Source organism: Haemaphysalis longicornis, unplaced genomic scaffold, assembly GCF_048455015.1.
Source record: "Haemaphysalis longicornis isolate Haplotype H1 unplaced genomic scaffold, Haemaphysalis longicornis Haplotype H1 scaffold_7, whole genome shotgun sequence".
Classification (NCBI taxonomy): domain Eukaryota; kingdom Metazoa; phylum Arthropoda; class Arachnida; order Ixodida; family Ixodidae; genus Haemaphysalis; species Haemaphysalis longicornis.
Window position 1 is genome coordinate 44,806,966 of NW_027526422.1, and position 53,039 is coordinate 44,860,004.

Here is a 53,039-nt window from a genome sequence, read left to right on the forward strand (position 1 = left end):
GGGGATAACTCGAAAAAAAAAAAAGAATGGAGTAACTGCAAAAGCACAGAGTCGGTCTGAGTTGGTGACTCCCCCCCCCCCTGCGGCATACCGAGGCGGGAAGGTGCATTTCGTGGCAAGAGGTGGACAAACACCCTCCCCCGTAGGAGATATGTTCAAGAAGAGCGCGGAATTCTATTAGAGTAGTGGGGAATATTATAAACAGGGTGGGCAGGGATTAAAAAATTCCTCGCATTTCCCCGAGGGGAAGAATGTGAAAGTGCGAATGCACGAGTTGAATTTGCGCGGTTCGGTAATGTTCGCGAAAGAGAGATCACACACACACACACACACACACACACACACACACACACACACACACACACACACACACACACACAACTACAAAGAAAGAAAGATGCATTTATTCACAGACACCTATTTGTGTTGTTGTTGTACTTGATTGCTAGAGCGGATCTCAGCTTTGAAATTTCGTGTCAGTACTCCTTTAAGCGGGTGCATTAGCCCTTCTCACGCCCGATTCCTGGCCAATCCCACACGTGGGTATGTGCCATGTCAGCGGCCAGGCAGTGCGCGCCCACCTCCCCCCGTTGCCAAGGAAGACGAGGAGATTCCTGGCCAATCCCCCACGTGGGTATGCTATGCGGACATCGCCGGTGGACGCAGGTTCAGGGTCGCTTAAGAAGTGCATCGCACTTAAAACGGGAATATCAACCAGTGCTGGTCACTCAGGAGGGCACCAATTCTGGACCCATTGGTGTGTTTTAGTGCTCTTTTAGCAAAAAGAGAAGACCAAGTAAAAAGGTGTACACAGGAAATTAGGACTGGTTAAAGATGGGATGGGAAAAAACTATTGTAAAAGGGTAAACTATATATGTACAGTAAGGTTTAAGGAAGAGAGGAAGAGGTTAGAGTGGCCGCACCCGCTTGAAAATATCTGAGGTTAGTTATATAATCGCGTAACGGGGTGCACGAGATCATATATTACTGATAACGAGCGATAAACACGACATAAGAGCAATAGTGTAAAAGTACGTTAAAGTAGGAAGTACAAATTATAAAGGGAGTACAAGTTGGAGGAGTGGGAAGTAGCGGAAGTCCAACAAATTTCCGTAAAAACGAGTTGCAACCACAATCAAGATAGCTCAGGTAGGGATATCAGTAAAAGAAACAAAATGAAAGCACAATCAAGATAGTTCAGGTTGGAGAATCAGGAACAGCAAGAACTAACATGAAGTAAAGGGGAGGAAAAACACGGGGAAGGGGGGTTGGGGGAAGTAATCAGCTTCTGAGTTTTACAGAAGGTCTACCAGGGCACAAGGGACAGCAGGACAGGGGAAGATGGCAGATCGCGATCACGGAAGAGAACGAAGACGGAAAAAGGATCAACTGATCAAGAGGAGTCAACATTAAGCACGAGATTTCAACATCGAGGAAACACTTAAACTGCATATATGTTTGCATATCAAGTTCACATGTATGAAGAACGACATGTTGATTCATAACTGAGCTTTCACAGATTCTTTGAAAAAAATACCGCTGATTGCCTCCCCTCCCTTGGCTTGGTTTAGCGTGATAGATCTCTCTTCTTTCTTTCTTCTTTTCCTGTCTCGTAAAAACTCTTTTTGACTTCGGTCCAGTTTGTTTATTTTTAATTGGCGTCACCCGTGATCGGTCCAAAAGCGTGGTAAGGTGATTGAATTTTGTTCCTAGACTGGGAAATAGCGTGGACGCGACGGTGCGCGGACACTTTAACTCGAAGCGCAGGATTAGCAGTGTCGTTGACCGCAGGGCGAGGAAAAAAACTCTTCTTTTGCAGTCTTCTAAGCTGCACACTTCAGGAAAAAATTGCCCAGTGATCATGCAATGCCCCTAGTGCAAAACCGGTCAGTTTTCATGATTGCGTTGTGTGCCCACAATGAGCGGTGAATCGTTTTTTGAGCTGAACAAACACAACCTCAAACTCCAGCCACGGCATTTGCAGTGCTTTCCAGCGCGAAACTCTCGTAGCGTTCCGTGACGCCCGCACCTGCCCCCTAAAAAAGTGGCCACTGCCTTACCCTCCTCATGTGCTCAGCAGTCTGGGAGGCGTTCGGATGCCAGTCACTGCTTGGTCCAATTGGAGCAGGGGTTGCTTGCGCCCGGCAAAAGCATAAAACAGCCAGAGCTCACTACCTTTTTTGCACCGAAATAAAGTTTTGCTTCAGTGAATACATTTACTTTTTTGTTCTTCGAACTTCTGGCGCAATTGAATCTCGAATGCTTTAGCTTTTCTAGAGTGGTCGCTTATATCGAAATACCGCTTATAACTAAATTTTTTCGCGTTTCTTAAATGTGGGACTTTGTTTACTCCTCGTTCACTTAAATCGTGATATCAAGATGTAATAATTCCGCACTCTCAGCACCAGTGCGAGCAAGCGACAAACCAGTGTGGCCAGACAGCGCAAAAAACCTCGATTGCGATTCAGTACTAAGCAAAAACCATGTTAAAGCTTACGTTATTGATAATTTTATATCATTTTAATGCCAAAGACTGCCGCTAAATTTGATTGTTGCATTACTGTGCAAAAACAGAACTCGACAGCAGCAGCGCCATGCTGCACGGCGAGCGATTGTTGAAGCTTTCAAATGGCGTCGAAACTGTATGTGGAACACGGCGGATTCTGAATGGCATTCGAAGCACCTCATTTGAGTCAAATGACATTTAGTTTAAATGACTTATTTAGTGTAGTCGGGGTATTAATTAGCCTTTCAAAGAACTACTCAACCATGCTATACCGGTAGCTACCACGGTCACGTACATCTACGCACACCTGTCGCACTACCACTCTGCCACCTCTGTGTGCTGTGTGAATGTCTTTGCTAATTAGTATATGCATTATCGCCTCTAACACTAGACAAAGAATAACAAAGCATCCCCAAAAGGCAGCGCTCCCCTCTCGAGAATCTCAAATCCATTCCGTGAAACGCTTGTTTTCGTTTCCAAATTCTGTGGTTAACTTCACGGCGGAAAAAAGACACTCGCGTATACCTTGGTTCGGTCGACGCAGGCGTCGTAAACATCAGCGGCAAGCTTAAGGTCTCCGTGGCCCATTTCTTTCGCAGTGGTGATGAGTCGGCCAGCCAGTTCGTCCTGGAGAAGGCTGTCCACGGAAACGTGAACGTTGGCCGCTTTCGGCAATAGCGGGTGCTGCGCCCGCCAGCCGTCGCAAACATGTTCGTAGAGGTTGGAACAAGCCGTCGTCTGCGATGACTGCAGTAGCGACCTGCAGTGACCACGGAGGTTCCGTCGTGTCGTATGCTGGACATGCAAAATACGAACATCTGCCAGCAGTAAGGTAAGTGCGGAAACGGAATTGCGCAATGATATCCGACCGTGCATCCCTTGGCGGTAAGTTGAAGCTTTAAGCAGCGGCATGCTGCTGCGAGGATGCCTGCAGGGTATTACAACCCACAGCCAAGGACGGCAGCATCACCATCAATAACAACAGGCCACTAGGTCCACTGTAGGACAAAGGCCTGTCCCATAGACCTCCAACCGCTCCTGTCCTGCGCCGCTCCAGTCCATTGTTTGCCTCCGAAAGTCCTTATTTTCTCCCTTTATCGAATAAATATCGGAACGGAAACCGTGTACAGCGACACTGGACGCGCTCCTGAGGCTTTCGCGGATTCTGCTGCGTCATCTTCTCATGAATCCCGCCTATACCACTGCTCTTGAAGTTCTTGAGGTGAGTTGTGCATGACTACAAAAACACAATAGCTAAACTAGCCAAAGAGCTAAATGATCACTGTCATCGACGCCAGCATGCCGACGGCCCCAAAGGATTATCCCAGAAACTATCTATAATGAATGTGACATTGGTATTCACTATATTGTAAGCGTCGCGTGAAAGCAGTGCACGGGTGGCCGCAGTGGTCCACAAAAGTATTTTAATTTTACTCGGTCTCAATCGATCAATTTCACTCAACCGTGTCATTAATTCGGATGACGCCGAAATTCGCGGTGCTGCTGAGTGGTCGTCCTCCACATTTTTTTTTCGAGCAGCTCCTTCCTGTTTGTTTTTCAATGCGCCAGCATCGTCGAAGCAGTGCTTGACTCAGTTAACGTAAAAAGCAGTCCCGTGCAGCCAAAACCTGCAGGCGCGAAATTCCCAGCGTCTGCAAACGTGGGTGCGCCAGCCTGACGCTTCATGTGTCTGCGAAACGAAATTGCGTTCCATTGTGGGTACAAGCCAGGTGCTTTTAAAGACAAGTCTTTCTTGGGCTACTTACACACAGAAATTTTGTTCTGTCTGTATGTCTGCCTGTCCGTCTGCGACTCGATTCTGCCATCCAGCACAAGCGAAACAGAAACTGCTCAATAGTCATATACCTATACCCAGAGCCAAATCTAAACGTCTAAGTCCGGTGTCAATGTTCATACTTGCCAACATTGTCAAACAATAACAAGACATTACGCAAATGATAAGCCAGAAAATCAATACATGAGTGATATTTGCAGTGTTCCTTTATTAGAAAATTCACGAATGCTTGGTTTTTGGGAAATCAAATGAAATACTACTATATCAACTGCAGAAAACTGCCGCCTGCTGTTGCCCACGCTACCTGGAGACATTTAAAAAAATCAAACGGCAACAGCAACGAAAGGTTCCACTAGATAGGTTTCACGTTCTGCTTGGAACGTTTGTGGAGTAGGGCAACGTAGTACGGTGCCTCGATTCACGCGCGTCTCCGCCGTACGGCAGCCCTGGCATCGAGGCACCCGACTTGGAGCAGTGGGAACGCGGTAAATTTAAATTGACTTGAGCAAAACTCTAGCGTGTTATCTTGGGAGGAACGAGATAGGAGAGGACCAGCATGAGCGGTGAGCGTGAAAGAGAAGGGAGGCATTTACTCGCCAAGGGCGCCCGTCGACTATCGTCTTTCGTCGACATTTGCAACGAAAGGAGCAGATACGCGGCCAATTATCTTCTGTGCCCACGCATATAGCTCCATTTACTGCTTGGAACACTCCATCTGTTCTTTTTATGCAACTGCTTCAGTAGCTAGGGATTTGGAACGAACGCCCTCTCTTGTTCGAGCCCCAGATATACGCAAATATTTCTTTCCTTCCAACACCCGTGATTTTATAATTGTAAAATTTTCTCTTAGCTCCATTCTGTGCATTTTTTTGTAAATAAAAGCGGTTTGGTATACTTTCGGTCGGTTTACGAGTGGGGCGTGGCATATCACCACGTTTAATTAACATTAACATCTTGCATCGCACCGGAACTGCCGGGCGGGTCACCCAACTTGAAACGGAATACGCCGTCTGTGAACGGGGTATGCGCCGGAATCCGAACTGCTGGCTCAACACAGGGTACGCAGCGACGGCCCTACGTTAGTTCCAACGGCACGCTTTGAAGTTTAATGTCGTCAACCGCTACATGCCTATTGACGAACAATGGTTGACTCGTTGCCTGAAACATATAGGCCTAACAACGCCACAACGCCGATTGCCCCGAGTCAGTTACGGCGAGAACAGAATGAAAAATTAGGAAATCGGCTCCATAACTCAGCGAGCAGAGATCGTCACGCATAATCACACCATAAAAAAAGGATTAGGCGTCCCAAGGCCTTAATTCTCTGAATTTGACCCGTACGCGGCACAGTGCCTTCATGACGCCAGTATAAAGCTTCTCAAGCAAGCTGTGTAGCTTGTCGAAAGGGCTAACACCCTTAGGGCAAAATATAGCAAAATATGGACTAAATATGGACTAAGTCAGTTGGTCCTTTACATAGCTCCACGGGAGGAAACATTGAAGCTAATTATAAGAAAAGCGCCAATGGGGTTAATCGAGCGGCGGGTAATGGCAAGGAGCGGCGAAGCGCGATGGACCAAGGCTTCTCGGTGAGGTTATGTTGATACGCTGTGTTGCATACGATTCCGGCGAGGTAATAACGGCCAATGAAAGATTTCAAGCACGTCAACAGTAACACAAATATTAGTGACAATAGCAAACGTTGATCCCCAAGCGTAATGAATATGTATATGTTTAACAGACGAGAAAAAAAAACGCAATAGTTGCTGATGACAACAACTGCAAAATAAAAATGCTTGCTCCTGCTAAACGTCTTGAAGTTATCTTTTACATTCGGTACATAATTGCCTTCCGCAACAAAGCTATGACAATGCTCCAACTGCTGTAAAACCCGGCTGCCTTTCCCAGACCCGGTCGCCCAGCAACGTTATCTTGAATTCAGGCTAAGCAGCACCGAATTTGGTTTCGCCTATGCAGGAAGTCTGTTTCCCTATATATTCGGACACTCGCACAGACGACCGCTTTCGCATACGATACCTAGAGAACTTAAAATATGTAGCGAACACTAAGAATACACTTAGTTTGCGCTAATTAGTGTGGAAACAAATGAGTCGTCCGATCACGAAGCCACCTGTCTCAACTAGGCGACGAGTTGATGGCTCTTTACGAGAAAAATTATGGTTGTTATGTTCTACTTAGAATCAAGCTGAGCAATAGTCCCTATACCGTTAGCAAAGCGCAAATCGAAAATCGCGGTTACGTTCGCTTGCATGGATAGAAATTCGGACACCAGTTGCAATGAATCTGTCGCGTTGTGCGCAGTGCCGCACGCTGTACACGTCAATACACACTTTCTACAGAAAGCCATTGTTTTGTTTCTCTTTTGTTCAGTGTACGAAGCCGGTAATAAACAAAAACTGCGGCGTAGCCTGTAGTGGTAGCATATTGGAACCTTTGGCTACTGTTGCGGAAGTCAGTGGTTCGATCCCTGCTGGTGCTAGTTTCTTTTTTTTTTTATGCGACTCCCTTCCAGCAGATCGACCTCGTGGAGTATTGGAACGGACCAACCAGATGGCGGACTTACCGTACGTCCGCTCACAATTAGTCCCCAAAGGAAGTAATGATTGTGGCAAAGGCCGTTAGTTCCCCAGAAGAGGAAGTTTGTCCTTTTTGCCTAAGAGTGTACGGATGCGGAAAGGTGTTAAGTCACATCTAAAGCGGGCGATTGCAGGTATTCTACCGTTCCCAACCCAGTCGAGGAAGGTTCTGCAGCAACATGGGAATTTCGGTCAAGTGCCGAGCACAACTTGAGGGAAGTAGAAGAACGGGAAATAGGTACTGGTTCTTTCTTCTAGTTACGCATGCTTGGCGCTTAACCGAAATTGCCACAATGAATACCAACAAGCCCGCTCATATACCTTAGTTAAGTCCCGCATGCAGAATCCTGCTACACGAAGCGACGAAATGTAACGTGAGGACCCCCACGATGCGCGCAAAACACTTCTTACCTAAAAATAATGCCAACTTGAGGGCAGCGAACAAAGAAAGCCACTTCATAAGAACACCGATATCTTGCTGACTCCTCTTTTCCTTATACTTTACTGCTGTTTGCGCTCTGTACGGTTACAAAGAAATTCTCTCAAGGCACTGTGTTCCTTCCCATTTCATGTCGCGTTCATGTCGCGGAATACCCCCATGCAGTTGTTAAAAGCGGTAGATGCCCCAACTTGCTTTCCTTGCGTGCAACACTTTCCCCGTATAGGATAGACTCATTTCCTGAACGCAAAGTTGCTAAGTCTGTTGCCATGAGCTTCGGCGATTACACCAAAATTTGCGCCGTGCTGGTCCTTCTCAGCTCGAGTGCATTCCGAAAGCCAGTGACACTGGGTCACCAACAGAAGGGGGAGTGCTTTAGGCGCTCAAGTCCACCCCCTTCCACTAACCAGGCATCAGGTGCATATATATACCAGCGATACGAACAACCACGATTCGCTACAACGTTCCTTGTCCCTAGCACGGTTACCATCCTTGTTTGCCCGTCAACTTTATAATATAGTTCTTCGTTCCACTGCTTTTCCTTATATACATTATAGATTGCTTTACCTTCCACCATTACCACTATTATTCATTTGTTCGCGGATGACTGCGTAATCTTCCGAGAGATAACTTGTGATGGCGATATAACCTCTCTCCAACATGATCTTAACTCCATTTCTCTTTGGTGTAAAACATGGCTCATGGAATTAAATAGTAAGAAATGTAAATTTTTACGTGTTTCGAGAGCAAACCATCAATTTCCATCCAACCTATTACCTTGATAACACGCCTCTTCAATCCGTGACAAACTATAAATACCTTGGGGTGCATATAACAACCGATCTGACCTGGACTGTTCACTGTAATTACGTAATTAAAAATGCTAACCGAATGTTAGGTTATCTCCACCGACACTTTTCAACGGCCCCTTCTTCCTTAAAGGGACACTGAAGTGAATTTGTCAAGCTCCCGTTTTTGCTTGCACTGCGTAGCCTGGCTCAAATTAGCACACTTTTCATCGTTTATCCGGTTGACAAATCGGTAATTATTTTATACACCATTTTCCTTGCTAGAGGTGGGCGCCGCCATTTGCTTTTTCTGACCGGACCGCTAGCGCCGTCTATGAAGCGACCGCCGAAACCTCCGCGCTGGGCTGTTAAGTGCTCCGTTCTTTCCGTGCGTCTGCTCGGTACCCGTGCATTACCGAGTGAACCGTAGTGGTTTGGCGTTAAGTTAGCGGTTGCAGCGCTTGTGTGTGTGTGTGTTCTGTTTTGTTTTCATCATCTGCGTACGGATTTTAGGTCCTAATGTGCTGCCAGAGTGTAAAATGCCGACTCCGGCTGTTGCAAGCAGTAGTAGCAGTGTGGTGGTGGTGCCGCTGGTGCTCCGCAGTTCCGCGATGCAAACGTTCCGGTATGGCACCGACTGACATTGAAATCGATATCGGGGAGTAAATACGTGTTTTCAATGCCACCGTGCGTTATGTTCACCGATTAGTCATGTTTACGGAAGCGCGGACGTCGAATGCAAAGCGCGCACAGCATATGTGGGTCACGGTGATCCGTGCTCGCGATGGACTTTCGACGAGGCGATTGCTACGCTGTTGACATTGCAATGCAATATAATCTTTCTTAACTAGACTTATGAAGGTTACTGACAAAACGAAATTACCTGGGCGGAAAAATAACACGACCGCACAACCAGTCAACTTACTATTCGAAGGTTGAGCAGAAGGGTCAAAGTTCGGGCGAGTTAATATTGGTTGATCTTGATTGACCTAACTCTGCGCAGCGCATGTGGGTTTTCGCTCGGAGCCCACCTTTGTAAAACCGCTGCGTGCACCACAAATGCTTTACACGAGCAGTAGTAACTGTTTTGTAATTGTAATACTTTAGATGCCGTGCCAACGCAAAAGGAGTAGAAGCTTTTCCTTCGACCGCGTTGTGAACAGGTTGAGCTATTTTCACGCGTTCACGCGTACCTCCAGCTGCGTTTCCAAATTGGGCTGCCTGCTTATCCTGCTATCGACCAGCAGTGTGCGATGGAGAACGTTATCTTTTCGTATCGTTTGGCAGTGTAATGCGTTGGCCTGAAAAAAAGTAAACAAAACGCCGTGATTTTAAAGGTTAGATTAAATGAAAAGGGGATTGTTTAATGCCAATCGGCTGTAATGACAAACAATATATGGTATTTTAAATTGACTACAATGAACCAAAAGTTATTGTAATGTTTTATTGTATCGGCGCTCGTGAAAGATCCCCAGGTAGTCAAAATTAACCCGGAGCCCTCCACTGCGGCGCGCCTCATCACCCATGAAGCGTTGGGGCGTTAAACACCATAATGAATCAATTAATCAATCAACCAATCAATCAATGCTGTATTGTAAAAGATAAAGTTGCTTCTAACATTTCAGGGGGTTCCGTTCCCTGTCGCAGCATTGCGTGTAATAAATGGATTTTGCTCCGTCTGCTTGCCGTCCAAGTGCACCCAACAAACCCTGGAGTTGGTCGTTGGTACAAAGTCGTTGCGATTTATCAACGGCATCCACCGATATCTCAACTCGGTGTGCGTTGGGAATCGATGCAACAAAAACACGCCGCGACCGCAGTGCATTTTCTCCAGGCAGTGTCTGGTACATGCGTGCTGTCAGCGACTGTTTCTCGCTTTCTCTGGTTGTTCAATAACCCACCACCGCGCAGTGGTGGCCAAGCGACGTTTGCGCCTTGAACGGCATCGCAGCATTGGCTAAAACAGTTGAAAGTTCCGCAAAAACTAAGCACACGGTGCGAAATACACCTGAACTACGCAGCGGAGCACACCGCGCCGGGCGATTTTAACAGCCCAGCGCGCACAGGCAACGCTGGTCGGCCGCCGAGAGAACTGGTTTGAGAGTATTTTCCCCCTTTCCCGGCTGCTTATGGAAAACCATTTTCCATAAGCAGCCGGGAAAGGGGGAAAATACTCTCAAACCAGTTCTCTCGGCGGCCGACCAGCGTTGCCTGTGCGCGCTGGGCTGTTAAAATCGCCCGGCGCGGTGGGCTCCGCAGCGTAGTTCAGCAGTATTTTGCACCTTGTGCTTAGTTTTTGCGGAACTTTCAACTGTTTTAGCCAATGCTGCGATGCCGTTCAAGGCGCAAACGTCGCTTGGCCAGCACTGCGCGGTGGTGGGTTATTGAACAACCAGAGAAAGCGAGAAACAGTCGCTGACAGCACGCATGTGCACGACACCGCCTGGAGAAAATGCACTGCGGTCGCGGCGTGTTTTTGCTGCATCACTTCCCAACGCACACCGAGTTGAGATATCGGTGGATGCCGTTGATAAACCGCAACGACTTTGTACCAACGACCAACTCCAGGGTTTGTTGGGTGCACTTGGACGGCAAGCAGACGGAGCAAAATCCATTCATTACACGCAATGCTGCGACAGGGAAGCGAACCCCCTGAAATGTTAGAAGCAACTTTATCTTTTACAATACAGCATTGATTGATTGGTTGATTGATTAATTGATTCATTATGGTGTTTAACGCCCCAACGCTTCATGGGTCATATGAGGCGCGCCGCAGTGGAGGGCTCCGGGTTAATTTTGACTACCTGGGGATCTTTGACGAGCGCCGATACAATACAACATTACAATAACTTCTGGTTCTTGTAGTCAATTTAAAATACCATATATTGTTTGTCATTAAAGCCGATTGGCATTAAACAATCCCCTTTTCATTTAATGTAACCTTTAAAATCACGGCGTTTTGTTTACTTTTTTTTCAGGCCAACGCATTACACTGCCAAACGATATGAAAAGATAACTTTCTCCATCGCACACTGCTGGTCGATAGCAGGATAAGCAGGCAGCCCAATGTGGAAACGCAGCTGGAGATACGCGTGAACGATGCATTTGGAAAATAGCTCAACCTGTTCACAACGCGGTTAAAGGAAAAGCTTCTACTCCTTTTGCGTTGACACGACATCTAAAGTATTACAATTACAAAACAGTTACTGCTGCAAGCAGCGGTTTCACAAAGGTGGGCTCCGAGCGACAGGCCACATGCGCTGCGCAGAGTTAGGTCAATAATAATCCCGATCATGATCAACCAATATTAACTCGCCCGAACGTCGACCCTTTGGCTCAACCTTCGAATAGTAATTTGACTGGTTGTGCGGTCGTGTTATTTTTCCGCCCAGGTAATTTCGTTTCGTCAGTAACCGTCATAAGTCTAGTTAAGAAAAATTATATTACATTACAATGTCAACAGCGTCGCAATCGCCTCGTCGTAAGTCCATCGCGAGCCCGGATCACCGTGACCCACATATGCTGTGCGCGCTTTGCATTCGACGTCCGCGCTTCCGTAAACATGACTAATCGGCGAACATAACAAGCACGGTGACATTGAAAACATGTATTTACTCCCCGACATCGATTTCTATGTCAGTCGGTGCCATACCGATTCGTTTGCATCGCGGAACTGCGGAGCACCACCGGCACCACCACCACACTGCTACTGCTGCTCGCAACAGCCGGGATCGGCATTTTCCGCTCTGGCAGTAAATTAAGACCTAAAATCCGTCTGCAGATGATGAAAACAAAACAGAACACACACACATACAAGCACTGCAACCGCTAACTTAACGCCAAACCACTACGGTTCACTTGGTAATGCACGGGTACCGAGCAGACGCACGGAAAGAACGGAGCACTTAACAGCCCAGCGCGGAGGTTTCGGCGGTCGCTTCATAGACGGCGCTAGCGGTCCGGTCAGAAAAAGCAAATGGCGGCGCCCACCTCTAGCAAGGAAAATGGTGTATAAAGCGCGAAAGAAGAAAAACTACCATGCGCGGTTTGCGGCGGCCGCACCAACTAAGGCTGTGACGTTGAGAGGAGGGGCGCCGTGATTGGACGATGCCCAAGGTTAGCAATCACACAAGTTTCGGTTTCGGTTTCGGTTCTGTAAAACATAACCAATGGCTTTGTTGGATGGGCATTCTCAATATCTCAGTAATCATCGTACCGCGCTTCTGCCATGTTGTCGGCTGTAAAATGCACAAGATAAGCCTCCCAGGACGGCTTGTAGTCGTAGCATTCACTAGCCGAGATCTACGCAGTGCATGAACGCCCTCCGCGTACCCGCAGACGCCCAAATGTCATGCGCTTTTCCCCCATATTTGGAGCTTGCCTCCCTCATGCCTGTATCGTAAAAAGCGTGTTCGCACCAGGCCAAGGGTCTGTTCATTCTGGCCTGTGCCCGCTGCCTGCAAGCAGTCGGTGCTTATGGCAACAGCACGCCAACGAGAACTCGCTAGCGCGCCAGTGCCAGCCTGCGCGCGTTTTGTAAACTAGTTCGTGTAGCCATGAACGTTGCGGCCCCAAAAAAGGTGAACTCAATATAGAAAACATCGGCGGAAAACAAAAAAGTTCGGCGGAAAACAAAAAAGTTAACTTACAAAAAAGAAAAGCACGTACCCGCGGGGATTCGAACTCATGACTCGCAAAACATTTGCAGTGAGTTCCTAGCGCCCCAGACTGCTAGGCCACGGAGCAGGACGCGCATGCCTTGCTAATATAGGGTATATATTGCACAACCGGTTTACATTTTTATTTAGTTTTGGCATTTCAAGCCGCTTAGGTGACTATTTGTTGTACTGCGATCGTGCAGTAAGCGTCGCCCGAGTTTCCACAGTAGCTCACGTCTAGCAATTGCATTTCGTAGACGGAAAAGCGTTCGCAGATGCGTAGTCGTGCTGCTGACCGCTGTGCTTGTTCGCCCAGCGCAAAAAAGTGCTTCCCGCGCCCTAGTTTTACGCTGTACGGTAAAAATATCAGTTGATTTTATTTGCTTAGTACCTATATTGACTTCGCTGACTCTTCTCCCGCCTTCAAGAGGCCTTATATTTTCCTACTGGCGTACCAGTCAGCGAAGCGTCGCATGTGCGCTTGTGCAGCACTTGTGTGAAGCGACCTTGACTTGGAGCTAGATACAGTGTACAAACAAACCAAGTAAAGAAAGGCACATTCTTTCATTCACAAACGTGTCCTGGCTTCGTTTCAACTAAGCGAACGAATTGCGACCAAGCAATTTTTTTTTAACCTTCTTGATTGCGACGACCCGCCGGCGGCCGGCGGACGAAACGCTGGGCCGACTGACTCTGTCGGCCGGGGAGCCGTGCAGTAGCGCAGCCGTGGCGCAGCCAATTGCCAGCTCATCCCCTCCTGACGTCACACGAAAACGCCACAGAAAATGGGCGAGCGTAAAGAGAGGAGGACGGCGTTTTCGAATTAGTTTTTCTACTAAATAAAATCGCGTAAACGCGCCTAGAGTGGTCGAAACATGGCCTGGGGACTCCGGACTACAATTTGCGCTAGTAATCCCGCAATGTTTACATATCACTTCAGTGTCCCTTTAAAACTTCTTCTTTACACTACACTAGTACGATCTAAACTTGAAAATTCCGCTGAAATATGGGATCCTAGTCACGCTAACCTAATACACTCTCTTGAAATGGTACAGAACAACTCAACTCGTTTTATACTTTGTAATTACAACCGGACAGCAAGCATAACAGCCATGAAATCCAGCCTTAACTTGCCTTCACTTTCATCCCGTCGTAAAATGTTCCGTCCCCACTTGTTTCACAAGCTGTTTCATCAGCCATCGCTACGGGATGCTCTTATCTTGGCTCCTAGTTATATTTCACCTCGCCTGGATCATTCCCAAAAAGTCGGGGTGCCCCTTCGCAAGACTCGCGCTTTCTCTCCGTCTCTCATGCCGCGCACCTCTGAGGACTGGAAGCGCCTTCCCGCATCAGCGGCAACCATTGAAAATCACCTTCATTTCAAAAGTGCGTTAGCTAATTATGTGTAATTTAGGTCATCAAAGTATTGTATTACCTGAAGTTGTGTTGTTCCTGTACAGTATTTATTTTCTTGTCGTTTTTCCTTTCTTGGTCTAATTTTCACAATTCCCGCGCCTTTGTTTGCTATAAAGCCTGTTAGCTAAAACCGTATAATTAGGAACTTCTGCTCAATGTAAGATTCACAGCTGCATTTTGTAAAACTTTTGCGTTTTCTTTTGCAACCACTCCCTTCTGTAATGCCTTTTGGGCCTGAGGGTATTGCAAATAAATAAATAAATAAATAAATAAATAAATAAATAAATAAATAAATAAATAAATAAATAAATAAATAAATAAATAAACTCGATACGTTGCTTCCTTGCTGTCCTTCCAAGGCAATTAAACCACAAATTACAAACTGTGTTTACATTTTTTGCGCTGTAGTTCATAAAGCCAACGGGACTGGATTCATCGCTCGCCATATTCTTTCGTCGAAATTTCCGCCACCTCCGCCCCATCGAAAGACAAACATTTCGAGTGCGCCAATGGCCCAGGGGCGTTTTTATGGCAAGTGAACTCCTCTCGCGCAATGATCAGGTGTCAAGGGCAGCAACCTGAGATAGTCAGCCTCCCTGGTGCAGTAGTCCGTCTTGCAGAGGTACGCTCCGGAGACAGGTGGGTGCGTCGGCGGTCGGACTGGCTTCGAAGACGTCCCCGTAGTGCTGTGAGGCGACCCAAAAGTGGCCATTAGCAAAGAGACGCATCGCTGCCGTGACCAATTGTACTCAGGTAACACCTATATGCACGCGCTGCCCTCCTTTCGATGGCTTTAGTCAGGCTTACATTGTCACCGGCACGCCCCACATTCTTAACCAAAAAGCTCAAAAGGGTAGTGAGGGTTGTAGTTACCAACTCCTTACGAAGTTTACTGCCCCCCAGAACGGTACGAAGGTCGTGCCACTTCGTGTGGAACCGTAACTAGTCTAGACAGTCCACTTAGTAACTGCTGTTTGTTACTAAGACTCACTGACAGTAATACAATTCTATGAGTTATTGAACGTAATAACTACAGAGTTTTCCCCACTCCAAATCACGATTAAAAAGTTTTTGCAAATCCGCATGGCGACTTGTATATGCCCACTTTAAAATGCATAGTTCTAAAATTATCGCTAAAATATTTGATTTTTGCGACAAGCCCACCAACTCTTTCAAATGAATTTCCGCTGCTGGCTATAAATGCAAAAGCAGATGTATCATGGATGTGTTTCTAAGATTCAGAATTTCTGTTATCGCTTTGTTAAATTCGCGCACGTTTGAAATGCATATTGGCACCGCAACGGCTGTAAGCCCTTTCCTCCGTGTATGCACAGGGGACCGTTATTTACATCTTGCGTTTGCATTACACGCGATGCCGTACATTTGCAGTGCAGTGTGCGCGCTTACTTCATCTTAGTAGTCAACGGCGCAGCGTATCCAGTCATTGCTATTTGAACCAAAACACACTGGGCGACTATATTATTTTCAGCAGACCTTTTTTTGTCCAGCAAAGAGCTTGTTAAACGGGTTTAGTGTAAGCGAGTTGAGCGTGGATGCGGCACTGAGCAGATGCGCGAACACGAATTTGACCATGCTACGGTAGAACGGTTACTAGCTCATTATTGCCTATATTTGCAGAGTGTTTATGGCGCATCTCAAACTCGGTGGTGACATTTTTTCCCCCTTCTCAATAGGATTATTTCACGGATCAATTTGAGCAACGTATATTGGAGAAGCTTGGCGTTAAAAAACTAAACCCAAATGCCACTCCCAGCATTTTTTCTCACAGGAAGCCACGTCAGCAGCACAAGCCACCTGCACGACGTCATTACGGACGTTTGTTCAAATAAAATATCTATTTGGTGGCACCAATCCATTTTTTTTATTTACCTTATTGTTTTATCTTGATAATCATCGTGACATTGGTTCTCCTTCGAATTTCTTTCGGGTGTATTCCTGTGTTAGTGCAATGTACAAATATGCCAGAATATATCCCAGCACAAAACAATTATGTCCAGGTGCCTCCATTAATAACTGCTGTAAACGACCGCGCCCGGTAAAAAAACGTAGTGCATGATTAATTAACTGTAGTAATTAGTCACATAATTTGTACCTAGAGGGACTCGACCTCTGGTTCGTATGAGAAATAAGAGGCCACCAATCTGTAATTTCAGTTTATCCGATCGATTGAGCGCATTATTCCCAGGATTATGTACAAGCCTGCGTTTTTCGCCCACTTCGCACATGAACGTACAGCCGCAAGTGCAATTTAGTGTATCCGGCAGCGAAGTCGGGGAAGCAGGGACTTTTCACGTCGCTGTACGTGCACACACGCACAACATATTTTTAATCTATTCACAGCTGCCATAACGACATGAAGGTGAAAGAAACATTTCTACAAAAACGGCAAAACACTTTAAACTGCGCGGAATGAAGGTAGGATGGAGGTCGTTAGTAAAAGCGGGCGCAGAGTGAACGCCGCTAAAGATTCACAACCATCGCAAGAAGTCGAATGCAAGGACGCCAGCGCAGCGCTCGAACGACGGCATTTGCGAATGAAGCGCTCTGTATACTACCGTGAACCGTGCGCAAGCCCTCTGTGCAGTGATTGCACGACCACAGTCACGCGAATGCAAGAACGGAACTACCGTAACAGATCAGTTTGAAATGTCCACACTCGATCCTTTCGCGTTCACGAGCCATCCTGAGATGTTACAGCATGCTGCATATGTAAACAAAAATAGCGCTGCGCGTATGCGCCAGCGGCATCCACCCCGCAAATATCCCCTTGTAGACAAAAATTATAAAACAAAACACCCTCACTCAGTGTGTGTTGGTAAAACGGGGCTCTAGAAATCCTATAAATGATACCAAAGAGCGATTTCGGCGAGAAAACAAGAGCAAACTGCACGAAAAACTGCGGCGAGCGGCCCGAATCGTTGCGAGGGCGTCTGCTCTGACGCAGCCAACAAAAATGGCGGCACCGCCGCGGACTTAAAGGGACCGCGGCACCGCGGGTGAGGGGAAAGAAAAAAGAGGAGGGCAACGGAGAAGAAGGGAGCAGATTTTAGGGACCTTATGAGCAGCTGCTGGAGCTATATAGAGGAACCCTAGGAGCAGCTAAGGTCCCTAAAATACAAGAGCCTTAGGAGCAGCGCGCCTGTAGCGCCACCGTGCAGCCAGCGCGGGAACGCCGTGTAAACCGCGGCGTTTTGTGTCACTTGACCCGTCCTCCCGGCCAGATCGCGCCACGCTCTCACTTCGAAGTCAGAGCGGTCTGGAGCGCTCCGAGTCGGAGGTTGACGCTCCGAAAGAACCAACCAAAGGTAGTTCGAGCGCTCGAATTCTACCAACCGAAGGAGCGGCCGCTTTTCAGAGCGCTCGTAAACGCCCAACCGAATACGCCGTTAGTTGTACTCGCTCTATTCGTGAGAAGCGGTCGTGTACAGACAACTACAAACTAATGCGCTAATGACTCCGGTGATAGCCAAACACATTTGTCCAGAAGTGTTCCCAAGCGACGTGTGTGTGTTGTGTAAGAAGGACAGAGCCACAGCATCTCACATTCTGTGGGACTGTAGACTACACCCCAGTGAAGCCAATACAGCCAAAACGCTCCCGCCGCTCCTCGCAAGTGCGACCAGAGACAAGGACTACGAAATACAACATACGGCCGTCCAGCAGGTGTTGGGGGCCCTCGAACGCCAGCGTCCCGAAACTGCTGCCTCCACTGGAGGCAATGCATGAGTAGGGAGCCGACGACGAGTGGCGGCCCAACACGACGACTAGGCTGCGTCCCAGCTGCCGGACTCAATAAAGATGTTTGCTCTCTCTCTCTATTCGTGCATTGATTTGGTATTCTTGTTCAATTAATTTGTGGGTAATACGTGCGTGTTGAATGTCTCTATGTAGACACACATTGATCAGCCGATACACATTGGCGGGCTTAGCTTTTTACTAGTTATACATGGCCATAACTGGTCATAACTGGTTAGTCATAACTGGTTAGTGTTCTGTTAGTAAGTGTCACGACCTTTTTTTGTAGCGTAAGCTACACTGGCCGAGGTTGAGCAGTTTCGCGTGGTCCTGGAAGGGCCGTGCTGCGCAAGCGTGAGGTGCTTGCGCTAAACAAGGTACCAAACAAGGTGTCGAAATCCGTTTATTTGCTGATGATTGTCTTTCATTCCGTTCAATTAACTCCTTAAATGATCAGATAATGCTTGCCCAATCTGTCGAAGCCATAACTGCGTGGTGTGACCGCTGGGGAATGAATATAAACCATGATAAAACTATGTTCATGTGCATCACTAACAGGAAACAGCCATTTATTTACCCGCACAATATAAAAGGAACCCCCATTTTACTAACAAAGTTACAAATATCTTGGCGTAACAATCACTAGCAAACTAACTTGGTCTTCCCACATTGAAAAGATTTGTTCATCCGCACGTAGGAAATTAGGCATGCTAAGGCATAAACTCAAAAGTTATCCCCTCAGTACTAAACTGCTCGCGTACAATACAATAATCAGGTCTGGTTTGGAATATGCATGTGAGGTGTGGGATCCGCATAATAAAAAAGATATTAACATCTAGAGAAAATCCAAAGATTAGCCATTCGTTTCATTTTCAACCGCTTTCGCCAGTCGGATTCCCCAACTGAACTAATGAATGATAACAAAATTCAAACCTTAGAATATCGCCGGAAAACAACAAGACTAAAACTTCTTTTCTATCTATCCAGCAAAAAACGTGTAGACCTATCAAAAATTCTTGCTCCGTTATCTTCGCGTCCAACAAGACGCTATCATTCCGAAAACTTCACTCCTATCTTTGCTCGAACTAACAATTTCAAATACTCTTTCTTCCCTCGCACAATAACAGAATGGAACGAACTACCACATCACATTTTTGAATCTGGAAACATGTTACGGTGTATTGAAAGTTTTTGTGAAGTGTGACTTAGATCTTGTACCATAGTACGTTGCATATGTGTCTGTTAGTTTGTGCCTCCTCTGTATTGTTTGCTTTTTTTTTGTCATGTTTCTTGTATTGTACCACCCCCACTCCTGCCTGGGCCTTTCTTGGCCTGCAGTATTTTCTAAATAAATAAATAAATTCTCCTAAATAAATAAATAAATTTTATTTATTTAAATAATAAATAAATAAAAGCTGAGTGACTTGCCAAACGCTAGTACTTATAAAGTGAATGAACAGATGGCTCATTTAAAGGGAGTAACTTACTTAAATAAGTTAATTTATTACAATTAGTTAAGAATCAGATTAGAACAAACGTTTCACCCGTTTCAGCAGGTTGGTCAAACAGCCGTAGAACTTGCTCTGACGTCTATTCAATAGAACGAAGCACGGAGTGGACAAGCGATCGCTTACCCGGTGTTCGTGGCCGTCGAGGTGTACGTGGACAACGTGGTAGTTTCAGGCGGAGCTCCCTTTACACAGAGGACGTAGAAGGCGAGCGTGAGGAGTATGATGAGGCAGATGGTGGAAAGGAGGACACAGCACACGACGGCGCCCTGGTTTCCCTGCCGAACCACCACTTCCCGGGCGCCCTTTTTTCCCCGTCGCTTCTTGCGGCCCCCTTTCTTAGTCTTGGAGCTCTTGGCGCTCTCAGCCGTTTCCCCCGTTTTGCCTTCCTTTTTTTTCTCCTTCTTGGAGCCACCTTTCTTCCCCTTCTTGCTCTTTTTCGGGTGGTCGCCGAGTGAGTTGCGGTCGAGCGTCAGCTTCGGGATTTCGACGCCCGGTCCCATTTCCGCTTCCAGTGCCGCCTGTGGACCAGGGGCGCCCTCCACAGCCGGCGCGGGGGCCTGGGCAAAGGGCGCCAGCTCGCCTTCCGCCTCCTTGCCCTTTCTCTTTCTCTTGGAACCCGACTTTTTTTTCGAGCCACGCTTCTTCGATTTTTTTCTTTCGCCCCCCTTCCTGGAGCCTTTTTTCTCTTCCTTGCCAATTTTCTCATCGAGCAGCGCTTCCCCCGTCGACTCCGTGGGCGCACCTGCAGTCGACGTGAGAGCTGTTGCTTGTTCGGACTGAGATCCGGGAAGCTCTCCAGGTGGTGCCAGCAGTGAGTGCCGTTCATCAGCGAGTACGTCAGGAAAGCCCAACACTTTGGACGACTCCCATGCGATTCCTCCAGTCCCGGGACGCGTGGCAGGAGCGCCAGGTGGTCCCACCAGTGAATGACGTTGCTGCGCCGGTGCGCCAGGTGGTCCCACTGGCGAGTGCCATTGCTCAGCTGGTGCGCCAGGTGGTCCCACCAGCGAGTGCCGCTGCTCGGCCGGTCCCACGAGTGAGTGACGTCGCTCAGTCGGTGCGCCTGGTGGTCCCACCAGCGAGTGTCGTTGCTCAGCCGGTGCGCTTGCGCGCCCATCGCCGGAGAAGGCTACAGGCAGCTCCCCAATGAATGAAGACGTTTCCGGTCCACCAGTTTCGGATGTGAAGCTTCCCGAAAAAAGCAGTGGCTTGCCCTGTTTTTTCTGGCGCTCCTCCTTCCTCTTCTTCTTCTTCTTTTTCTTCTTTTTCCTTTTTTTCATGGAGTCAGGCGGCATCGCTGGTTTGCTATCTTTGAGCTCGATGTTCAAAGGGTGGATGCGAACAAAGCTGGCCGTGCGCCCCGGGTCTGGTGCCAGCGTGTGGGACAATGGTGGACCATGAGGTGAAGCGAACGCTTGGGTGGACCATACCAATGGGCGAACTGGCACCCGGTCTGCTGCAAACAACGCGTCCCGAATATAGCCGGGCAAAGTAGACGTGGACCACTTGAATGTGCCAGAGGGGCTAGCCGCTTCGGCATGCTCCTTGTGGCGCCTTTTCTTTTTCTGGCCTTTGTTAAGCTTCCTTGACTGCCTGGAAGTTGCCGTCTCTATGTCAACTTCCTTAGGTAAGTCTGGCTCGGTCGGTTTCCCTGGCTGTGCGTAAGCCTGCTTTACGCGGGGACCGAACGGCGTTTCAGAGGTGTCGATGGTTGACGGGACGGTAAGTGCAGCGCTATCGATGGACGACTTCCTCCTCTTGGCTTTCTCATGCACTAATTTTAGAAAGTCCAAGTCCGTCGACCTCCTCCTGATGATACCGTGCTTCGGTGGACCCGGAGGCAGTGCGTGCATTTTTTCCCCAGCCGCTGGTCTTTGTTTGTCACTTGCTGTCTCTACTTCTGTCGCAAGCGACCCTTCTGACTTCTCCAGGACATCTGGCACTTCACCCAGCGCCTTACTCTTGACAGATTCTGTGCTTGAAATCCTTCTAACTTCTGAAGTCATTCCCTCGGCGGACTCGCCTTCTTTTTCCTTCGATGGTTTCCTTCGCCTTTTTTCTGTCTTCTCTTCCTTAGGCCTTCTCCCCTTGGATCGGCTAGGCTTTTTTCCTTCACCAAGGACACTCACTGTCTCTCCTTGTGTCGCGAGCGACTCTTCTATCTTCTCCAGGACATCTGGTACGCCACGCTGCGCCTTACCTATGACAGAACCGGTGCTGGATCTCCTTCTGAGTTTAGATGCCATTCTCTCTTCGCTTTCCTTCGACTTCCTTCGCTTTTTTTCTTTCTTCTCTTCTTCCTCAAATTCCTTCTTCTTAGACCGGCTGGGTATCTTTTCTTCAGCAAGGCCACTTGCTGTTTCCACTTGGCTCGCGAGCGACTCTTCGATCTTCTCCAGATCATCTGGAGCGCCACGCAGCGTGTTACGCATAAGAGTCCCGGTGCTGGAACGCCGTCTCTCTTCGGACTCGGTTTCTTTTTCCTTCGATGACTTCCTCCGCCTTTTACCCCTCTTCTCTTCCTTGCGTTTCTTAACCTTGGACCGGCTGGGCTTTTCTTCTTCAGCAAGGCCACTTGCTGTTTCCACTTGGCTCGCGAGCGACTCTTCGATCTTCTCCAGAATATCTGGCGCGCCACGCAGCGTGTGACGCATAAGAGACCCGGTGCTGGAACGCCGTCTCTCGTCGGACTCGGTTTCTTTTTCCTTCGATGACTTCCTCCGCCTTTTACCCCTCTTCTCTTCCTTGCGTTTCTTAACCTTGGACCGGCTGGGCTTTTCTTCTTCAGCAAGGCCACTTGCTGTTTCCACTTGGCTCGCGAGCGACTCTTCGATCTTCTCCAGAATATCTGGCGCGCCACGCAGCGTGTGACGCATAAGAGACCCGGTGCTGGAACGCCGTCTCTCGTCGGACTCGGTTTCTTTTTCCTTCGATGACTTCCTCCGCCTTTTTTCCCTCTTCTCTTCCTTAGGTTTCTTAACCTTGGACCGGCTGGGCTTTTCTTCAGCAAGGCCACTTGCTGTCTCTACTTCTGTCTCAAGTGGCCCTTCAAACTTCTGGAAATCTGACACTCCACCCAGCGCCTGACCCTTGACAAATCCTGTGCTTGATGTCCTGACTTTAGAAGCCATTCCCTCGGCGGACTCGTCTTCTTTTTCCTTCGATGGTTTCCTTCGCCTTTTTTCTTTCGTCTCTTCCTTATGTGTCCTCACCTTTTTCGATCGGGTGGGCACGTCCCCAGCCAGGCCACTAACTGCATCCACTTGCGTTTCCGACGACCCCTCTATTTTCTCCGAGATATCTGGTACGCCACGCAGCCCGTTACGCATAACAGACGCGGTGCTAGAACGCCGTCTCTCTTTAGAAGCCATTCTCTCTCCGGACTCGGTTTCTTTTTCCTTCGATGACTTCCTCCGCCTTTTTTCCCTTTTCTCTTCCTTAGGTTTCTTAACCTTGTACCGGCTGGGCTTTTCTTCTTCAGCAAGGCCACTTGCTGCCTCTACTTCTGCCTCAAGCGACCCTTCGAACTTCTCCAGGACATCGAAGACTCCACCAAGCGTCTTACCCTTAACAGATCCTGTACTTGATGTCCTTCTGACTTTATAAGCCATTCCCTCGGTGGACTCGTCTTCTTTTTCCTTCGATGGTTTCCTTCGCCTTTTTTCTGTCTTCTCTTCCTCTGGCCTTCTCCCCTTGGATCGGCTAGACTTCTTTTTTCCTTCAGCAAGGACACTCACTGTCTCTCCTTCTGTCACGAGCGACTCTTCTATCTTCTCCAGGACATCAGGTACACCATGCAGCGCCTTACCTTTGAGAGACCCGGTGCTGGAACTCCTCCTGAGTTTAGATGCCATTATCTCTTCGCTTTCCTTCGACTTCCTTCGCGTTTTTTCTTTCTTCCCTTCCTCCTCAAATTTCTTCTTCTTAGACCGGCTGGGCTTCTTTTCTTCAGCAAAGCCACTTGCTGTTTCCACTTGGCTCGCGAGCGACTCTTCGATTTTCTCCAGAACATCTGGCGCGCCACGCAGCGCGTTACGCATAAAAGACCCGGTGCTGGAACGCCGTCTCTCTTTAGAAGCCACTCTCTCTTCGGAGTCGGGTTCTTTTTCTTTCGATGACTTCCTTCGCCTTTTTTCTTTTTTCTCTTCTTTAGGTTCCTTCACCTTGGATCGTCTCCGCTTCTTTTTTTCAGCAAGGCCACTTACTGTCTCTCCTTGTGTCCCGAGCGACTCTTCTATCTTTTCCAGGACGTCTGAGACGCCACCCAGCGCTTTACCTCTGATAGACACGGTGCTGGAACTCCTTCTGGCTTTAGAGGCCATTCCCGCTCCGGACTCGTCTTCTTTCGTGGACGACTTCCTTCGCTTTTTCTCTTTTTTCTCTTCCTTGGGTTTCTTAAGCTTCTTGGGTTGGGTGGGCTCTTCAACAAGGCCACTAATTGTATCCATTTGCGTCGCCAAAGACTCATCAATCTCCTCCAGTACGTATGGCACGCCCCCCAGCGCCTTATGCTTGACAGAACCGGTGCTTGAAGTCCTTCTGGCTTGAGAAGCCGATGTAGCTTCGGTCTCCCTCGGTGGTGACTCCGCTTCCAGCTCCGAAAGGGCACTTTCGCGTTCCCGCTCCACAGGAGCCTCATCCGACCCGACGGAGCGCCTGCGCTGCCTGCGGACGTTGGAACGTGGCGGCGCCAGCAGCCGCCCCACGATCCTCTCCACATTCAATGATATGGACCGCAACAACTTACGTCGGCTACTTGCAGCAACGATAGGCTTGCCGAACTCGATGTCGATGTTGACGGAGCATTTCCCCGAGGCACCAGGAGAGAGTGCTACGGCCGAAGACACTTCCACAGAGGAAGCAGGGTCTTCTTGTGGCGATGGCCTGCCGTGCTTGGCAGTGGTCGGCGCTCTTTTACCGTGGTGCCGCCGCTGCACGGAAGGCCGATGCACTTCGACGGAGACAGATGTCAAGCTCGATGCGCCCTCGGCGTGCCTGCTGCCCGAAGCGGATCCAGTGTAGTGTTCAGGAGCCGCTGCAGATGGGCGACGTCTGGTTGCCGGAACGGCGCTCACGTTGCCCGAGGTACTCGTCGAGTTCTGCGGCGACTCCGCTCCACCATCGGCTGCCTTGGCTACTAAGCACGTGGTATCGCCCATCTCGTACCCAGATGCCGGCCTGGAAGGCAACAGATCCCTTGTCTTGGTCGGCACGGCGCCTCGTATCCTGGTAGCGGCAGCCTGATGCGCCCGAACGCCGCTCCGGGACTGGCCCGGGTACGAGTCGGCTTCTGGTTCCATTGTCGTCGGGTTGGCCTCCGTTCTGCCCCGATGCGTGGCGGGTGTGTGCAGTAACTCACACAGTTCTGACCTGGGCGAGTCGCAGCGGTGGGGTGGCCATCGCAGCAATGGGCCGGCAGTGGAGCCTCGCTCATGAGCTCGTCCTGCACGACGAGGCGCAGAGACGGGGTGCCTACGGTTACCGATGTAGGGGTTTTCGGAAATGTGGCTCATCACGGCGACCGGATAGCGATGGGCACAGAAGCGCGACGCCGATAGTAGCCAGACTGCGCGAGGCTGGGCGTCACGAGACGGCAGGAATGGCGTTTCTACGTCGTCTTCATCAGCTGACGGGAGCGCGTATGTGCCGGCAGAGCACACGAAATATCAGGTTTGTAAACAAATAGGAAAATGGAAGCAACAAGCCACCCAACAATTACGCTATCTTAGTTATTCAAGCTGCCCCTTACGACACTTAATGCAATGGTTTGGGCTGTATAATGGTAGTAATGATTTGGGTTACGGGATTGCAATACCAGTTGTGTTACTAATTTCACCTCGGAAATAAAGCCCGAAATGCGCTTTCAGATATTTGTTTTTGTAGTCTCTAAAGAAACTCCTGGAAGATGCTTAAAACTGCTCACGTGTGGGATTGTGAAAGCATTACTTTAATTCAGGCTGTGTTATAGTCATCGATGATGATGATGATGATGATGTTGCTCTTTGACAGGCTTCGACTCAGTCACGCGAAGCAAACACATAGCAGCACAAGAAAACATTGCACACAGTGCCGCAATCCGGCTCTTTCGGCTGATGCCGTAATAAAAAGTATCAGTGGCTTAGCTCGGCTATGCCAGGATATACGTAGCGTGAGCTAAGGTTTAGCTGGTTATCCTTAGGTCCAATCCAGTTCAGTCCAGTCCAGTCCCTGTTCCTCGCGCATGCGCAGCACGGCTCTCCAGGAGATACGCGAAACGGCTATCAAGCGGCTCCAGCGCAGCGTCAGACTTGGCTACTGCGCAACGGAGGCGCACAGCTGGGCACGCGCCGGCACCAGTGCGTCTGCCGCGGCTATGACGTCACTCCTCTGGATTTGCCAGACCGGCGAATGTGCAGACCCAATTCTCCACACACCCGTACTCCAATCGGATTGGATTTCCAATCCAATTTCCAATTCAATCCAATCCAATCCAATGCTCCTCGCGCTTGCGCAGCACGGCCCTTCAAGGTCCAAGCGAAACTGCTCAACCTCGGCCAGTGTAGCTTACGCTACAAAATTACTTCATAGTAGTGAGTGGTTGTACACGCTCCAACCAATCAGGCACTTCCTCTTGTATTTTGAGCCCTCCAACATAAAACGACACACCCTCGCGAAATAACTGCCGTGCTGGTCACTCATCCACATCTATGCGCCCGCCAAATACTATGGAGGTCCACGAGCATTATGAGGTCGTATGGAAGGCCGTTCATTCTCGGTTGGGAGAAACGCAGTGCCATAAGGGTCCAACAGAAAATCTTTATGGAGGGTTCGCCGTAGAACGTCCCAAAAATGCACTCCAATCCAACCGTGTATGAATATACGTTCTATCGTTTCTGCAGCTGCTTATCGTACACCACATCACTTCGAATCCCTTACGTTGTAGCAATGTTCGATCTGGAGTGTTCCGGTACAAACCTCTAAAGGGACACTGAAGTGAATTTGTCAATTAAGCTTCTGTTTTTGCTTGCACTGCGGAGACTGGCTCAAATAAACGCACTTTTCATCGTTTATCCGCTTCATGAGCCGGTATCTATTTTATAACGGCCGAAAGAAAAAAAAACTACCATGTGCGGTCTGCGGCGGCCGCACTAACTAAACTAGTGACGTGAATAAAAGGTGCTACGTGATTGGACGATGTCCACGATTAGAATTCAAACCCGTTTCGGTTTCGGCTCTGTGAAACAACGTGCTTGGCATCCGACGTTATCGTTGGCTGGAAATTCCGGATCTCTCAGTAAGCGACATACCGCGCCTGTGCCATGTTGTCGGCTGCAAAATGCGTCAGATAAGCCTACCAGCACGGCTTGGAATCGTAACAATTACCCGCCGAGGCGTACGCGGGGGATGAACTCACTCCGCGCCACCGGAGCCGCTCGAATGCAATGCGCTTTCCCCCGCCTTTGGAGCGTGCCGGGCTCGATCGTGCTTGTATCGTAACAGGCGTGTTCGCATCGGGCCAAGGGTCGGCTGATTAGGGACAGGGGCCCCCACAAGCAGTCGGTGCTTATGGCAACATCACGCCAACGAGAACTCGCCAGCGCGTCAGTGTCAGTCTGCACGCGTTCTGCGAACTCGCTCGTGGAGAAATTTGAACGCAACAATGGTGAATTCAGTATAAGAAACAGTGCCTAAAAACAAATAAATCAAATTCAAAAAAAAAAAAAAACTATGCGCTATCGGGGACTCGAACTTGCGAACTCCAAACCATGCAACTAGTGCTCCAGACCACTCGGGCATGAGATATTTCTTTCTTCATTACCGTTTGTCTCAAACGAAAAAAGCAGGTTATAATCACTTCATAAGGATAAAAACATTCGCCACCTTTCAATGACACAATTTTAAAATCTCAACAGCCGAACAAGGTCATTTGAAGCATTGGTAACCATTCCTGTGGTTCGCTTACGCCCCCCCCCCCCCCCCCCCCCATTTTTTTCTGTAATGCCTGAAAAACTTAGGCACACTCCAAATCACACATAAAGACTAAAAGACAATGCAAAAGCTAGGAAGCATCAATGGATAATCACAAAGTCCAACTGCGTTTTGCGTCCTTCAAAAGTCAGGCAAGCAGATAAAGCAATCCAAAAGATTCAACCAGACCATTGGATCACTCTGCGCCGCATGAACACTGCTCACCAACGCAGCCAGCTTACGAAAAACGGACTTAGTTGGCCTGGGGAATTCCGTATGCCTATCGGTAATGCGGCACTGCCACAAGCTGTACAAACCCAGCACTACAAAAACATCATACGGTACAAGATTAACATCATGAAAAGGCAGGAACCGAATGGTGTAAGGAGTTGTAGGGAAGGGAGCTGTGGATTCGGTGATGCTGTGGCTCTCCTAGATTTATTCAGGTGCGTAAGGACCGGCCGGAACCTATAGAGCCGCGTAGACAGGCGACCGCCCCTGGAGCGCAGTCGTTTTCAATCTCTGTGTCGCGTGGAACCGCTGGCCTGGCCAGGCACCGCTGATGATGATTGTTGGAGGATGCGGATGACGATGATAGTGGCGCTAAATGCAGATGGCGTTGCCGCCACTACAGAGTAATTTCAATGTCCTTCTTGAGAGTCCGCTGCAAAACATCCCAGAAGAACACGGCGTCATGGCACAACACAAAACAAGTATCAATTGTCTCTGGTTGATTGCATAGGCGAGAATTGTCCGACCAAGCAATCGACATTCACTTTTCTCGCAGCTATGTCTTAACTGGGAGTGTGGAAGAATGAAGCTTGAAGAAAAACGTTTTAAGTGCGAATGCACTTCTTAAGCGAGCCTGAAGCGTCCGCCGCCGTCCGCATAGCAACAGCTGCGGGTGCGCGCGCTCCTCGTCTTCCTTGGCAACGGGGGGAGATGGGCGCGCGCTGCCTGGCCGCTGACAAGGCACATACCCACGTGGGGGATTGGCCAGGAATCTCCTCGTCTTCCTTGGCAACGGAGGGAGATGGGCGCACGCTGCCTGGCCGCTGACATGACACATACCCACGTGGGGGATTGGCCAGGAATCGGGCGTGAGAAGGGCTAATGCACCCGCTTAAAGGAGTACTGACACGAAATTTCAAAGCTGAGATCCGTTCTAGCAATCAAGTACAACGACAACACAAATAGGTGTCTGTGAATAAATGCATCTTTCTTTCTTTGCAGTTGTGTGTGTGTGTGTGTGATATCTCTTTCGCGAACATTACCGAACCGCGCAAATTCAACTCGTGCATTCGCACTTTCACATTCTTCCCCTCGGGGAAATGCGGGGAATTTTTGCATTAGGATGAACGCACATACTCGTTACACGGTTTAAAACATTGCTTCTGATGGCCTAAGTAAGGGTGGCGATAGATAGACTTTCAATAGAGTGCTCGTCACAGTTTTCCTTGACTCACTGAACAGATATTCCAAGGAAAACCGCGCGGTAACAAAGTTAAAGGATTCCACAACCTGCTTGAGAAATCCCCATGGAGGCTTCGTGTTAACTTCGCCCGTACATATAAGCAAAAAATTTCACCATCTTCCCGTAGGGGAACCCTGAGTAGTACAGTCAAACCCATTTATAGCGAATTGCAATATGCACCGCGGTTAGTTCGATATATCCAATAGTTCAATATAGCCGAACCCGCCTATAACGAACTGATCGTTACAAGTTCGCCATCCGCGGGAGCCCCCTCCCCCACCGGAACTCCACCACCGCCGCATGCAGAAACGAACACAGTAAAGTAGCCGTTACTATACCCAAAATAATCCATTTGTTGCAAGTAATAAAGCTACTTTCCGCCTTAACTGCCTACTTTGCAAAGAAAAAAGCGGTGATTTTTGTTTTAACTTTCGTTTTGGCGGCTTCAACTAGCATAGCATTCTCTACACGAAACATTATTTGCACCAGTTCGAGTCCGCGCCCTCCAAAATCTAAGAAGTATTGGCGGAGCACATTGACTGCCGAAAGCGCTTCAATATAAGCGTCGGACGGCTTTCACTCGCGACATCATCGGGAATGTGGGGGAGCTCTTCCCACAGTTCATCGATGCTGCTGTCTTGGTCCGGACTCGCTGACTGCGCGGGTTCCGTCGTGAATCCCGCGCCGGAAACAGTTACGGAAAGTGTCGGGCGTCATGTCGCTCAGTGCGAGGCGCAATGTCTAAAGGGGCACTGACACAAAAATTTTGCATCTTGTTTTTTTTGTTGCGATAAGTAGCTATAGTGACTTACTTATAACCTGTAGGAACCTCATTTGCTTCAGCGTGCGACGGTTGTTTAATCAGAGGCATTTTCAATGCGGCCAGTCGCAGTTTCGGTTTCAGCGAGTGCCGCGAAACGATGGATTTTGTGGATTTTGTGTGAACAAAGCTGACCACGTGACCGTCGGAGGGATATCCCATATCACGGAGCAGAGCCGCCGTAGCACTGTCGAATCCGCATCGACGGCAGTTTCTGCGAATGCCCCCACGTACTGATCTCGTGAGGCGCTTAATCAAAAGGCGACCGTGGATGTGACGCAAGCGCTGCGAGTGCAAATGCTACCGCGGCTAAAGAACGACGCGCTACGCTCGAGACGGTGGGTGGCAAGACGCGCGCTGGGAGTAGCCGGCCGGTCTGCCTACAGGTCCGCCTACAGGTGTGTTCGGCTTAGCACTGCGGCGGATATTCGAGTGCCGCTCTCGTAAGCGGTGCAGATGACAATTTTTAATGCAACCCGCCATCGCATCATTAACTCCTTTCTCATGTAAGCCACCATGGTCGGGACTTGGGGAGAATTTCGTGCAGCGGTAGCAAGCTATCACTCGAGCTACCTGCGCCGGCCTGGGCCACTTCGCGGCCGTGGGCGCCGCCTGCACAGCGACCGTGCGGCTAGCTCAGTGGGCTTTTCGTGCCTCCGGCGCGTTTTCGCATCCAATGGTAATAAACAGTAATAGAAACAGAGTGCCTGGAATCGCTGTAGAACTTTGGTCGCGGCCAGCTGCCCGATGAGCTGACGAAATCACGGCGCCTCCGCCGCCAACGATCGGGTCGTTCGTTCTCGAGAGCAGAAGCTCCGCCCTCCGGCCCTCCGATTGGAGCGGCGAGCCGGGCGAGCCGGCGAAAAACGCCGGCAGTGCGGAAGCGGCAAACACAAACTCGTGACGTGTTTGGATGTTGTTTATTTACACAATTACATCGGGATGTCGATTGCGCGTGATCCTCTGCTGGCTGCTCGGTTGCGTTTCGCACACTTTAAAATTGATTTTAAATATGCTCTAGTCTGTATTCGCCGCTGATATTTTGCAGATGATGTATATGTGTTCCCACCAATCTATCTCCGAAGTTATCTCGCCTTCAAAATTTTGTGTCAGTGCCCCTTGTCTAAGTTGCAACTCTTGCTCCGTGGTCGCGGCCAATCCACATCTCAATTGCCGCTCCGAGACCATGCATTTCAGCGGCCATTCCAGGCGCGCAGAGTTCGATATATCGGACGTGAACTTCGTAATAAGGAATATGTTTCCTATGTATTTTCGTGACTGAAATATTTTTGTTCGATATATAGCATAATTCGCTCTATCCGGGTTCGTTATAGCCGGGTTTGACTGTATGCGAAGCAGCCATGGGGTTGACTCAAGTTCCCATAAGTTTTCAGTTCGATCACGGCATTGCGGGAGGAAAATGAGGGGAGCGGAGCGCGCGCGCGCGTCGTTTATACCGCGGAGCAACAGTGGCGCCCCCAGCGGGGTATGCAGCGGCTACCGTCGCGTCTCTAACCTAAAGCTGCTTCGCATTATCGTGCGCGGAGCCGCAGGTGTTGCCATTCGTTGCGCAATCCCGGAGAGGAGCTTCGGAGAGGAGAGGAGGAATTCCGGAGCGGAGAGGAGTGTCGGAGAGGAAAGGAGGGATGCCTCGCATACTACTCAGGGTTACCCTACGGGAAGATGACGACGGGGGTTGAACGCGAAGCTATCTCGTTATGGATTCTTTGGTCTGCCAATCCCTAGGGGCATGCTGCCACAATCATCATCAGCGGTGCCTGGTCAGGCATGCGCAGTGGGGTGTGGTACTCGGGGTTCGCCTACGGGAAGATGACGACGGTGGCTGAACGCGAAGCTATCTCCTGATGGATTATTTGGTTGGCCAACCCCTAGGGGCATGCTGCCACAATTATCATCAGTGGTGCCTGGTCAGGCATGCACAGTGGGGTGCGGTAATCTCGGTTCCCCTACGGGAAGATGACGACGGGGGTTGAACGCGAAGCTATCTCGTTATGGATTCTTTGGTTGGCCAATCCCTAGGGGCATCCTGCCACAATCATCATCAGCGGTGCCTGGCCAGTGGGGGTGTGGTAGTGGGGGTGTGGTACTCAGGGTTCCCCTACGGGAAGATGACGACGGGGGTTGAACGCGAAGCTATCTCGTTATGGATTCTTTGGTTGGCCAATCCCTAGGGGCATGCTGCCACAATTTTCATCAGCGGTGCCTGGCCAGGCATGCGCAGTGGGAGTGCGGACGGCGGACAACGACAAGGGAGGGAGGGACACAGCCCCATGAATGAGATGCTTCGCATCTAAAAAGGCAAATGAAAACTTATCCGCTGCTGAAGCACAGTTAGAAAAAGTGGGTGATCAACCAATTTGTAGAAGAAAAAACGAGACACAAGTTGGTGCACAAACAAATGCATGAGCCCAACACCTCCAGCCTTGAAAACCGCATAATGTATGATAACGGCGTTCACGTGGTTTGGATTAGCGGTGAACGGAACAGCGTCTGGGGATGAGGAGGGCTGGGAGGGTGCTGTAGGGGCTGCTGCCCACTCTGACACGTGTGAGCGAGAGCGCGAGAGCGCCTGACGTGGAGCGCGTGCTCCGGGGCTGTCTGGAATAAAGAGTTCCAGTATTGCTGCTGAACGGGTCGGTCGTCTCTTTCGTGGGCTCCGAACATGGTGTCAGAAGTGTTCAGCCATGCCTAGCGACCCAGATGTTCCCGTCGTCCGTGTCGGCGCCTCCGGACTACAAGCGCCGGCCCCATTTGTGTTCACAAATCCGGGAGAATGGCCTACGTGGATCGCCACATTCGAAGATTGTCTTCACGTCTCGCCTCGACTCTGCAAGCGACGAACGAAAGGTTCGAACGTTACTCTACGTCATGGGACCGCAGACGCGGACCTTGCTTACTTCGCTGGGTCTATCGGCACCGGAGTCGCAACCCTTCGCCACAGTCAAGCAGACATTGACCCGTCATTTCGTTCATCCCGTCAACGAGATCTACGAGAGTAGACGCTTCCACCGCCGAACGCAGCAGCCTGGTAAGTCAGTAGATGCTTTCTACGCGGAGCTTCAGAACCTGGTCAAGCGGTGCAACTACAGCAACTCCGAGGTGGAAAGCCGCTTGGTTCGAGACAGATTTGTTGTTGCACTGTAAGACGAACAACTTTCAGACCACCTTTGCCGCAGCACGAAGCTGACAGCAGAAGAGCAGCTATATCAGGCTCGCTTGCACGAGGACGCCCAAAAGGAACGTGCGGCGCGGTCACTTAGCACGTCAGAAAACATGAATGTCGACGCAGCTAATGGCGAATTCCATTGGGAGAACAGGAGCAGCGCGGTCGTGCAGTGAGGTGGGGGGGCAGAGCACTCAGGAGCAGGGCCACTCCACTCACCATTGGAATACGGCACGCACCCGGAGAGCAGGCGGGAGGGGGGGGGGGGGGGGGAAACGACGAGCGAGGAGAAATGTTTGGTATCCCAGCATTCTCTGCGGAAAAGCACGTGTGCGCAAAGCCGGACAAAGCACGTGCGGCGGTAGGAAGCACTCGCATGCTCGAAGGGCTGGCTTCCCATTCCGCAAAGTTGTAAATGCACGATGGATTCGCAAGCTCAGCGCATCCTCCTTTCTCTGATTCAGCGACAGCCGCCGTCTGCTACAGAAGGTAAAGTGAATTTGATTTCTGGAATTGCACTGGAATCTGAAATGTTTCTGGAAGTGCACATTGAGGCGGGCCTGGCAGAAACACCCGGATCTTAATTTTGGTTGGGTAAACTGGCATTTTGTTTTTGCGGGACTCAATTTCTGGGACTGTTCATCCTAATAAAGTCTTACTGTTAAGAAGTTATCGTGAACGCCAATTCACATTCCGCCTATTACGGATTCTCCAACAGTGGCCAAAAAGTCCACTATATTGTATTTAGTTTTGTAAATATTTAGCTTTTACACCTTGAGAGTTGTTGCGGCGATTTTCCAGCACCACGGACACGCCCAACGTGGTTGCTGCTACAACAATACGGTGGCAACTGAAGATTTAAATTTCCCTCTTTTAATACGGCCGTAGTACCAATAATACTCCCAAATACAGGTGTAGCATGAGTAATGCTTGCATTGGATTTTGATAGGTGGCTAAATCAGGGGTAATTATTTTTTGAAGGGAATTGTTTAGAGCACAGAAAGTGACGTCTGCAATAAAATGTGCTAGAGTTATGATTTATAAGAAAGTTGTGCAACAGCCTAGTTCAGCATTTGTCAGCTCAACTTTTGCTCATAACACTACCCAGCAAACCACTAACATCTCTGCGACGTCCCAAAAAGATCCGAACGTCTATGTCCCAGCAGTATCTCTATTAGACATCCGTACAACGTGTGATATTTTTCTGAAAATTTTTGGATGTTGAGATAACGTTGCTGGTACCTTAATGTGGGACGTTATTTCAACTATGCTGAAGACGTACTCTAGATGTTGCTGCTGCTTCATTTGTGGACGGTAGACATATTTTTCTGACGTTGTTCGGATGTTGCTGGTATGTCTGCTTGTTACTTCGTACATGTCTATCACAGTTACATATTTTTAGCTATATCTGCTATACCTTATTTTCAAACCCTCCGCAGCCGTAACCTTTTCATGTTACCGAGGGTTTTGTATGTGTTTTGTATGGGTTTTGTACCGAGGGGTTTTGTGCAAGTTTTGTTATCTACAAATATTGCTTTTACAGAAATATAAATGCGGAGGACATAATAAATAAATTATCTTCAACATATGCCTGAACAAAATTTGATGCCTAAAGGAGTTTTCATTTACTGAAACCACCATTTTACTTGGTCCTTGTGCTCGCTCTCTCCGGTGTTTCTTTGCGCGCGGTTGAGATTTTGTGCTTGTCAGCACTAGATCTCGCGTATGCGCAACTTTTTTCGTAACAAAAGACTTAAAATAGCGTAAACTAGCTCAAGGCGTGATTTTAAGTATAGTTTGTGATACCGCTCCGGAAAAAAACATTGCCGGCGTCGCCCAAGCATTGCTGTGAAGCTGGCACCGTGAGGAGCGCGAAGAGTCTGAGCTAGGCGTCAGCCTCTGTATGCAGCAGTCTTTCGAACAAACGTAAAAGCCGGAGGCTGACAACCGACAACAGCGAAAATGGAGGACCAAAACAAATTCCAATCCTTCAGGGCTGTCGGCTTTGGCAGAAGGCATTACGATTCCAGCTAATCGCATATGTAAGGTAAAACAGATTTGGCAACCTTGCCTAACGCTCGAAACTATTGTATAAAGTCACTTTACTTTGTCACGGCATGAGAGTGTGCCGACATGCACTATGGGGCACAAATAATGTAGGTTGGTTTCCAAACAACCTTCTGTGTGTATAGGCGCGTGCTGGTTTTATACCAGGGAGTATGCAGGCTTATTGAGTATGCAGTATGCAGGCTTATTGAGCAAGACGAGTAACCGGTATTGCAAACATACAGTAATGCATTTTTGTTCAAATTTGGAGGGATATTTTGGTACATTTGCCACAGCCATATTATCCCAATATTCAGATAGGCGTTATAGTAGAACTGCACTCAAGAGGAGGAGGACCAGCCGGAGGAGAAAACTTTAACAGTAAAATCGAGCTGGTTAGTGGGCAGGCTCCTCAGTCCCAGACGAGAGAGAAAGATTCATTCTTCAATTCACCGAACGTCACCCCGAGTTGCCCAGGATTTGTTCTTTGCGCCTGAAGTGGTTGGAAAACAATAAAAAGCTGCCTGAACATATTCATTGGTTTCGAATTGTGTTATACTGAAAATCGGCATGTACACTATTTATTGCGCTCGTTAGCGAGTATATCAAGTTTTTAACACCGTAATCATGGCATAACTGTTCGGGTTGAGATTGAGTTCGTTACGATAACGATGGTTCGATAGAAATTAGGTGCGCAAAAGCTTTCTTCGAGTACTGTGAACAACATTATCTGCGGCGTAGCACAAATCTCATTGCATTGCATATCCACATGAACTTTGTGAGCCTTAAAAACACCTCCAAACCTCCTGGGACGGTGCAGAAAAATGAATGCGTTGGGCACAGAAAAAAAAAAAAAAACTTTCATCGAACACAAGTCAACAAAAACGAAAGAAATGGAAAACACCCGTTTTATTTCCTGCCGTGCGCCCCGCTGCTTCATACGTAGCATTACACTGTTGAGTCTTCATAAGAGCATCTCAGAAATATTTCGGGGAAGCTTACGCATTTTCAATACTTACCAAGGAGCTCTGAGCACTGAAACTCGCAGATACGCTAGGTAGCACGCGTTACGCACGATCGTCAGAGCGGTGCTCTCTGAAAGACGTTATCGCTCTCCTCGTGTGTTGTAAACTTGTGCGGAATAAAGCTTGAAATTATTCAGAGCTGTCGGAATCTGAATAAAAACATGCTTTTTAAGGCCCCAGAGCATCAAAGCGGGCGATTTCTAGCAAAGGCACTGCTGCCAGTCACAACCGGACGATCGCGGCGCGCATGTAGCAGACGACAGAGGAGCGGGTCCCTCAGACGTCACATCCAGGGGGCGCCACTCAAATATCTCACCGTCATTTCGCGCAGTGCCCAAAGTTGAGTATAAATTCCTCCCGCTAAGATAAAAACTACATAAAATACACTAAATGTGTACTAACGCTACAGTTCGAACTATTGAAAAGTTTATTGTTGTATAAAGCCAGATCATATGAGCCAATGGAAGCATTAACTAGTCAGCAGTAGGTATTACTAAGGCAGCGGCTAGAGTATTGGTGGAAAAAAAGCAGGGAAGTCGATAAAATAACATCCCAGCCAGGGGTAGCGGCAGGGCAGAATTAAAAAGAAATCCGAGTTGAGGGACTAAATTTAAATTCGAACTACTAAGATAGGCTAGATGGCGCACGCCGTCACCCCGATTCAAAGGGGAGGCCTTTAATGATGATCATCATCATCACTACGACCGTACTCTCGAAGCGCAAAAAACACGTTTTCGGTGCGTGCTCGCTGGCATGGTTGGCGTGTTGCGTAGGCTTAGGCGCACTCAGGCGTGCGAGAGGTGGTGTTAAACGTGTGGAAAGGTTAAATAATTCGGATCACAATGGCGACAAACGTAATTGGGAGTGTTTCGCGAGCGTTTTCGAATTCAGCTAGGTCTAGTGCTATGTTACGAGCACTCAAGCCTTCCGGACACGGCTGCAAGTCCATGTGCAGCTCCGTCCTCTCACGCACGCCGGCCTGCAGACACACGGCGAAATCTTCCAGCTTCCTTCGAACGGCAGCCTGCTCCTACAGCCAAGCTAGCACCAAGGGTAACTTCAGTGGGGCCTGTGACTACTGTGTAAACAGCGTGTTTAAAAAAAGGGGATATGTTGTAGAGCATATATGAAACTTGGTATCTGGGGGGTTCACATGTTCCGGTGCAGATAGTGCGCTTTGCCTTCGACTGGTGCCCACCAACTAGTTGAAAACATCTTTCTGTCTAGGAGTTTGTGTAACGTAAGGATTATAAGTGCGCGTCTTTGATTCAGAAAGTAGACCTGCTTTTTCAGTTGCTTGAAAAGCTCGGGAAAAATGCTGTACAGCACTGCGGTGTGCGCGTGAATAAAATATTTTTGTTTTCAGGGGACCAGGAACTTGCCGATTTTCTTGTGGAAGAAATCGAAGCCGAGAAGAAAGCTAGAAAATCGGCTCAACTTCCCAAGATTGAAGGGTTCGACACCAAGCTGGAGGGGTCCGAAGTCACACTTACCAGGACGTTCAACCAGGAAACGTGAGTTGACGCGCTCGTTTCTAAAAGATCTGCTGAAACTACTCAGTCTGCAAATCGTGCTTATTCTACGAGGCATGTCTTTGATACTACCCGACCGAAGGAGCCGTTTTAAAAGTTACACTCGCAGCCTCGTGGTTGTCTTGATTTCGGGGTGCCAAAATCTTGTCGTGCCCTCCCTCTCTCTAGCTGTGTCGATACGTGTAGGGGAGAAATTGGCAGCCAGCTGCATCCCCCTGTGCTGTGTGTATTCATCATACAGGCGCTTGATAACAGGTAATGAAGTCCTGTGCAGCGCCAGTGGTGTTTTCTACCTTAGTGGAATGAGGAAGGCTATGGTCTTGTTCTGCGTGAGTGGCAGTGGCATTTCATTCTCCTCTCCGCTCAAGTTCTTGCACTCAGTGAAGCCCCCGGATATTTTATCCTCCGTTGCATTGATGTGCAGTCTGCTCTTCTATCCACAACCTGACCGCTCCTCGTTCAAAAGAGCTTCTTCTAGTTAGTCATTTTATCCTGGTCCTCGTGTCGGAGGGGTTTCCTTTCCCACCAACAGGACACGAGTAAGACCACAATCCTATTGTTCACTCGGTATGCAAATGAGCTTATAGACCGTATTCGTTGGAAAGTTGAGCGGTCAATTTCTTCGCCTGGCAACACTGGAAACGGCCACAGATATGGCCGATGCGCCACGAACACGGCGCAGCCTGGGCCACTGCGGCCGCACGCCGAAGAAAAACAGACACCGGCGTGCGTCATCTGCTCCGTTCCAATCCGATTCTAAACTGTGGCGCCAACAGAGATGTTATTAATCGCACTCACAGTGAACTCTACGCAATACTTTGTGTTCGGCAAAGAGTTCATAATGTGAAACACAGTCATGCGTTTCACAGTCGTGCTTGGCTGGACAAGTGCCGCCATCCCGCGGAGCCCGACGTAACGAGTGACGGCGCTCCGTGGCCTCTGCGATCGGCTGCCGGCGGTGCGGAGGCCACGGGCGCACTCACACGGTTGCATGGAGGAGAAGAGGGGTGCCTGATCTGGGGGCCGTGCGCACAACGTCGCCTAGCAAGAGACGCTTGGACACAGATATGGCGGCGCACTCGCATGGTTGCCTGCATGCATTCCAAGAAATGAATACCGAGGATAAGTGCTGCACCAGGGGCCCAGTTCTCTAGAATGAGAGGCCGTCGTTTTGAAATGACGCGATAGCTCGATGCAAATGCATGTGTTCTTGGCTGGGTGCGCCGCTTTGATTGTGGAAGAGGGACGAGTTCAGCCAAGAAAAGCATTGTGGAAGGGGCGCAAAGCGACAAGCAGAACGACAGGGGGCAGTGTCTGTCGCATTTGCATCGAGCTATCGCATCGTTTCAAAACGACGGCCTCTCGTTCTAGAGAATTGGGCCCCAGAAATGCTTCTAGCATAAAAATGTGTCTTGTTTTTGTAGGCACTGTAGGAATGCCAATTATTTTTTTGATGAAAACAAATACTGCAAACGGGCTTTATTCGAAGCATTCCCAACGGGAAAGCTGGAGAGTTCTGTTGTTGGGGCCTTTTCCCCATTTACGCCCGTGGCCTCCGACACACCACAGCGAGAAACGAGTAAAAAAAATCTTTTTTTACATATAAATGCAGCTCTCGGTCAAGTGTAGTCGGCACCCTGGTGAAGGAGCTGGGGAGGCGACGAAACGTTGGGAACGCTGTGAATTAAGCCCTTGGTCGGAGCATGGTTTTCATCTGACTTTTCATCCAGTGAGACAGTTCTGTCGAAGATGTTCACAGTCAAGTGTTTTTAGTATCACAGGCTGTGTAAATTTAATTGCTTGTCTATATGAAACACCAGAGAAGCCACTGCAGCTTACGTTCACTAAGAAATGGATTAATAACAATCATAAATGTGACAAAAGCCAAGCCAGATTTGGATAGTTTTCTTCATGAACATTGTAAGTGTTGAAGATATGAAGACACAAGTTCCGGAGTGCACAGGGTGTTCTCAGTATCCCCTGGAAAACATGTAGAATAATCAGCTATAGACTAGAGCTATACCTTGATGTGAAAAAATGGCTACCATCATCAGCTCCTGTCTGTCACGGGCTTTTCTAAAGCTCAGTTTTGAAATGAGTGCAGCATCAGCATGGAGCCAGTGTTTAAAGCAGCGTTCTATCTAAAGCTTGTTATGTCTGCTTATCAGTGCAAGGTATCTTCGGTTCAATGCCCAGGGCAAGCAGAGGAAGTTTTGCTGCTGCCGTGTTTTCACCAACATTGCAGGCACTTCTTTATTTCAGCGGTTACAGTGAGACATAGTGCTTTACAAGAAGTTGATGTGTGTATTGATTGTCTTGTGTTGTGCAAACTTTGATGCGCTCTACGCTGTAGGGTCACAGTTCGCCTCAATGTGAACCACTCGGTCGATGCCGAAGATGCGGATGAATTCTCCGGCAACCAGGACAAGGCCCCTGAACCTGGAGAGGTTGGTTTCTCCTCAATGCTTCCCCACTGTGCAGCATTACATCTGTCTTTATTGAGAGTACGCTGGCTAAGCCGGACTTCGCAGCTCTGTTGACTTGAAACTGCATTATAGCAGCACATGGGGGTTTCGCCATGTTAGAACGGTCTTAGTTTGGCAACACCAAGCCAAGTCAAGTTCAGTAGCATGCTTACAGGTATGGGGAGGGACTGCAATTTTTTCAGAGGAAAGGATACAAGGCAGTGGGATTGAGTTAAAATTTTCAGGTAGCTCGCAGATATGCCCTGCTGACTGAATGCTGGCTTTGTCAAAGCCCGTGTTGTCTTGCAAAACTAGAACAGAAGGTATAGCATCAGACCGAGAGAAATAATTTTCTGATGGTTGCGCAAGACATTTTCTTATTGGGTAGACGTATATCAGATGGTACAAGGGTCATTTGTTCACACCTTTTGTTGTTGTTGCCTTGCGTTATGTTCAGTTCCATTGAGAACAGGCTAATTTATTTGAACCAGCTTACAACCATTTTTTTCACGAGTTAAGCCACTGAACACAGCTTCTTGATCTCCATTTTTTTTTTGTTCCATGTGTAAATACCGTGAAAGCAAGTCTCCACAGTTTCCCAAGTTGCTGATTACTTTGTTGACTCTTGTTGAGACGGTGACAAGGTTTTCAGTATGGATAGCCTTGGCCTTGCCTCCTTTTGTTCGCATGGGCTGGCTGTCTTGTGTCAGCCTGTGCTTATTCCAGGAGGTACATCAACCTTCGACAGTCTGATCTGTTGTAGGAGCCACTTAAAAAGCTGGGTGCAACGCACCATTGTTGCCTCAGGAACTCGAGGTGGTGACAGAGGTTCTTGTGCTCTTGTAGTTGGCGCTTGAGAATTGACATTCCAGAAGCAGAGTGAGCTACTCGTGCAATTGCTGTGATGAAGTATTTAATTTCGCAAAAGTCAAGCATGTTTGAATTTTTGTAAAGGAACACTGCAAATATCACTTCTGTATTGATTTGTTGTCTCATATTTCCGTAATGTCTTGTTCTTCTTCAACAATGTTGACAAGTATGAACATTACACCGGACCAAGAAGGGTAGATTTAGCTGTGACTATATAAGACTATTGCGCAGGCATTCTTTTGCTTTGGCCGGGTGGCTGAATCGAGTCACAGACAGACAGACGGACAGACATACAGACAGACCAAAATTTCTGGGTTTAAGTAGCCCAAGAAAGACTATCGCCTTTAAAACGTGCATGGCCTGCACTACCACTAAATTTTGGTGGGCCTATGCTTCACTCCAGTACTGCACTATTTGTCTGTGCCAATCACTGCATTGATCGGAAGAAAATTTCTGAACTCGGCACCTGTTTCTCTTTTGCAGATGAAGTCCAAACCAAACTTTACTGTTGAGATTGAGCGGGGTGGAAAGAAGCTTTACTTCAGCTGCACATTCAACGAGACAGCTGATGCAGAGGGCCAATCTGAAAGCTACGGTAAATGTTTTGCCCATCCTGAGGCCACAGATCGTGGGTCCTAGCAACGCAGGAAGCCCTCTTTTTTTTTTTTTTTAAACCAAATGTGCTTCTACCTTTATATTTCTCATTTAATGCAACAGCAGTGAGAAAACACGGCCAATGCTTAGGCAATAAATAGACGCGTGAAGTGCACCATTGTCAAAGTGCTTCCAAGGCTGGCTTGATGGTTGCCTCAGGTATGTGCAAAGGCTCACCTGACAACCTCCCGTTTCTCCTTTCTGAACCTAGCGATGTGGTCTCGCCGCTGCAGTTCGGCGCGTTTTGCTACGTGTGGCTTGTGTGAATAAAGACTACATTGTTCTGGCTATGACAAAATGGAAGAAGCTAGTGAGTAAAAATTTCCAAGTCCACGTTGCGGTTTAGTGCTCGGCCCAGATAGTGTCCCAGATGCCAGATTAACGTTTTTTGTACTATAGGTGTGAAACCAACTGAGGGATAGTCCTTTTGCTTTGTTGTAACTTGTTAAGTAAAGGCACAGAAAGCTGCACTCACCTGGCTGTGGCGAGAAGGCAACCGATTGCTTTGTGCAATAACTTTAGTAGACTCGTCTAGAGGAGGCAAGCAAGCGGTGAGCTCTTCACTGTGCACCTGACACTAGCCATCTGCAGTATCCTATGGCCTCGAGATGAGTGTGCGCTGTCAAAGGAACAGGCAGATTTCGCGCGTTGGGTTTTGCTGGGAACGGCATTCGGGCCCAGGTGTCGCTTGCCTCTGCCATTGCCCTGAGCACTCCTTCAGGCTTTGTGAAAAACAAACGGCAAAAACATGCCATCATGTGCAGGCACTAGTGTTGGAGGTGGCACAAGTTTTCTAGTTTTGAAGGGGGGGATCATAGTTACCATACCACAGTGTTTTTTATTCTTAGTGGTGGTGTCACTACAGTGTTATATCCGTAAGCTTTGTATTATATCCGCATTATATTCAGTGTTATGTCCGGAAGCTTGGTTTTGTCTGCTGCTAAATTCTGGTAGTGGCCAATTACCGTAATTACCCGATTCTAACGCGCACCTTTTTTCCAGAAAAATAGGTCGAAAAATCGCATGCGCGTTAGAATTGGATACGAAACCGAAACTGCCGAAACAACAGAAATTTCGTCCCGCCCATCGCCAGCCCCATCTCAAGATGGCGCCAAAACTTTTAGCAACCATTTTTCGGACGCAGGAAGCATAGGCGCCAAGGCTTTTCATCGGCGTTCACACAAATCGTCAAATCGTTCCACTTGCGCACTTGATAACAGCAATGGCAGCAGCGGTTCTCACGCGTTCAAAACGAGTGGTCGGCTGAAGCGTGCGCCCCTGGAGAAGTTCGCAGGATGGGCTTGCAAGGCGTGGGCCACGATCCCATCGATCATGGTTGAACGTTCGTTATGAATTGTGGCATCGCGAACGCGCTTGACGGCACCAAGGACGAGATGTTGTGGCCAGCGGAGAGCGACGAGGAGTGAGATGAGTGAGATTACATCGAGAAATAAATCGCCCGTTTCTCTCGCATTCGTTTTTCTTGCTCACAAAGTTCCGTGTGCGTTACAATCGGAAGTGCAAGTTTTTTCGTTTTTTTTTGCCAGGAAAATTGGGTGCGCATTAGAATCGGGTAATTACGGTATTCCTGGCTTGTAGACTTCGGCTCAACTGGAAGCCGCACTTTTTCTTTTAGTAGAAAGGAAAATGCTAAAGGCAGTTTCAGCAGGCTGTAAGATGGCCCGATGGAATGAAAAGATTGCAGTGTGTCAACATCATAGCAGCAGGTGAATTTCGGCACATTCGTGCATGCCCGAGAGCGGCTGCTTCTAAGTCTCTCAACTTCTAATGTGCTTTTGCTGCTGTAACGAGCCATTTTTGGAGGCACTTTTCCTAATTATGATAAATCCCCACTCTGATCACTTCGTGGCCACTTTCTTTTTATTCCTGTTGATGGTGGACTCTGTTGCCAACCATTTTTCACAAAGATTCGTTGAGCTAGTTATATGATCACTTTATCCATAAATGAGTAATAAAAGTCCCTACAGGTGTCCATATTGGGTGGCATGTGCCCCAAACTCCTCGTCACGAGACCTCTCAATGCATTTCCTTTCCACTCAAGGTGAGAGGAAAATGCTTGTGGGGAAAGGGGCAGGCACTCAGAACATGCCTGTGACCCCCCCCAGCACAGAGGTCAGGCTGTAATGGTGCATAGGTAGGGTTGTTCGTTTTCGGGCAAAGCCCGATTTCTCCCCGAGTGGGCCTTTTCAAATTAGTTATTTTCACAATTGTGAGCCGATGGTCCGCCATTCCCAACCAGTACTTCGTTGAAGCGAGCCCCACAAACATGGCTGTCGAACTTGTTGAGTATTGGCACGACTCTACTGCTTGCTGCACCAGGCTGGAAAATTGTGCACGGACATTGTTTTGCCTAGCTAATGGAAGCTGTGATGTCGAGAGAACTTTCTCCCAGCTGAGGTACGTTCGACGATTGGGCAGGTCTGCAATGGGGATCGACATGTTGCGCATACAGATGATAATGTACGTGAACATGGATGTGTAAAGAATCGTTCCCCAGCTTCTTGTGAATGACGTGTTGCATTTTTTAGAAGCTATCGATGCCCTTTACTGTCGTCATTATTGATTCTATTGCAAAGAAAGACTTGCATTTCATAGAAGCTATGGATGCCCTATGCTGTCCTCATTACTGGTTCTATTCCGAAGAAAGACCAAGTTTCCAGAAATATTTTCTAGGAAACCCTGAAGTCCCTCCTCCCCCTCCTCCCCCAATTACCAGCGTGAACCAAACACCAATTTTAACGCGTTAGAGTTAAGAAGCTCAGGGTACCTTGAGCTAAAACAAACCGATTGTATTACAGGCACATCTGTAGGCTTAACCCGGAAAAACCCAAATTTCGAAATGATTTTACAAAAATAAAAGATTTCTCCCAATCATGAGTTTGAAAAATAGCACCTGATTTTACCCCTTATTATTATTATTATTATTATTATTATTATTATTATTATTATTATTATTTAATATCAAACTCGAAAACGAACAACCCTAAGTTGAGGGTTGTTGGTGTGGACTCAACTGCCATGAGGCCCGTGGTGGTGTCAAAAACATGCGTGGTGGAAGGGCATGAAAGGGGTTGTCTGTTCTGACAGCATTATCCAATTGCTTGCCACCAGAGTGCGTGTCGGAGTGCAGCGGCACTGGAAACTGTACGAAGCCCATGCTAGCAATTGCTGCCCAACAGTTTTTCCCCCGGTTTCCTTACACGACTCCCGTCTGGGTGGTTTTCAGCAGACAGCTTTGGTGTTGCCGAGTTTGCCATCTACGAAGGAGAATGGTCGGACGAGGTCTACAGTGTGTCTGGCGATATCATGGATGGCGTGAGTGCTTTTCTTTGTGTTCTCGGGGAACTCGAATGATCAAACTAAGAACAATTGCTTGTTCTTGCTTGAAAATGTGAACATGTGCGTTAATGCATTTGTAGGTGATAACAGGCACTGTGCATTATAGTTGCCTGGTGTAAGTTGGAGGAAGCTGTTAACAAACATAGCTGCTGTGCTCAAGTAATCAGCAACATTCCTGTAGTCCACTCTTTTTTTGTAGCACTTTTTTTTTTTTTTGCCAGAAATTATGGGTGTCTTCATTGAGTGGTCGGAAAGTTGGATATAAAAGCTGATTACTCCTACTAAATTGTGCAGGAGAAGCACCATGATAGCTTGAGGCCACGTCAGAGTTGCATTAACCTCGTGTCATGTGCCTGTTGTTTCTTTTTGAGTTTGCACTTTGTCACTTTGAACCCGTGTCGCGTAGCTTCATGTTGGTTTGGCCCTCTCGCACAGAAAAAGCTGGTCTATACTGCTCAGGTATGTGCCAGGTCAAGTAGCATCAGCTTACCCTTCTCCTTTGTACCTTTCACTCACTTTAACCGAGCTTTCAGTAGTCTGGGGAGAATTCGTTGTCTCCATGGACCGGGAGAGTTGCATTCTTTGTAACGCTACCACAGATGCACAATTTTGAGGGTTGTGAGAGTACGTGCCAAGCTGGAAGCAACAACAACAAAAAAAGTGCAGTATAAGCATAGTGCTTATACTGCACTGTGCACTGTCCATAAGCAATGCTCAAAGGCAGGTTTACAGAGCTCAAAAGCTGGAAGTACTGCACAATTCCAAAATTGTGGGCGACGAGTCAAAAGGACAAAATGTTGCATAACAGAATAGCGCTACTTGGTGAACCGGCAGGGGTGCATCAATCGGGGGGGGGGGGGGGTTTTAGCCAACAGCACGGTTCACCACTCTGCAGAAACAATGACCGATTTTGTGCCCATATATTGCCACTGCTTATGGCGAACACATGCGGATTTTCTTCTCCTAAGACTCCTTCAGCCTTCTGCGTACTTGGTTCTACGGTTGTTGTGGCCGATTTTCTGATGGAAGTGAAAAGAGGAGTAAACGTCTACTTACTTGAGAGAGGGCATGAACAATGCCGCTAAAAAGATTGTTACTGTGACAAGGAAATATTGTGCAGTCGGGACAAGAGTGATGTGTTGTCAGAAATAAACTGACAGGTGTGGACGTCGTCCTTTGTCGCCTCCCCTTTAATGCTGCTGTACACAACACTTTGGCACGGGCGTGATGCGATAAACTTCAACTGCTCCATCTGACCACTTTGTCCTCATGATCAGCTAGCTGCGCTTGTCGGGCTGTGATTGCAAACAGTGCCTTTGGCACCTGGCATTGAACAGATGCGCACACGTACGCAGGAGGGTGGACGGCTGTACGAGGCGCGAAAAACTACTGCATGCCTGTCATGTGACTGGGGTGTATTGCCCATGTTATGTCTAAGCTTCATAATCTTCACATGATGCTCCTTCCTACTGTTTCCTTCCATCGTGAGTACTTTTCACCGTGCATAGTTGTAGGGCTCCAGACCCTGCCTAGGCCGTATTGCAGCCACTGTGTAGTGCTATGAGCAGAGGATGTGCTGTCGCATTGCCCTCAGCTTCCACTACTAACGTCCTGGATGTTGTAAATCATTGCTAATAAGGCTATCATTGTAAAATTGTGGTGACGTTTTTGTTTGATGTGCAAAGGCTGTGTAAAGTTTCCACAGCTGCCATTAACGCATTTGCCTTGTGATAGATTGCTCCCGCAAGGAGCTGATCGCTTTGCTGAAACGGGAACTTAGGATTGCCTGGAAGTATAGCTTGGCCTTGCCTCCTTTTGTTCTCATGGGCTGGCTGTCTTGTGTCAGCCTGTGCTTATTCCAGGAGGTACATCAACCTTCGACAGTCTGATCTGTTGTAGGAGCCACTTAAAAAGCTGGGTGCAACGCACCATTGTTGCCTCAGGAACTCGAGGTGGTGACAGAGGTTCTTGTGCTCTTGTAGTTGGCGCTGTTACGAATCGGCCAGCGCCGCCGTACTTTCCCGCATCACTCCTCGGCTGTGCGGCAAAGCCACTGCGTCCGCCTTTCAGCCGTCAGGCGCCACCATGTTCATTCGAGTTTCGACAAGCCGGGTCAGACGCTTCGCTTTCAACGCATTTCAAAACTTCGGCGACTGCCGGTGAGGCTCGTCTCAACGCTCTTCAAGGACACAGAGGCCCCGTCGATCGCAACGGAGTCCTCCTCTCTCCCCTCTCTCGGACTCAACGTGCGCCGAGGCTACCGACTGTCACGAACTCTGGAAAGAGCGTTGTGTGTGTCTGTGACGTTCGTGGCATGTTGCCGCTTGTTGGCGTTTTGACCGTTACGGCTTTTGGGTATAATTAGAAGCCGCCCAAGCGCTGCAACTCATTCCTGTTTGAGCAGCGAATCCATGCTGTCGCTCTGCTCGAGTCCTGTATTGTAACCTCGCCCGTCGGGGCATTGTTCTTTGGCTTCGGCTCACCCCTCGCTATGAAGTAAACAGTTACGTTGGCCTATCAGCTCCGTACATCTTCCCAGCTGCAACAGCGGGTGGCCTCTTGCATCAAACACGCTACCACTCGTATGTCGGAGGCCACGGAGCTCGGATCGGGTGCCCCCTTCCCGGTCGCAACAACTTTTTTAGGATTGCCCGGCAGTATAGCTTGGCCTTGCCTCCTTTTGTTCTCATGGGCTGGCTGTCTTGTGTCAGCCTGTGCTTATTCCAGGAGGTACATCAACCTTCGACAGTCTGATCTGTTGTAGGAGCCACTTAAAAAGCTGGGTGCAACGCACCATTGTTGCCTCAGGAACTCGAGGTGGTGACAGAGGTTCTTGTGCTCTTGTAGTTGGCGCTGTTACAAATCGGCCAGCGCCGTTGTACTTTCCTGCATCACTCCTCGGCTGTGCGGCAAAGCCACTGCGTCCGCCTTTCAGCCGTCAGGCGCCACCATGTTCATTCGAGTTTCGACAAGCCGGTTCAGACGCTTCGCTTTCAACGCATTTCAAAACTTCGGCGGCTGCCGGCGAGGCTCGTCTCAACGCTCTTCAAGGGCACAGAGGCCCCGTCGATCGCAACGGAGTCCTCCTCTCTCCCCTCTCTCGGACTCAACGTGCGCCGAGGCTACCGACTGTCACGAACTCTGGAAAGAGCGTTGTGTGTGTCTGTGACGTTCGTGGCGTGTTGCCGCTTGTTGGCGTTTTGACCGTTACGGCTTTTGGTTATAATTAGAAGCCGCCCAACCGCTGTAACTCATTCCTGTTTGAGCAGCGAATCCATGCTGTCGCTCTGCTAGAGTCCTGTATTGTAACCTCGCCCGTCGGGGCATTGTTCTTTGGCTTCGGCTCACCCCTCGCTATGAAGTAAACAGTTACGTTGGCCTATCAGCTCCGGACATCTTCCCAGCTGCAAAAGCGGGTGGCCTCTCGCATCATACACGCTACCACTCGTATGTCGGAGGCCACGGAGCTCGGATCGGGTGCCCCCTTCCCGGTCGCAACAACTTTTTTAGGATTGCCCGGCAGTATAGCTTGGCCTTGCCTCCTTTTGTTCTCATGGGCTGGCTGTCTTGTGTCAGCCTGTGCTTATTCCGGGAGGTACATCAACCTTCAACAGTCTGATCTGTTGTAGGAGCCACTTAAAAAGCTGGGTGCAACGCACCATTGTTGCCTCAGGAACTCGAGGTGGTGACAGAGGTTCTTGTGCTCTTGTAGTTGGCGCCTGGAAATTCACCTTTCGGCAATGGGGTTAACTAGTTACGTTTTACTCATGAGTCAGTGGTAATGGCAGTATGGGGACCTTACTTCTTTTGGTATGAGGCTGGTGCTGAAATACTACAGCTAGCTTTGTTCCCCTGGACATAGATTAACTCTTTTGCTACCGCGCCTGTCAAAATCGATCAATTTGATTGATACTTTGGGGGCGCCTTTTCATAGCGTTTCAGGCGTTGCTCGAACAAGTAAAGCTGTTCGGAGTTAGATCAGAAAATGGCTTTTCAAAATCAGTTTTGTTTTCATTTTTGCAACGGAAACATGATTTTTGACATGCTTTTGAGTCACCTGGGTGCGGAAAAGGGGCGTGGTCATCACGCGTCACTGCTACCAACGAAAAATGCGTGCCACTCGTAATTACTCTGCACAAGCGTTTGTTTTTTGCTATCAGGGCGTGAATGGTGAACCAGCAAACGATTTTCAATCGTCAGGTTCGCGCTCTGACAGTAATAATCCGAGAAATCGGCTGAAAATGTCAAGCAGGGCCTGGTTGCAAAGCTACTTTATGATTTTAGGCAGTTTTATTGCCTTTGCGCACGTTGTTCTAAGTTCTGTGGTAGTTCTACTTACCCCAGGACCATTCGCGAACAGTTTACAACAGTTTCGGTTTCGTTTCTGCATCGCAAAATTCATATTTAGTGCTACTACACAGTTACCCAACTTCAAGGCTACCTGCCATGGCTCCTGGAGCGTCCGCGACTGATCCTCGAACAAAGCACGCCGCTCCTGATTTCCCCCCACCCTAACCCGATTTCTGCGATAAGTGCTTCTGATGCAAGTCACAAGGTCACACCCAGTCGCCAGATATCTGTTCCGCTGAGGACAGCGCTTCAAACCAGCCTTGCGCTGCCAGCTGTTCACCTTCCAGTTTCGTTTCCATGCGAGGGTATATCCGGGTATCTAATGTTGCTGCTTAGTTGAACTGTCTATTCGGACGGAGTCTCCGATAAGTTTTTGTACTGTTTCATTTGAAAACTGTTAGGTGGCGCTGCAATAGAGGAGGCTCGTTCTGCCGATCTTTTTCATCGCGTAACTGCTACTCAGCCTAAGATCGCAGGGCACAATCCTAGCGCACCGTACCTCATTTTTGCGAGCAAGGCTACAATTGCAAGTAAGATGATGATAATAAAGCTCAGCTTTATGTTTTGAGAGATAACTGACTGTGAACGCCGACAAGCATCAACCATGGCGTTCCGTTTTCAACTTCATGCATGTTTTTTTCCGCATCGCGTGCTTGTCCCAAATATTGTGCTCGCTGTAAATGCAAAGTCAGCCATTGAAAAGATGTTTTTACGTTATGTGGGGGCAAATTGGTGCCTCTGATAATGTCAAACCGCCAGATTTATTCCAGGAAACCACCCGAAATTTCACATTTTGAATTGGAGGTTGGGCTTCACTGCATGGCATGAGCACCGTGTGTGCTAACGTTTTTTTATATATCTGAGAAACTGTTCCGCACAAGTAGACATTTTTTCTAGGGCGTGTTTTTGAAATGTTTCCCTACAAAATGTATTCTAATTTTTTTCTACTACCTGTGGTTTGATATACACAACTGCTGTTTTATCATTTTTTTCGACAACCTGACAAAAATTTTGATTTTGATTTTTTTTTTTTACAACTATGATATATAAAAACATTTTAAAAACCGGTGTTATTGGAAAAGCCATTAAATAATCTGCATTCTGTGTTCCTGTAATTAGTGTCTAAACAATTTTTTTAGCCGGAAAAAAATGTTTTCTTGGACACCTAAAAATTGGTCAATTTTCCGGCGGTAGCGAAAGAGTTAAGTGTATGTGAGAGTGATATTCTGAAATACCTTACTATGAAACACTTGCGATTTTTCTTTGTCCTACTCCGAGCTTTGTGGGTTTGTGTTTTTGTTGTAGTAAAGCTAATGTATCTGTTCTTTCTCCTGTTTTTTATCCCTCAACGCTTTCAGTATCTTTATGACCTTCTGATGAACATGCTGGAGGAGCGCGGCATTTCCAGCGAGTTTGGTTTAAGCCTCGTCAACTTCTGCACCGTGTACGAGCACAGCCTTTACATCGGACTTCTGGAGAAGCTCAAGGACTTCGTTTCGAAGAAGTGAAGCATTGTACCAGCTTGATGCTGTGAGGGCACCGGCTCGTACCACCCCGGTATTGATGTAGATACATTGAGGCCTGCATGTAAACAGCAGGAGTCTAGTTTAATTTGTTACTAACCTCCTTGCCTAGTTACGTTCATGTGGCCGTTTTCATATTCTTAGGGAAGAAATGAGGATAATGTCTGCATTGTGCCTGAACAATAAATGTTTAGAAAAAGTTCTTGTACTGTCATTACTGATTGGATTGCAGAATGCTAAAGTGGGGATGTAGGCTGCGCACAAGTCCTCCAGTAGTCCTGAACATGCTTTCTGTTAACTATGTGCTCACTGCACTTGTAGTCAGTAAGCAAATGAGTTAAATCTTTTTGTGTCACATCACAAGCATATAGAAAAAATAATAATGTTGGCATAAAAGGTTGCAGTTATTTGGAGGTGAACTTCAATTTAGTGTATCAAACAAACAGGGTCTTGGACGCTTTGTCCTTGCTTGTTAATTCGGTTTGCCTTTGTTGTGAGGTAATTACTCATTTTTGCCTGTGGGCTTGGGGGTTACATTTGCTTATGTGGAGGATGGACCATCATCAATTAGGCCTTCCAACGCGCTGTCGTTGCGTAGTCTACGGCATGCTTTTGTCGACTCGTAATGCCGTGACGGTAGAAGATAAAGCTGTGTTGTGCTTTGCACGCACTGAAACCGCTGTTAGATAGAAAAAATGCAAACGCCTTGTTTTATGGAATTTCGCCGTGTTCACTTAACACTGCCCTCTACTGAACATGAGTGAGACCTGTTGTCTGATCTCCTTTGACTCTGTGCGTGAGGCTTACCTTTACTGAAGCCGATGGTAGAAAACTATGCATATTGTAAATTTCGAGATATAGTACAAGAACTGCGTTCCTGTTTCGGAGTAGGTTTTAGTGTACGGTAGCGTCTGATATAGTAGATACATAGATTAAAACTTATTGGCACAGGGCTGACACAGCAGCCTGCCAAGCCACCAGACAAATAGACTCCCTGGCGGCTCCAAACCTGCTCCAAAAGTTCTTCCTGGCTGCTCCAACCCTGCTATGGAAGGCAATTTTGCCTGCTTCCAGGACTGCTCCCAAACCCATGTACCCTGTCCCACCCCGTTAGAAGCAGAACAGTGCGCGCCACCTTTAACCTGAACGTGACGACTTGAGAAACAGGTGCATACCAGGTGTGCAGAACTGTGATTCTAGGGGAGCTTGCGTCGGTGCACTTGCTGATGGAATACATACCGGAAGTGATGAAAAAACGCAGTGTAGCGGAAGAAGTAATTTCAGCCAGAAGCAAAGAAATTAACGCCAAGACATAAGCACAAATAAGATGTGACAGTGGAAAATTGGTGCAGCTTTCACTAGTGCCAGGCTGAAAAAATGACAGAGCTGGCGGCCCCTCTCCCTTCATCGGAGACCTGACTGTTGCACCTCACATCTATTTCCGAATTTGCCGCTGAAAGTTCTCCATGACTGGCAGGCCTGGATCATTTCATCCGGAGGTTTTCACATTTCCCAAGGTGGACCGCGTTAGCATGCACTAGAGCCCCAGCAGCCAACTCCAAAGTGAACGCCCACGCTACAAACCCAAAGGACATGTGCCTGGAATGTGATGATAGCTAAACCGGATTGATGCCGGTTTCATAACGCGACGGAACTACGTTCTATTCTGACATCACACTGTGGGCGAGAGCACCTATGACGGGACAGTCTGTAGGAGGCTATCAACATGACGGTAATACTTGAACTCTTGTCCAGTGCGCTCCGGAGTAGTCCGAAGTTATTGTGCTATAGGCTCGAACTTGAGGACGACCACCCAAACTTCTTGATCCGGATTCCAGCGTCACTCTTTACAGAGTAGAAATTCCCAGGGTCAGCTCCCTTCTAGTACTTCGTCTTACCAGACGCAAGGATGGATCGGGTGCAGCTGATCTTGCCAAGCTGCAGCAAACAGTGACACAAGTCACCCACCTTGTCAAGCGAATTGCAAATCAACGAAGGGGGCTCAAATAACAAGACACCTTACAGATAATTCAAGCATTAATAACCAGTAGTATGATGTATGGCACCCCGTAACTAGCCTTAAAAAATGCCAAAATACAAAAATTGAACATAATGATCAGGAAAGCAGCCAAGACTGCTCTGGCCCTTCCTTTCATGGCATCGGCCCACAAGTTCCTTAAATTAGGCATGCATAATACATGGGAGGAGTTGGTTGAAGCCCGCAAAGCCAGACAACTCGAACGCCTGAATCTCACTCCTACGGGCAGAGCAGTACCATGCTATCTCAGTTGCAGTGAAACCTACATCACGGACACCAACCAGA

General features: G+C 48.3%; 1 protein-coding gene across 2 annotated transcripts; it reads left to right on the top strand.

Moving 5' to 3' along the window:
• The first annotated feature begins 36,678 nt into the window (after nt 1-36,678).
• Nucleotides 36,679-50,915, top strand: P32 (complement C1q binding protein P32). 2 transcript variants are annotated; one of them, XM_077677061.1, is made up of 6 exons: nt 36,679-37,015; nt 37,329-37,476; nt 39,848-39,941; nt 41,313-41,424; nt 44,731-44,819; nt 50,552-50,915. In XM_077677061.1, the coding sequence occupies exons 1-6, from the start codon at nt 36,805-36,807 to the stop codon at nt 50,699-50,701; spliced, it is 804 nt and encodes a 267-aa protein (XP_077533187.1). In that variant the 5' UTR covers nt 36,679-36,804; the 3' UTR covers nt 50,702-50,915. The 2 variants fall into 2 exon arrangements, with proteins under 2 accessions (XP_077533187.1, XP_077533188.1); XM_077677062.1 differs by having other exon boundaries at nt 36,680-37,015; nt 44,734-44,819.
• The last annotated feature ends 2,124 nt before the right edge of the window (nt 50,916-53,039 follow it).

What these genes read in the sequence shown, in the direction of transcription:
- P32 (XM_077677061.1), top strand. Translation starts at nt 36,805, where the DNA reads ATGGCGACAAACGTAATTGGGAGTGTTTCGCGAGCGTTTTCGAATTCA. An exon ending in AGGACGTTCAACCAGGAAAC is followed by an intron (nt 37,477 to 39,847) that starts GTGAGTTGACGC and finishes TCTACGCTGTAG; the next exon opens with GGTCACAGTTCGCCTCAATG. An exon ending in CTGGCGATATCATGGATGGC is followed by an intron (nt 44,820 to 50,551) that starts GTGAGTGCTTTT and finishes CAACGCTTTCAG; the next exon opens with TATCTTTATGACCTTCTGAT.